This window comes from Lactuca saligna, chromosome 4, assembly GCF_052625555.1.
Source record: "Lactuca saligna cultivar CGN05327 chromosome 4, ASM5262555v1, whole genome shotgun sequence".
NCBI classification, from domain to species: Eukaryota; Viridiplantae; Streptophyta; class Magnoliopsida; order Asterales; family Asteraceae; genus Lactuca; species Lactuca saligna.
This window is the reverse complement of record NC_136420.1, coordinates 307743089-307815177: the sequence shown is the minus strand read 5'-3', so window position 1 is coordinate 307815177 and position 72089 is coordinate 307743089. Positions and strand designations below refer to the sequence as shown.

The 72089-nt window shown below is 36.6% G+C and overlaps 3 protein-coding genes and 1 pseudogene across 3 annotated transcripts; 1 reads left to right on the top strand and 3 right to left on the bottom strand.

Moving 5' to 3' along the window:
* Positions 1 to 27321: 27321 nt before the first annotated feature.
* On the bottom strand, positions 27322 to 27813 carry LOC145040844 (ethylene-responsive transcription factor ERF109-like). Its single transcript, XM_078988732.1, has one exon. It carries the CDS (start codon positions 27811 to 27813, stop codon positions 27322 to 27324), a length of 492 nt encoding a protein of 163 aa, XP_078844858.1.
* A 34273-nt stretch (positions 27814 to 62086) lies between these two features.
* On the bottom strand, positions 62087 to 62524 carry LOC145040843 (ethylene-responsive transcription factor ERF071-like). Its single transcript, XM_078988731.1, has one exon. The coding sequence runs from the start codon at positions 62522 to 62524 to the stop codon at positions 62087 to 62089; it is 438 nt and encodes a 145-aa protein (XP_078844857.1).
* A 7469-nt stretch (positions 62525 to 69993) lies between these two features.
* On the bottom strand, positions 69994 to 70449 carry LOC145040842 (ethylene-responsive transcription factor ERF109-like). The gene has a single exon (XM_078988730.1). It carries the CDS (start codon positions 70447 to 70449, stop codon positions 69994 to 69996), a length of 456 nt encoding a protein of 151 aa, XP_078844856.1.
* A 1323-nt stretch (positions 70450 to 71772) lies between these two features.
* The window catches only part of LOC145040840 (bifunctional protein FolD 1, mitochondrial pseudogene), a 16028-nt pseudogene continuing 15711 nt past the window's right edge, over positions 71773 to 72089 (top strand).

Genomic DNA, 72089 nt, shown 5'->3' with positions numbered 1-72089 from the left:
AATCATTAAGTGTTCCCCTTCTTTCTTACGAAAGAATGTTGGGCCAACCAAACCTTGCTAGAATTTAGACATTTTGAGAAAGCGAGTTAGAGTTTCATACCAGGCTCTCGGTGCTTACTTTAGACTATAGACTTGTGACAACCTGAAATTTATTCCGTCACTGTAACCCGTTTCCGTCAATAAAACCCGTCGTTATCAAATTGTTCCGTTAACGTTTTGAATTAGGTTAATTGAATTGAGACTTCTATTATGACTTTATGAGTGTTCAAATCCATTAGAAACACCCTCGGATTCTTTTAAAAAGATTTCTAGTTTACGACCACGTCGGGTACGACAACTTAATCGGGTACGACCATAAGCTCCGTTTAACGTCGGTATCGGGTAGATTTCCATCGGACCACAAACTCAACCCCTGTATAAGGGTGAGTGGACCTTCATTTGAAGCTTTTTCACTCTCTTAACACTCTCTCTCATTATTCTCTATCTCTCTCTACAACTCAAATTTGATCCAAAAACACCCCTTTCAAGCTTCAAACTAGTAAGTGATCTATCCTAACTTGTTCTTTAGCTTTTTTAACATGAAAATCCATGTTTAAATCATTTAAAAGTAGCAAAATCTTGTGTTTACAGCCCAGAATCAACCCCAAACCGCAAAAACCCATAAATGCAGTTTTGAAGCCCCAAAACCCTTCCAAATCACTTCTACTGCTTAGTTATGACTTAAGGACTTGCATATATGAGCTTAGAACACCAACATCTTGTCATTTGGGGAGTAAACTTGAGTTTACGGCCCAATAACATTCTTGGACCGTAAACACTCATTCATAAGCCCTAAACACCATTTAAGGTGTTAAATTGTCCCTTAAACACCTCCTATGGCTTGGGATAATGTCTAGAATCAACCACCATCGAAGTAGGGGCCTTAAACCACAAGGAAACCATAAACTTGGGAGATTATGGCCATAAACCCCCAAGGATTGGTCCCTTGGCCGTAAACTCCTCTAAGGAGGACAATTGGTGCCCTAATCTCTTTCCATGGCTTGTATATTGGACTTGAATCATTTCTACTTAACCTAGTGATATGTGCATAATTAGTTAATTATTAGCATATATTTTTAGTATTTTTAATTAATTATGTGAACAATGTGGACAAAAGGTACTTAAAATGTTGTGAATTTTGTTTTCAGTCCAGAAGATATGCTTGGAAGTAAAAGGAATGGAAAGGGAAGCAATTGAAGATCAAAGAGTGAAAAAGGTCATCTACTCGGCGAGTAGATCGACTCTACTCGGCGAGTACACGAGGGTGTTCCAGAAGATAACTATGACTGCTGATTCAAGACGGATAAGTATGGACCTACTCGGCGAGTTGGTTCTGCTACTCGCCGAGTACACCCTGTTTTGGGATATCTATAAAAGATGAATCCTTATCTAATGGGACTACACTCCTGGCGATTTTTGAAGGTTTAGCTGCGACTAAGAGCCCTGGAAGACGCTAAGGAACCCTAAGCTTCAATCTTTGGAAGAATTCAAGCAATTAGGTTAATTCTACCACTTATATTTAGGAATTGAATATGTTTGCTTTAGTAAACTTTGTTTCTATGTTTGTTTCTACTGCAATTATGAACTAAATTCGTTTTTGTTTCTGTTTGGGGAATACCAAGGAACTCCTATGGTTTAATTATTGATTTTTGCTTAATTGTCTATTGGTGATTTATTAAATTAAGTTTGTTAAAGAACCTTATGTATTAATCACTACTATTTTCTGTTAATTGGAAGGCAATTAGGTTGCATGAACATCTCTTAATTGTTAACCTCATATGTCTATGTGAATACTAAACCATATGCTTAGAAGTAATGATTATGAAACTAAGATTAATAAGAAAATAGGAAGATTAATGTGTGAGCTTGTTTGAGAAACCATCAACAAGAGGTTAATTGAATTAATAACTTAATTGACCATTACAAATCTTATTTAATCCAAATAATTAATCTAGGGAATTAATTAGGTTAAACACTTGATCAACGCTTAAATTAGTTAATTGTCTAAGGGTTAGGAGTAATGAACATGAACCTAACTATTATAATTGGTAACCAATAGCAATTAATCTACCATAAACTTAAATAACCATAGGAGTGAATTGGTTGAACCTAAATGAAAACATCTTTATCAAATTTGGTGAATAGTTGTTGCTTTAGTTAATTAGTTAATTTAGTGTGTCTAAGTTTCTAGTCTTGCAAAACTAGAGAAAAACCCTTTACTTTTATTATTTGTTTTAGTTAAAATTAGTTATTAGTTTAATTTTCTGTTCCCTGAGTTCGATACCTTACTTACTAATCTATACCACTAAAAGACAGGTTTATTGCCTTTGTGTGTTCAATTTATTAATTAAAAGTAGGGATAAAACAAGTGCATTTCACACACATCACCTGGAACCATCAAAACACAAAAGGAAGGGACAAGTAAGAGTTTACGGCCAGAAACTCTATGTTTAAAGCCGTAAACTCCCATAAATAGTCCATTTGAGGACTTAGCCACTTCCTATGCCCTAGAATTGAACCTAACTTAATTCCCCAAGTGTTGTAAGACCTTTAAACATCCAAGAACACACCACCCATGAGTTTACGGCCATAAACTCATGGGGATATGGTCATTGGGCCGAAAACTCTTCTAAGAGTTTACTCTTGAAGAGTAAACTCCCTATCTAAACCCTACACCCCCTTAGATGCAACCCGTATCATTCCTAACACTTGAGATAAAGTGTTTTCGCGTCTCGGAGTGTATTATCTTACTTAATTAGTAGTTCAATGTCTAATTAGATACAATTATATATCTCCTCATGTTACATATGATCTTCGCGCGTGTTCAAGCCCTAAACTGACACTTAGCATCCTACCGGGTACATTTCTCGACTGGTGAGTTCATACCCCTACACTTTTCCGAGTTTTCATGTTTTTAAGGGGGGAATACAAGCAAATCATAAAGGTTTTTGAAACTTAAAACTAATGTAATTATACAATTTCCTGACAAACTTTTGAATACTTAATCCCTTTTGTAATATGCGGAGTATAAGGGAGATTTTCGGAATATAATTACATAGTTTTCCAAACAACGTGGGAGCTTATCAAATCATTTAAATTATTATGGGAATAATTTGGGATCTTCATTACTTGTTTTACGGATTCATATTTCGTGCAAATTCAATAATATAAACTATGTATGATTTAGTTTATCCATGTTTAATCTAGAGTATCATGTTAAATAATTATCTCATATTTGATTATTTATACTCTACCTTATACCAAATGATTTCGAAACTTGAGAACTATCTATTATCCCGTGAATCAGTTAATACTATCTTGTGAGACTTGTCTTCGTTATATCCTTCGGGTACCAGTAAATCCTCTCCGGAAGTATAACCAGAGTCTCCTGGAGGGAGACCGTGAAATTTGTGAATAGATCTATTCAGGACTGACAATCCTATACCTAAACTGCTAGCTACAGTTAGGCGGGCACGCCTGGGGTGACAAATTTTGGAATCGAACGATGCCTAAAGAACGTCAAGGAGATCACGGGTCAAATCAGTATGGTTATACGACTCACAATACGTATTAGACTAACTATTCACGAATTCCTTTCTTTCTTTTATAGTTTTATGTATTAAAACTACCTGCTTTCGTGCTGGAGGGTATTCCATGGATCTTAATCTATAGTTTTATGTGTTAAAACTACCTAATTTCGTACTGGAGGGTATTCCAGGGATCTTAATCTATAGTTTTATGTATTAAAACTACCTACTTTCGTACTGGAGGGTATTCCAGGGATCTTACTATATTTTTATGTATTAAAACTACATACTTTCGTACTAGAGGGTAATTCCAGGATCATAACTTTTGGTTTTTCTTAACTTACTGGTTATTAGTTAGGGTTTTTCTTATCGTATGGAAATCGACCTACGTGTTAGAAAATATGGGATTTTCTGGGAAAACATGCATATGTATTTCATAACTCAGTAACAATGGTTTTCAATATTACAATAGTCTTTATCAAAGGAATAAAGTATTTATCACGAGATTAAATAACCGGTTTTCCTTACAAAACATGCTTATGAACTCACCAGCTTTATGCTGATATTTTTAAAACTGCTTATATTCTTAGGTTCTCGTTAGACAGGTATCCTGCAATCTTTTGGATAAGTCAGAGCGTATAGAAGCCTCGTCTTTATTTTTGTTATTTTGATGTATACATAAACATGTATTACTTCGTTTTCAAACAAATGTAAATATGTCTATGTAATGTAATGGTTGTGTTTTACTATGTTTGCTATGTACATTGGTTGTGATACTATGCATGACGTCCTCCGCCTTGGAATGTTTCCGCCATCGGTTTCGGGGTGTGACAGATTGGTATCAGAGCCCTTGTTTATAGTGAACTAAGTATACCGAACCTTACATGGTATATAACTATAAACACTAAGAGGCCGAAGTGCTCTGAACTAAAAGTATACTTTAAAAATATAATTATTTTTACTCCAAGTATATACAAGAATATCTAAACGCCAGAACCCGTAACCACGAGTAGAACAAAACATAAGTAATTGGGTGCTGTACACTACGGTTAAACTTGGGCAGTTATGTAGTCGTGTCTAGGGTCAATATAGTTTGATCAACTATATTCATTCGAGACATGGCCAACATGTTCTTAGGAGTGACTGTGGTGCGCAACAGGCTTAAAACTTACCTAATATCCAAGCAATAAGTCATCGTCGCAGCGAAACATAAAATACTATCGGAGTATTTTCTAGAGCCAACTTCGTTATAGAAATCCTCGTTCAAGTGTTGCTACTCATTTCCTTTAGCGATAAATTCCCTTTTTTTGACAACTTTCCTATATATTATCGCTTAGTAGAGCACTTTATCTGTCATAATGAGATATCTCTTGATTCAATTTAGAGGACTTACTATCCTCTCTTTCCTGACCATTTTAGATCAAATGCCTCCAAGGAAAAGACCTAGCTCAAAGAACAACAATCCTCCTCCACCACCTTCTCCATTTGATCTCGCCATGTTCCAAGCAACTGTTACTACTGTTGTGGCTGCTGCCATGTCACAAATGAACCCCGATGGTTCAGGCAGGCCAGGAGGTGGTACTCAGCCCTAAAATCAGGAAAGTAGTCAGGGACACCCGAAACAGTGTTCCTACAAAGATTTTATGAATGCGAAACCCACACCTTTCAATGGCACTGGAGGTGTTATTCCTCTAACTCGATGGTTTGAAAAGATCGATTCTATTTTCGAAATCTGTGCTTGTTCTGAAACTGACACGGTGAAGTTCACCGCCTGCACTTTCACCAATAAAGCCTTGACTTGGTGGAATGGCCGAGTCAAATCCTTAACCCTGCCTGCAGCCAATGCTATGGGTTGGCAGAGCATTAAGGAGCTTCTACTTGCAGATTATTGCCCATGGGGCGAAATACAGAAGCTGGAGCATGAACTCTGGAACCTAAAGATGAAGGGTTCTGATATCGCCGCTTACACTTCCAGATTTGATGACTTAGCGCTTCTCTGTCCAGGAATGGTTACCCCAAAAAGCAAAAAGATTGAAAGATTTATCTCGGGGGTAACCCAGCCAACCAAGGGAAATGTTTTGGCTGCGAAGCCAAACACATTCGACAGCACTAAATGCTTGGCGCAAATCAGATCATGGTGACGATCTCGAGGAAGTGACCACCGCTCTCGAACCGGCTAAAGGGAGAGGTGAAAATAAAAAGAAATTCTGGAACAAACGGAAGGGTCAGGGTTCGCAAGGATCCTCGAACAAACAGCAAACTGTGGCAGTTCACGCTGCTACATCTCCTGCCGCCGCTCCCACAACTCAAGCTCCTACAAGTGGATACATTGGTACTCTCCCCTGTTGCAACAAGTGCAGTTACCACCATTGTACTCCCGGGACTTGTCGTGAAAAGCTCTGCAACAACTGTGGCAAGAAGGGCCACATTGCTCGAAACTGCAGAAACCCATCCCAACCAACCAATCAAGCTTCTGGATCAGGTATCGGTCAGACCTGCTACGGTTGCGGTGAAGTTGGGCATTTCGAGTGAATTTTCCACAAGGCAGAAACAGCTGGCAACACCGGGAGAGTTCTAACTATGGGACGAGATGAAACAGTCGTCGATCCTACCATTGTCTCGGGTACGTTCCTTCACGATAACTCTTATGCTTTCATCTGTGACATCCCCAAATTCTCGTCCAGAAAAGACCGATTTGTTTATGCTTTGTTTCATACATCAGAGTAATCGTTGAAAGAAAACGGTTGCGGAATTTGTTCCCAAAACAAGATATGGTAAAAACTTATCAAAAAATTTCTCAAAGAGAATGTATTTTCATTAAATAATAAAACCTCGGGATGTCATGTTCTGATACAGACACATAAGCATAAACAGAACATACATTCATTTACTCTAGTGATTTACATCTCCTTTAATCTCTCAGTGCAAAGCAGCTTCGTATCGATACCTGTGATACAATTAAACTGGTTGGGTCAGGCTTGGGGGCCTGGTGAGCATATAGGGTTTTCAACCCACAATAATATAATTATTATATTTAATTATCAAACAATCAACCCAATTACCCATCTCCATTATCTTCTTTTAATCTTCCCTAAAGATATTATGCTAAGGGTCATCTCCTATATCATATTTACCGCTCATCTCCTTACATCTTATATCCTTATATGCTTGTTCCTAAGAACTTTTCCTAAGGATCATCGCCTACATTGCATAGACAATACTAATTCGGGGATCACTCCCTCAATATATGTCTAGTAAGGGTTAGGGTATCATCGCATGATTACGCAGCCACAACATCGCCTGGACTCGTAAATCATAATAAGGGTTAGACTTTCATTGCATGAATACGTAGCCACAACATCGTCTGGACTCGTAATTCATAGTAAGGGTTAGTCTATCATCGCATGAATACGTAGCCACAACATCGCCTTGACTCGTGATTCGTAGTAAGGGTTAGAGTATCATCGCATGATTACGTAGCCACAGCTTCGCCTGGACTCGTAATTCATCACCTACAGGTTATGAGCCTGTTGGTGTTTCCACGGGGTCATCTAGAATAGTCCGTGGTCGCCATCTATACTCTGGTAGATGACTACATCGCCGATCAAGGTTATGGTATCTCCTCTCATCTCACATCACCTATTTATCATCACCTATCTATCATCACCTTTCTATCATCACCTATTTCTCATCACCTAATTATCATCACACATCATCTAATTCATCTACCCATGTTCTACCCAACATATTTGTAGATATAAATTACATATACATATTAACTCATTTAACACCTATATAAAACATCCATTCCACACTCATTTCAAATAAACAACAATGTATAAACTTGTAGCACGTATTTCATAGCAAATACTTAATATATATATGTATATATATATATATATATATACATGTTAGAAGAAAGTGATCACATACTCACACGTATAAACAACAATATATATACACATAGCACGTATTTTATAAAATACTTCATATCTATGTGTAAGATAAAAGTGACTATACACTCACTTGATCAGAAGATGATCGAACAACACTACGACTTGTAGAAATAGTATTCTTCGGTAGATCTGGAAGATCTTCACAAAAACCGGACTCCTTGCGGGTAGAGCTTCGGCTTGGGAATCGCACTTATCGGGATCTTCGGGCTTCGGGACTTGCTTCGGGTCTCGGGGTTGATACCAGGGCTTCGGGGGTACTTCTTTGCACATAAATCAATGTAATATGGGAGAGAGATGAGAGAATGAGCAACCAAACTCGGCTGGCCCTTCAAATCTATTTATAGGGCAAAACTGGCCCTTGCCACGTCGTGGTCTTGATCGTCACTGCATGCGTCATTCCAAGTTGCATCTGGGGGTCTCCCGGAGGTTTCAGGAGACTTCCCACATCGTGGCACTGCTTGCCACGTCGTGGTCTCTGACAGTTTTGGGGTTTCGCGCCCCGAACTTCAGAAATTTATAACTTTCTCATACGAACTCCGTTTTCGACGTTCTTTATATCGACGCGAAGGTGAGATTATGATCTACAACTCTCGTTGAGACTCCATTGGCTAATTTTGAGGTTATTTTTAATATATTATAATTATATTACTTATATATTATTTTTAGTAGGCCGGGACAGGAAAACTCCGTTATAAACTCATAACTCCTTCATCTGAACTCCGTTTTTGTCTGTCTTTTTATCGTTGGACTACTATCGATGAGATTTTCAATTCTCATTTAGATTGTTTTGGATAAATATCGCTCTAACGTAAATTCACTATTTACGTCACGTTGTGTCGACAAGTCATAATTTCTTCGTTATAACTCGGATTTTGGTGTTCTTTATATGCACGGAAACCTTGTGACATATACTACAACTTGGTTAAGATTAATCCTTCTAAATAATCTTCCATCAAAAAGTCATTTTTGATGCTTATCATCTCCAAATTGACTAGCCCGGATCTACGGGCGTTACATCATCCTTTTCGATTCTGGTGCTGAAAGAAGTTTTGTTAGCCATTCATTCAAACATCTTCTTAAACCTAATCCTCAACCATTAACCGAAATATTTACTGTCGAGATGGATAACGGTGAGAAAGAGAACGCTAACGATATATTCATAGGCTGTACCCTTACCCTGAATGATCATTCCTTTCCCATCGACCTAATGCTAATTTCCATAAAAAGCTTTGATGTTATCATTGGCATGGATTGGTTGAGTCCCAATCATGTTGATATCCTTTGTTACGAAAAAGCCATCCGTCTCAATCTCCCCTCTGGCCAGACCCTCATGATCTACGACGATAAACTTAGTTCCAATATTCGCATCATTTCATGCATCAAAGCTCAAAAGCTTCTGTGAAAGGAGTGTTACGCATTCCTAGATCATGTAATCGACGAGAAACGGGAAGTTAAAGACCTCGAGAGTATCCTTGAAGTCGGCAACTTTCCTGAGGTCTTTCCCGAAGAACTCCTGAGAATTCCTCTCGAAAGTCAAGTCGAGTTTCGCATCGACCTAATTCCTGGAGCAAATCCTGTAGCCAAGTCTCCGTATCACTTAGCTCCAGTAGAAATGCAGGAGTTATCCAGCCAGCTCAATGAACTACTTAGTAAAGGGTTCATCAGACCGAGTTCCTCACCCTGGGGAGCCCCGGTATTATTTGTGAAGAAGAAAAATGGATCCTTTCGGATGTGTATAGACTACCGTGAGTTGAATAAGTTGACAACCAAGAATCATTACCTCTTCCTCGAATAGTTGACCTCTTCGATCAGCTTCAGGGAGCCAGTTACTTCTCAAATCGCCAAGCCCCTACCACAGAAATTCGTCAATTCTTGGGTCTCGTCACCTGTTATCGTAGATTCATTCAGAATTTTTCCAAAAGCGCCAAGCCCTTAACCACTCTGACACAAAAAGGTGTACCCTTTTGTTGGAGTGAAAAGCAGGACACCGCATTCCAAATGTTAAAGCAATCCTTGTGCAGCGCACCTATCCTGTCCCTGCCCGAAGGGACAGAGGATTTCATTGTCTATTGCGATGCGTCCAATCAGGGCTTAGGCTGTGTGCTTATGCATAGAGGAAAAGTTATCGCTTATGCCTCGAGACAGCTGAAGGCACACGAAGCTAACTACATGACTCACGACCTGCAGTTAGGAGCAGTGGTCTTCGCACTAAAGATTTGGAGACATTATCTCTAAGGAAGCAAGTGCACGATCTTCACTGACCATAATAGCCTACAACACATCTTCAATCAGAAGGAATTAAACATGAGGCAACGACGATGGGTAGAAATGCTCAGCGACTACGAGTGCGAAATCCGCTACCATCCCGGCGAGGCCAACGTGGTAGCAGATGCCCTTAGCCGAAAGGAAAACTCAAGCAACAAGGCGAAGACACTGACAATGACCATCCATTCCTACTTAACCGAACAAATCCGAGAAGCCCAGTTGGAAGCCCTAAAACTAGAAAACGTATCAAACGAATCCTTGAGGGGAATGGATAAGAAACTTGAGATAAGAGGTGACGGAGTCTACTGTTTCATGGATCGAATCTGGACCCTAAAGTTCGGGGGTTTCAGGGAAGTTGTTCTGAACGAAGCTCACAAGACCAGATACTCTGTGCAACCGGGTTCGGATAAGATGTACGTGGATCTCAAGAAACAATACTGGTGGCCAAACATGAAAGCCGAAATCACTACCTTCGTGGGCAAGTGTCTAACTTGTGCCAAGGTAAAGGTCGAGTATCAGAAGCCCTCGGGTCTGCTTTAGCAGCCCGAGATACCTGAGTGGAAATGGGAGATGATTACTATGGATTTCATCACCAAGTTACCTAAATCTCCGAGTGGGTACGATACCATTTGGGTAATTGTCAACCGATTGGAAAAATCCGCTCATTTCCTTCCGATTAAAGAATCGTTCAAGATGGAAAGACTCACGCGAATCTAAATCCAAGAGATAGTCCGATTGCACGGTGTGCCTGTGTCCATTATCTCCAATCGAGATAGCAGGTTTACCTCAAGGTTTTGGCAGTCCCTTTAGAAAGCTCTTGGAACTAAGCTGGATATGAGTACAGCTTATCATCCTCAGACAGATGGGCAGAGTGAGAGAACTATCCAGAATCTGGAAGACATGCTAAGAGGATGTGTCATCGATTTCGGAAAATCGTGGGACACCCATTTACCCTTGATCGAGTTCTCGTATAACAACAGCTACCACACCAGCATCAAGGTTGCCCCATTCGAAGCCCTCTACGGTTGCAAGTGCATATCCCCTCTGTGCTGGGCCGAGGTAGGGGACACGCAGCTAGCCAAGAGTTGAGTCCCCGACAGTGCTCTCACTGGTCCTGAAATCATCCGCGAACCCATCGAAAAGATCATCCAAATCCGAGAACGACTGAAAACTTCATGAGACAGACAAAAGAGTTACGCCGATAAACGATGAAAACCCTTGGAATTCCAGATTGGAGATCGTGTACTGTTGAAGGTCTCGCTCTGGAAAGGCATGATATGCTTTGGAAAGCGTAGAAAACTGAATCCAAGGTATATAGGACCTTTCGACATCCTCGCCAGGATCGGTCCCGTAGCCTACAAACTTCAACTACCTCAAGAACTTGGCAACATCCATTTTGTATTCCACCTCTCTAACCTTAAAAAGTGCCTATCCGATGAAAACCTTGTATCCCTCTTGATGAGATCGAGATGAACGAAATTCTGAACTTTGTGGAAGAATCAATCGAAATCATGGATCGAGAGACCAAACGTACGAAACAAAGCTGCATCCCGATAGTGAAGGTTCGCTGGAATGCGAAGCGGGGACCCGAATTCACTTGGGAGCGTGAAGACTCGATGAAGCAAAAATATCCGCATCTCTTTCAAATTCCATGATTTGTATCTTAATTCTAAATTTCGGGACGAAATTCCCTCTAACGGGGGGATAATGTGACAACCTGAAATTTATTACGTCACTGTAACCCGTTTCCATTAATAAAACCCGTCGTTATAAAATTGTTCCGTTAACGTTTTGAATTAGGTTAATTGAATTGAGACTTTTATTAAGACTTCATGGGTGTCCATATACATTAGAAACATCCTCGGATTCTTTTAAAAAGATTTCGAGTTTACGACCACGTCGGGTTACGACAACTTAATCAAGTACGACCATAAGCTCCGTTTAACGTCGGTATCGGGTAGATTTCCGCCGGACCACAAACTCAACACCTATATAAGGGTGAGTGGACCTTCATTTGAAGCTTTTTCACTCTCTTAACACTCTCTATCGCTACTCTCTCTCCCTACAACTCAAATTTGATCCAAAAACACCCCTTTCAAGCTTCAAACTAGTAAGTGATCTATCCTAACTTGTTGTTTAGCTTGTTTAACATGCAAATCTGTGTTTAAATCATCCAAAAGTAGCAAAACCTTGTGTTTATGGCCCAGGAACAACCCCAAACCACAAACACCCATAAATGCGGTTTTGAAGCCCCAAAACCCTTCCAAATCACTTCTAGTGCTTAGTTATGACTTAGGGACTTGCATATATGAGCTTAGAACACCAAAATCTTGTCATTTGGGGAGTAAACTTGAGTTTACGTCCCAAGAACATTCTTGGACCATAAACACTCATTCATAAGCCATAAACACCATTTAAGGTGTTAAATTGCCCCTTAAAAACCTCCTATGGCTTGGGATAATGTCTAGAATCAAGCACCATCGAAGTAGGGGCCTTAAACAACAAGGAAAGCATAACCTTAGGAGATTATAGCCGTAAACCCCCCAATGATTGGTCCCTTGGCCGTAAACTCCTCTAAAGCGGACAATTGGTGCCCTAATCTCCTTCCATGGCTTGTATATTGGACTAGAATCATTTGTACTTAACCTAGAACCATCAAAACACAAAAGGAAGAGACAAGTAAGATTTTACGGCTGTAAAATCTATGTTTACAGCTATAAACTCCCATGAGTGGTCCATTTGAGGACTTAGCCACTTCCTATGCCCTAGAATTAAACCTAGCTTAATTCCCCAAGTGTTGTAAGACCTTTATACATCCAAGAACACACCATCAATGAGTTTACGGTCATAAACTCATGGGGATATGTTCATTGGGCTGAAAACTCTTCTAAGAGTTTACTCTTGAAGAGTAAAATCCCTATCTAAACCCTACACCCCCTTAGATGCAACCCGTATCATTCCTAACACTTGAGATAAAGAGTTTTCGTGTCTCGGAGTGTATTATCTTACTTAATTATTAGTTCAATGTCTAACTAGATACAATTATGTATCTCCTCATGTTACATAGGATCTTCGCGTATGTTCAAGCCCTAAATTGATACTTAACATCCTACCCGACACATTTCTCGACTGGTGAGTTCATACCCCTACACTTTTCTGAGTTTTCATGTTTTCAGGGGGGACACATTTCTTGACCGGTGAGTTCATACCCCCTCGGTTGGACCATCATTGGTTGTGGTAGGAGTTGAATTCTCACCCTCGAAAGGCAATCTGGCTGATTTTGATACTAACGAATCGTCCCCCTTGAATGTTGATCTATCACTTGGAGGTTCAGTTGTGGGTTGATTTTCGGTTGGTGTGGGAGGATCGATTTCCATGTCTTTTACAGCATCATCGATAATGTTTTTCAGGTTGTCGATTTTGTTACCTACTACTTTCAGTTCTGAATGTATTGTTTTCTCAGGTTCATCAAAGAGCAACATGTACTCTTCAAACTGGTTTAAGATTGGAACCGAGACTTGGCCTGAGTCTGGAAAGATGTCTTCTCCAGTAATTTCGCTTGTTTTAATCTTCCTCATATAATTGTCATCAAAGGTCACATAGTAGGTTTCTTCAATCTTCCTGGAGCGTTTATTCAAAAATCTATATGCCTTTGATGTAAGTGAATAACCAAGAAATATCCCCTCGTCTGCGTTTACGTCGAACTTATTCGGTTCCCTTTGGAGTTAAAAATGAAGCATCTTGAACCGAAAACATGGAAAAACTTTACGTTGGGTTTACGGTTGTTTAGAATCTCGTACGGAGTAATGGAGAATCGCTTGTTGAGGAAGGATCAGTTCTAAGTGTAGCATGCAGTTGCAATTGCATCAGCCTAGAGGTATAGTGGAAGATAAGCGAAGCTCAGCATGGTTCGGGCTACTTCACATAGAGAATGATTTCTCCTTTCAACAATACTGTTCCGTTATGGTGTGTAGGGAGCAATGAAATTGTGAGTTACTCCCTTTTCAGCCATAAAGTCATCAAAATCTTTATTTTTGAACTCAAGCCTATTGTCGCTTCTTATGTTCCTTACCACCTTTCATAGTTGTACTTCCACTTGCGTAATGAATTCTTTCAACTTGGTAGTTGCCTCTGATTTCGATCTAAGAAAGTAAACCCAAGTGAAGCGTGAAAAATCATCAATTATTACAAGAATTAACTTATTACCACCGATGCTTTCAATAGCCGAAGGACCACATAAGTCGATATGTAGAAGTTCAAGTGGTTCGATGACCTTTGTATTGATACGAGTATGATGGATTTTTCTGCTTTGCTTGCCCATTTCGCACGCTGCACATAAGTGTTCATATCAAACTTGAGAAGAGGAAGACCTCGAACATGGTCACCAAGCACCAGCTTATTGATGTCTTTGAAGTTCAGGTCGAAAGCCTTCGGTGCCACAACCAACTCTCATAAAATTTGGCTTTGGTCAGTAGATATATGGCTGGTTTTCCTCAAATTGGGTTGAGATTTAGAGGATACATCTCTCCCTTGTGTTCAGACTTTAACAAAACCTTTTTAGTTTGCTTCTCAGTTATCTCAGAGCCTTCATCATTGAATGAAACTTTCAAACTGGTTCCCACAACTAGTTGAGAAACACTGATGAGTTTGTGCTACAGTCCTTCCACGAAAGCCACTATTCGTATTGAAAATTATCTATTAACTATCATAATACACCCTTTGATAGTACCATAAGAATTATTTCCATACTTGACATGTCCAACATCCTTAAAGGACCGAAACTCCCTTAATTCCCTCTTCCTTCATGTTATGTGATGAGAGAAACCATTGTCTATATACCATTCGTCGTCGAACTGCTCGTCACTAATCACCTGAAAATTTAAGCAGATTTAGGAACCCAAATTCTCTTGGGCCCTGGTGAGTCTTTTACAGAAAAGGGAATAGCAACGGAAAGATCAACCATATATGTTCGTTTAATTTAAGTGGTTTCGTCTTTTCTTTTAATGGTGTACACTTTTATTTTATTTTTATCTTGTTTTAGTTGTGGTGTATCAGATGGTTTCTTGTTAGTTCGGTTTTCAGGTGAACTTTTTCCTTTGATTCCTAGGGTTAGCTAACCTTTTCTTAGTATTGACTTTAGAATCCGAGACCAGCTTTCCCTTGCCTTTGAAATCCTTCTATGAGTTAGACTCTGATTGGGATTGAGGAGAATGGGATTTATGACCTAAACCTGGCATTCGGTTCTGAGCTCTGTTGTTGGGATCAAAACTGGGCTTTCGGTTTTGAGCTGTAGTATTGGGACCAAACTGGGCTTTCGGTTTTGAGCTATGGTATTGTAACCGAAACTAGGCTTTCGGTTCTAAGCATTGGTATTGGGACCAAAATTGAGCTTTTAGTTCTGAGCTTTGGTATTGGGACCGAAACTGGGCTTTCGGTTCTTAGTGTAGAAATAATTGGGACCGAAACTTCCCTTTCGGTTCATTTGACTGCTAGACCCTGTTTTGTCATATGCTTTCACATTGGTCTCTTTCTTAACAGGGACAAAGTTCAGATTTTGGGATTGCCAAAACTGTTTTCGCTCATTCATATTCATTCAAATTCTTCATGTATCTTTTGTTCCTTTGGCGTTTTTTGTTCGGCCAGCTGCTCTTGAGATTTCTGGATATTGAGTTTTTGTTTTGGTTCCTTCTTTTGAACTTCGGTTGTCTTGGAAGATACACTAGATGATTTATTTGATACTTTTGGTATATATTTTGTGCCACTTGAGCTTGGTTTGTCAAAGCTTGAGGGTTTATTGATGGGTTCTGCTACATATATTCCCCTGACTCTCCATGATGTTCATTCTGACAGGCCAACCGTTTCATCAGAATTGTCAATAGGAGCGGACCAAAAGTAGTCACCGCACCCTTCAGCGTTATCTTTGTCAACCAAGGAGTTCAACTCATCCGTTTATTTCTTGGAAAAACCTTCAACAACATACACTTGGTTCGACACTGTCTGAACCTTTGGATAAACAACAACCTTTTCTCTAAGTTTTTAGTTATAAGTGGTTTTGCATTATCAGTTTCGCTTTTAAGATATTCTAAATAATCAACTACATCATCTACTAAGATTTCACTTATCTCACTTCCCTCATCAAATTCAGAAGAGTTTTCTACATTCATTTTATGTTCTGAACTTAGTTTGGCGTTTGCAGAGTCAATTTTTGTATGGTCTCGGACTTAATTTTCAACCTATCATTTTCTTCTAAGAGATTTTTAAGCATGCATTTGTGTTCCTTAGAGTTAATAAAGATCTCAATCTTGTCCAGTCCATATTTGTAGGTGACAGAGATCTCATCTGAGGACATTATGAATTCATATTCAGCCATGACTTCATCCTCCTTAAATTCAAGGAAGGGCAAAATTATCTGATGAATCTTTTTCCCTATTTCACAATCTATGTGCAACTGAGTAGTATTCATATATAAACATTTTGCAATTAGATAAAAAACATTACGTTGCTTTAAAAACTTTAAATTGTCTTGTTATAAATAAATAACTTCGTCCCTAGCTCTAACTAACTCTTGTTCCTTCAGTTGTATCCACGTCCTCCTCTCCTCACTCTTGGAAGACTCCCTGCTGAGTTGGTCAGTTAGGTTAGAATTCGCTTGGCGAGTTTGCATGAGACTACCGCTTAAGTTAGAGAATTTAAATTTTAATACATTTAATTCTTTTTCATAATCTTTTACCAGTATTGTAAGTGATTCAAGGATGAATTGTACCTTTTTGATTAGCCGATCATAGTCATTGATCCTTTCACTGATGGGCTTTGTTGCAAAAAATTTGTCTTCATACAAATTTGGTTCCTCATGGTTACCTTCGGTCGACACTCCAGCAGTCACCATCAAGCATTTCCCAGCCGACAATACAACATCTTCTTTCGCCACATAAGCTCTTCCATGCGTGGGTTTTCTAACCTCTTCATCCTCAGAGTCTGTGGACCAGACTTCTACACCCCCGAACTCATATTCCTAAATATTTTCCTGCATAATTAAGGCGTTCATTGAACTAGTGGTTGCCTTCTTTTTCTTTATTTCCTCAAGCTTTTGTATGTAATAAGCTTCATCATCTTCACCATCCCTTTTCTCTGCCATCTTCCTCAGCATACAATCCTTGGCAAAGTGGTTTTTTCCATGACAATAGTTGCAATCGTACCCACAGTCTCCAATAAGTTTGCCTTCTTTCTTTTCATCCTCCTTTTGAGAAGTATTCTTTGTTTCTTCTTTCACCTTCTCTGATCTGTAACTTCTTTGCCAGTTATGGTTCTTATTGACAGGAAATTTCTTCTTAGAAAACTTCTTTGGGTTTGTGACTATCATAGCATATTCTTTACTGGTTAGATCGCATTCTGACATGTCTGAATCCTCCTCTTCATTTGCTACATTCTTGCTTTCAGAAACAAGAGCTAGTGATCCCACACCCGAAACTACCTTTGCTTCCTTCGTCACTACGCTTTCATGAGATTTGAATATACCCATCAGTTTCGCCAGTGAATAGTTTTTAAATTGTTCATGAGCCTTCACTGTTGAAACCACTACCATCCATTCGGGTCTTAGACAATTCATGAATCTAACCTTCTTCTCGATCACCTTTCTTCCGATACCATGCTTGATCATCTTACTAAGTAGGTGGTTGAAACGATCGAAAGTCTGAAGGAGTTTGTCTTCCGGTTTTTGTTCAAATGCACCGAACTCAGAGAGCAATAAGGTTTGCATCGATTGTTCCAAATCCTCATTCGTAGAATAGAGTTCTTTCAACATGTCCCAAATTTCTTTAGCACTGGTGCATGAACCAACTAAATGAAAAGTGACAAATTGCAGGACAAATATTATCATTCTCATGGATTTCACGTTGCATAGTATCTTGTCTTTTTCATCTTGAGGGATATTCTCGACGTCCACCAAGAGTTTATTATACTCCTTCTAAGTCTTCACAGTCCTAATCATTCCAAAGTGAACAAATGGACCCAATGTAATCGCTTCCCAGATATGGTATCCATTATCTTTAGTTCCCACAACATAGTCTTCAAAGTGATGCGCCCAAACTTCATAGTCTCGAGTGTAGAGAATGGGAGTCCTAGTGGTGGATCCAATATTGTTGGAGATGTTGATGGGATTGGTTTGAGAGTCGTCGTGAGACATGTTGATCCTTTATTTAAATCTAATAGAATCAGACTTGTAAACTTGAGATTAGGGTTTTATCTAACACTAGAAACACCGTCGACAGAAAGAAGACGACTACTATATGTTCGATAAAAGCGGAAACCCTAAAAACTTCTTTAAACAAAAGGAATACGTATGAGTTACACAGTCTACCGTTCTGATATCAATTGATAAGACTATGTTCTAATATGATCAATAGATTCTAAACAGAAAACAAGAACAACAATGTAAAGAACACAAGAATGTCTCAAACAATGTCGAATGATTAAACTTTAACACCTCAGAAGAGCTCGATTAAGAACTTCGACTGTAGAGGTGTCTAGGGTTACAATAAAAGAATTAACAACGACATGCTTTTATAAGACTATACATGCATGCACTATATATAGCTTAACCCTAATCAAAGATCACGGATGGACAGGCCCAATCCGGATATACAAAAAATATGAAGCCCAATGATGCAACCCCAACACTCAACAATATGTTCAAACTTAACATTTATCTTAACCTTTATATTGGTATATTTGTGTTTTTAGTTTTATTTGTTGTAGGTGTTATTATAAGAAGGGTGCAATGTAACTTCAAGTTACGTGAGGTGTAAAATGTAATGTCCGATATTCATTACTTGATATATAAGTCAGAAGATACAGACAAAACCTTTACTTACCATTCTTATCTTTGTTTATCTCTTTGATCCTGTTTAATAGATTAGGGTTTTGTATCTGTTCTTGATCATAGATTTAGTTTACTGATTCAATCTAAGAGTTTTGTATAACTTTTCCCTGTAGTGAGATTATATATTGTTGTTGATGAATCAAACTGGTTCTTAATATGAAAGAGTTATTTATCTTTTCATCTCTATGTTTTTCTGGTATTCATTTTCTTAAGATGGTATTAGATATCGATGCCTCCGATTAAGTTGATCTAATCATCATTTTTTGTCTCGAATGATGGCGATTCTAAAGGTTAGGGTTCATATCCCTTTTTTTAATTCTTTAGTTGTTTTCCATTAAGTCTTTGTCCATTGACACCTATTGTGTTAATCTAAGACTCTGAGTGTAAATACTTGGATATGACATCATCTGTGTAAATTTAGGGTTTTTAGATACCCTTTTTTGTTTAAGATCTCGGTTACTACAAGTTCTTGTTTGCTTTGCAGGTTGATCATCCTAGTTCGAAAATTAATCAACTATAGAAGTCTCATCTGATCCTGATAGATTCTATCTAATTCTGATAGAGAACGGAACCTAGAAGTTCTAAAATAACTCTAAAGAAGAGGAATGTATCATTTGTTCTAAACCTCGATCATAAAACTCTGATCTTAAGTAGTTTCTCTATAAAAGGACCTTTTGTGAGATCCTTCTCCTTCCCTTATACCTCTATTCTTAGTATAGTCGTGAGAGATCCTGGTATCTTGAGTACACTAGTTATTATATGCATCTCTTTGTGTTATCTTGCCTTATGTGCTATCCGATCTCTCTATTTTTTGTTTTTGGAATAAGTGGTTGACTGATCTAGGCTCCCTATCATTTGTGGTGACCATTTGATCATTTAGTCTTCACTAATTCCTATTTTTTAAACAATGGATGGTCCAACTGATAATAGTAGTAGTTCTAATAAAAATGAAGTAATTGATTTTGATGATCCACTTTATATACATCCATCTAATAATGTTGTTACTACATTAGTTACAATTAAACTAACTACTATTGAAAGTTATCGAATATGGAGTAGTGTTATTCTTAGGCATCTAAATGCTCGTAATAAAGTAGGGTTTGTAGATGGTACCATTGGAAAATAAACTAATGATCCAGTTATGTCATTAAAATGGGAATGAGCTAATGCAATATTTTGTTCATGGATTTTAGGGAGAATTTATGAGTCCATTTATGCAAATCATGTTTATTCTGAAATCGTTGAGGAAATCTGGAAAGAGTCCTCTGAAATATATAGTAAGTCTGATGGGTTTGTGTTGTTTAATGTCCATAAAAAATTAATTCTCTTACTCAGAATAGGTCCTCCATTTCTTATTATTTAACAAATTGGACTCTGTTTGGAAAGAATTCGATGGCCTCACTAGTCTCACTGGTAGCACTTGTGATGCAACTGCTAGTCTTAATGATCATGCTAAGCTAATGAAATTAATGCATTTTCTAAGTAGTTTAGATTAGTCTTTTAATAAAGTTAAAAGTCATATACTCTTAACGGAACCCATTTCTAATGATAAAACTGCATTTCCTCTCTTGTCTCATTAAGAATCACATTAAAAAAGGTGGTTCTTTGTCTAGTTATTCCTCTGTTAATAAAACTATTGCTTCCGTTTTTAATCCATGTTTTAATAATAACAATAAAAGAAATCAAAAAGGAAGAAATCAAAATATTTCATATAAACATTGTGGTATTAAAGGTCATTCTATTGACAAATGTTATAAAATTGTTGTCTATCCTAAAGACTTCAAACCACGAAATCATTTTAATTCCAACAATTAAAATAGGAATTTATCTGTTAACTCCTCATCGCTTACTTTTTCTGAGTGTTCTAAGTCTAGTCAGAGTTTTGTTGGGTCTGTAGTTAGAAACTTAACTGTTGAGCAATATAACAAGTTTTTATGTCTCATTAATGAGAGTTATGTGAAGGATGAGACACCTTCTAGTGCGAATATGGGAGGTACTACACTCTATACAACCTGTCACTCTACTTACTATTAACCGGAATAGTACATCAGACCTCATGTATCCAACTGCATAACAAAATGGTTTTGTGGAGAGGAAACATAAACATATACTTAATGTTGCTAGATCCTTGTTGTTTCAATCCGGGGTCCCTTTGAAATTCTATGGAGATGCAATTTTAACTTCTGTTTTTCTAATAAATAGAACTCCAACATCTGTTTTAAATGGTTCTTCTCCTTATGAAGTGTTATATATATATATATATATATATATATATAAGGTCCTATTTTTGATAATCTTAGAATATTTGGATGTTAGTGTTTTTCTACTAGGTTAATATTTTTGATAAGTTTTCAGAGCGAGCTAAGAAGTGTATACTTCTTGGATCCTCTGCTGAGAAAAAGGGTTATAAGATTTTGAGTCTTGATTCTGATACTATTTTTATATCCAAGGATGTCAAGTTCTATGAATCAGTCTTTCCTTTCAAGATAAATTATTCTTCTATTGATGGTGGTTCTTTTCAAAATTTTAAACATAATGATCCTTTTTCCTATTATTAGTATGTTTGTGATAAGTCCTATGATGACAATCAGACCTTAAATGACATGAGAACTGTTAGTCAGCCTAGTGATTTTCATGCATCCCATAATCTAGATGATACCAATCTTAGTGTAGATCATTTACAATCCAGCGAGGCACCTAGTGCAACTACTAATTTGGGAGGACCTGACTTAAGTCAAGTCAATAACCAGACTGGCAGGTCATCTAGTCCTTTGACTGACTCTACAGTTCCTGATTCATTTCGACAGAATGAAGAACATAGTCAACCTAATCCTGAAACATTAGATACCCCTCATTTAAGGTCCATTAGGTCTAGAAGTGAAATTTTTATGCCAAGTAGGTTTAATGACTGTATTATAGATGGTAGACATAAATTTAGGATTGAAAAAACTATTAATTACTTGTTGGTTGATAATACGAATCAATGTTATGTTTCAAATCGAAATAAGACTATTGAACGTCAAATATTTGATGAAGCCTCTCTTAAGCCTAACTGGTTCAAAGCAATGAATGAGGAAATGGAGGCCCTTTATAGAAATCATATTTTGGATATTACTGAGTTACCTAAGGGCAGAAAATCAACTGGTTGTCATTGGGTTTTTAAAATATAGTATAAATCAAATGGATAAATTGAAAGGTATAAGGCTAGATTGGTAGCCAAATGTTATAATCAAAAAGAGGGGGCTGACTATAAGGAGACTTTCTCCCTTGTAGCAAAAATTGTTACATTTAGGATTATTACTCTTGCTGTTAATAAGACTTGGCCTCCTTATCAATTAGATATCAACAATGCATTTCTTTATGTTGATCTCTCTAACGATGTTTTTATGACATTACCAAAAGGATATCATTCTAAGGGAGATATAAGGGTGTGTAAACTATTAAAGCCCTTATACAGACTTAAACAGGCTCTACGAAAGTGGAATGAAAAGCTTTGTTCATCCTGTTTAGTTTTGGTTTTCAAATAGTATAAGTGAATATTCTTTGTTTTTTAGAAGTCAAAAAAAATTCTATTGTCATATTGCTTGTTATTGTTGATGATATAATACTTACTGGAAATAGTGAATTTAAAATTGATAAAGTTAAAACCTTTTTAAAATCTCAGTTTCTTGTTAAAGATTTAGTTAAATTGAAATACTTTCTTGGAATATAAGTAATTAACATTAATAATGGTGTTTGTTTAAATCAAAAGAAGTATTGATTAGAGTTGTTATATGAATTTGGCATGCTTTCCTGTAACCTGGTAAAACTTTGGAGGCTAATTTTGTAATTATTCATGAAGGAGTTGATAAAAATGATCATTTTTCAAGCAACATAACTGAATTTTAAAAATTGATTGGTAAGCTTATATATTTGACTGTTACTTGGCCATACATTTCATATGCTGTCCAAATTCTTAGTCAATACATGCATAAACCAAAAAAATCACATTTGGACATTGCTTTTCGATTGCTTAGGTATTTGAAGGGTAATCTTGGAAAGGAGTTTTAATTTTGAAAAATGATTGTTTGAGTTTAGTTGGGTTTGTGGATGCAGATTGGGCTATGTGCCTTGCAACTTGTAGGTCTGTTACATGGTATTTGGTATATTTTGTAAATACTCTTATGTCTTGGAAAAGTAAAAAACAAAGTACTATGTCCAGATCCTCAACAGAATCTGAATACAGGGCTTTAGGTACTATAACTTGTGAAATTCTGTGGATATTAAAAAATTTGAAAGATTTCAAATTTGATAAATCGACTCCTGTTAGTGTATTCTATGATAACGAATCAACAATTAAGTTGTTCTTAAATCTAGTATTTCATGAAAAAAAAAACACTTTCAAGTGGACATACACTTTATAAGAGAAATTGTTATAAGTGGTATTCTGGAAATTTTTAAAATTGATTATGTTTTTCAAAATGCTGATGTATTAACAAAGTCGTTAATTTGTTCTCAACATAATTTTCCGTCTAACAAACTTGGTTTGTTAGTTCCTTTTTCAAAAAAAAATGAGGATAAATTATCAAGTTTGAGAGGGGGTGTTGGAAAATGAAGTTATTTTGATAATATGTTCAGAATTAACATTTATCTTAACATTTTTATTGGTATATTTTTGTTTTTAGTTTTATTTGTTTTAGGTGTTATTATAAGATGGGTGCAGTGTAACTTCTTGTTACGTAAGGTGTAATGTGTAACTTCCGAAATTTATGACTTGATATATTAGTCAAAAGCTGGAGAGAGAACCTTTACTTACCGATCATATATTTGTTCATCTCTTTGCTCTTGTTAAGCTTAATAGATTAGGGTTTTATATTTGTTCTTGGAAATAGTTTTAGTTCAGTGATTCAATCTCAAAGTTCTGTATAATCTTTCCCTGTAGTGAGGTTACATATTGTTGTTGATGTATCATACTTGTTCTTAATATAAAAAAGTTGCTTACGTTGTAATCTCTGTGTTTTCGTGGTATTCATTTTCTTAAGAGATGATCATTTAATACCTTTCCTGGTGGTACAATTTTTTTATTTATTTATTTATTTATTTATTTATTTTTTTTTTAACTTTTTCATTTACAAGTCCATGCATGAATATGGTCGCATCAGGTTGAATAAGCAAAGTCAATTCCACTTGTTTTTTCATTTGAAAGATTGTTTTCTTTATAGAAAATTACGTTATATTTGTTTTAGTGGCGTAACAATGATTTTATTTTAGGGTAGGCAAAATAATTTACAAAATATGAACAATTAGCAAAATATTGAAAATGGTAACAAAATGTAATAATATATGATTTTAAAGTAAACTGTTAGTTTAAGTTGGAAGTAACTTATTAATTAAGATAATAAAAAAATATTAATATACAAACCTACTGAAGGAATTCATTGTGGAGATTGAAATGCAATTTGATCTATTCAAAAAATTATTGTCATAATTCTTTAATCTACATGTCTCAACATGTAAATTATTTCCTTCATTATGAATTTAAGTTTAGAATGGAGCGGGCCATATTACAATTCACAGCCTTAACGTTTTTATTCAAAAGAAATATGAAATTTATGTATAATATATTTTACCTCAAATTTGTATGGGGGTGGGCCAAAGCTCACTCTTGCACCTATGTAGCTACACATGTGAATTAAGTTTCAATTCACTCAAATGGGAAATTTTTAAGAGAAAATGACTTTTGAGGGTAAGTAATTGTTGTGTTTGTTTTCATTTGGTCTCTTTCCTTTTTTTTTGTACTCAATATACCATCGAACTTGTTGTTTGTGCTCACCATAACCCTTTTGACCGGCTTTTGACCTGTGATAGCCGGTCAAAGGGTTATGATGAACACAAACAACAAGTTCGATGGTATATTGAGTACAAAAAAAGGAAATACACCAAATGAGGAAAGATATGTTTTTAGATCTCGCATTGAAAAACATCCTTCATTTTATTGTAATACATAAACATATTGAAATGTACAATCATCCAGTAAATAAGATTGACTTTTTGTTAAATACATAAAGTCCTTTCTTCCCCAATATTCCCCCAACTCATTTATTTTTCCTAGGGGTTCCATTCCATTTTTCATATAGATAGAAGTATTTTACTAAATGGTTTGGCAATTCCTCATGGGGGGATGAATCGAGAGAATTTTGAATTAGAACTTTAGATTTTTGTTCATCCCTTGCCACAATAGTATCTCGGGGTTTGCAGCGATAACTTGGTATATCTACTATACGACCATTGACTAAAATATGTCTATGGTTAACTAATTGGCGAGCTCCCGGAATAGTCGGAGCCATACCCAAGCGAAAAAGAATGTTATCAAGGCGCATTTCAAGTAATTGTAGTAAAACCTGACCTGTTGACCCTTTTGCCTTTCCGGCGATACAGTTGGTTACCCTCCTAAGTTATTTTCCACGAAAATTTAAATGAAATTAAAACTGCAAAATTATTAAAGACTGCAACGTTCTTTGGCCATAACATATATAAAGAATGTTTCGGAGGGGTAACTTCGTTAAAACACGGTCTATGCTATGCTTACTGTGGTTAGCTATCAACACCTCTTCGCAAAAGGATATGATTCTGTGTATGAGAGGTATATTTATCAGCATAAACGTTTACTTGAAGGTATATTATGGTGATGTGTCTGCAAAAGATGCATGATATTGTACATATTGATGTTGTATCTTATCCCATGAATTCAATCTTAAAGCTAAGTAAACTCAAAAATCACAGCACTTATGATTCCACTCGTTTGTAGACTTGTCTAGAATTCATGATACGATAAATCATTTGATTGGAAATGTAAATGTGGTCATGAAATGCACTTGATTAGTTAAGATTTTCCTAATAAATATTCATGTGCATTACAAAGTTGTACATGTATGAATAATGTTTTTTCGTGGGTTATGTTTTGAAGAGAAACAAGAATAAATATCATAAAGTCATTAATATCAACAGGAGATGACACGCGATTTGCTATAAATGAGTAAATGAAAAATATATCAGGATGGTAACCAACTGTTGCATTTGTTCTCATTTGGTCCTTTTTTTGTACTCAATATATCATCGAACTTGTTGTTTGTGTTCACCATAACCTTTTGACCGGCTATCTCATGTCAAAGCCGATCAAAAGGGTTATGGTGAATACAAATAACAAGTTAGATGGTATATTTAGTACAAAAAGGGGAAATGGACCGAATGAAAAAAAACGTAACAGTTAATTACCCTGGAAAAACATTTTCCCAGTTTTTAATTGGTTTTGTATTTGTGGCTACAAATTTTAATTGTTGGGATTCAAATTGATGTGGCACCTAATAAACCTCCAAATAGAATCTTACCAAATTATAAAAATTAATGATAGTTGAATTATGATCACATAAATATGAATATAACTTGATGGTATTGGTACTACAATGGTAATTCACGTATCTTATAGACCCACAACCAAAAGATATATTTGTTTCATATTATTTGACGGTTAGGTAGACCAAATGTTTCATGTTAATGTATCCATGAGTTTGGTCCAGAAAATATAATGAAGGTTTACCTGCAAGTTGATTAGTTGAATAGCTTATTGGTAATAATAACTTGCGGCTATCATGCTTTGCTTTTTGGGATATAAACTCATTACTATTTCATAGTGTAAAATTAGAAGATGGTAATATGGTATGGAGTCATGGTTGTAAGCTCAAAGTTCATTTGCCTATCATGGCCTTATATTGTTTAGTTTTTTGGTGTTTTTTTTGCTTCATAATATATTTTTTATTTAATTTGTCCTAAAAATTTTTCTTAATTATTTATCTGGAATAATTCCTTTCCATATTAATTTCATATATTTTTTTTTCAAGAAACCTTCAAAAGCATTATTAAGTAGACAATTTGCAAATGTTTTAATTTGTCTCATGTCTTTTCCTTTTACGTAATACTTTATATTAAATTTACTATTTTTCTCAACTTTTTGCATACTAAGTAATGTTAATCTTTTTTTTATAATAAATAACTTTAAGAACACTTATCACTTTTCTATGCTCTTAACAATCTAATTTCCATGCTCGTATTTTCTCATATCACAACCTATTTCTACAAAATTGGTTGGTCGCTACTCATCATAAAAACTTCATATACAAAAAGACTATATAGGCAAAAATAACAAAAAAATGGGACAAGTTCCTATCACGACCTATTTCTATAAATAGGTGACTACTTATTTAATATAACATTTAAACAAAGAGAAAAACTTGTGTCATTATTCTGTAAGTTTTGTTTAGTTATTACGATTTCAATTTTTAACAGTTTTTTTTTTTTTTTTTTTTTTTGTCAACCGACTTGTTTCCACGAGTTTAAACCTAATAATAAAAATAAATTGATTTAAATAATTTCTAAGTTATGTAAAATAAGTTGGAACTAACTTATCAAAACTTATTTAACATTTTTAGTTTTAATATATATGTTTAAACACTAAAAACTACTTGTTAAAAATGCCAAATTATAATAAGCATTTGCTGGCCGTTAAAAAAAATACCCCAAAACTAAGTTATTCAAAATAGCAATAACCCAACTACTTTTTTTCAGATGAGTTGTTGGATTTCGGTTTCTCTATCACTTTCTAATACCAATCATATTTAACCTAAATCGCGTTGTGTTTTATAAGCTCTGAGGAATTGATATCGCTGCAAATTGATTCAGTATACTCCTCCACCGGAAAATTTGTCTTCGCCTTGTTTCCTCTATACTGAATACTGGCGACGTCGTAAGCTCTGGCGGCGTCTACTGCAGTCTCGAAAGTCCCCAACCACTTCCGCTCTTTCGTCCCCGGAACCATTATCTCCGCCGCCCATTTCCTCGATGGCCGGAGACGAACTCCTCTGTAAACCTTCTTCGTTCTCTTTCCCATCTCTTCTCCACCACCACCGGTGAACATTTGACAACCCAAACATTGATCCGGGACTCGCATTTCACATTCGCTACAGACTTCCTGCACCACCGGCGACGGCTGAGTTCGAGAATTTCCCATCAAACCATTGCTTTTAGCGGCGTCTTTGCCGCCGGAAATGACATACCGGAGTGCTGAAACAATGGTGGAGTTCTCGTTGTCGATTGTGATGAAGGGATTATCCATTTTTTTATGGAGAACGGATAAAGTGGTTCCTTGGTGGCGATATTTATAACTGGGATTTGTAGTGGTCGGCGTTGGAAGGTGGAAGCTCCCGCGGCAGATTCACCCACGCACACGCCGGGAGTGACAGCTGGTATCCTTGACAACATAGTACAATTCCTGTCTGTGTCTTGTTGGTTTTATTATTTTACATCAAAACCCTTTATTGTTTAGTGTTTTTCACTACCAGTCCTTGCAGCAGTGCATCATAAAATAATCGATGCTGTAATTTTGTTTATCACTTTCTTTTCGCAATAAGTTCTTCATCATCCAATGGGTTTATAGGTGATTTTTCTCCAACATTGTAGGTTGTTATCAACATCAAAAGGCATCTTCATACGTCAATGAAACGTGATATTATATAAACAAACGTTTAATATTCACGTAAACACGATTACATGAACACATATTCAAAAAACATAAATTACATGTATTTAAATTTTATAAAAAAGAGTTAGATACTTACATTTTATCTATAAAATAATACAATTTGTCTATAACATAATTTGAAATCGACTAAAAAGGGTGTCCAAATTTCATTATTACATCTCATCACAGAACAAGGAATGGAAGAAAAGTTCATTGTGTTCACTCTGATGACTTTCGTAAACGAAAAAGAACTTTTATATTAAAGCTTATACTACGCACGTCTAGCTATCATGCACCTAACAAACTAACAACAATAAATAAGTTAGTTGTTAACCAAACTACTAAACTATGGTTACCAAAGGGTTTGTAGCCCAGCGGTATTTAGTGGTGCCCTCACTCTTTGAGGTTCAGGGTTCAAGTTCCATCATGGACATACGTAGAATATGTATTGTTAGCTTATGAGTAGATTAGATTTTTCAGTTTGAAAATAAAAAAACTAAAATATGGTTGAGTATAATAGCATAAATGTAACAATAATATTCCCACTCAAGATGGACTTTGGAAAATGTTTTCCAAAGCCATCTTGGTCATTATAGGTAACATCTTATGTCGATGTAATGGCTTTGTAAAAATGTCAGCCAATTGGTGAGTTGTTACTTGTGAGTACATGCATTAGCTTGATTGTATTATCCAAAATCTTGTTGTGAATGAAATGAGAATCAAATTCGATGTGTTTCTTACGCTCATGAAAGGTTGGATTGGATGTGAGCTTGATTACCAATTCATTATCACAAAACACCAAAGTAGGTTTATGAATATAAATGTCAAAATTGCTTAACAAATGATGAATCCAAACAATCTCAATCGTAGCAACAATGGCCTGTGATGAGTTAAGAAACTCTTAGATCGATTAGATCTTCAACATGTTAATCGGTAAAACAAACAAACAAACAAACAAACAAACAAAATAACGCAAGATGGAATCAAATATTGCTTAATGATTCAAAGTAGTCACGCCTCAGCAGAGCTCGATCAAGAACTTCAACTGTAGAGGCGAGCTAGGGTTTTAGTAGAATTAATGAGAATGATTATCAAAAGCGTTGTTTACTAAGGATTCATGCATGCACCTTAAATACTAAACCCTAATAAAATAATCATGGTTGGACAGGCCCAAACCGAATATACAAAATAAACCAAACATTAAGCCCAATGACGCAACTCTAATACTCAACCATCTCCCCATTTGCGTCAATTGAGGCGAGAGCTTAGTTCGGTTGAGCAACATAAGATTTCTTGATAGTCTTGAACACATTCGGTATAACGGCCAACAGAGTTTGACGAAAAGTGATATACCACCGAAGCATGTTTGTGAAATTCTTCTTGTCTGACTCTCTGTTCTGCTTACATCAGTGAATAATATCAACAATGTGCTCTAAGAAGTCAATGGAGAACAAATGCTTATCAACAAGAGCGAACAAAAACCTTTGACCTTCGACTCTCGTGAACATGACAGTAAGATTAGTAGAGTCGATTTGACCCAGCTTCATTTTGTTAACATCTCCAGGTCGGTCTCTTCCTCATAACATGAGCCACCTCTTGATCCATTTTTTCAACTTCAAGGATATAAGAGGCCAACATCCTCTTGATATAAGAGGCCAACATCCTCTTAAGATGACTGAGGATCGGCTCATACTCCTTCGAATTTGTGAGCAAAATATTAAACAGTAAAATTCAATCATGAGGATTTAGGTTAGGAAGATCTGCCAAAGAAATTGTATGGACCGAGTTGTCCGAACCTCTGCTTATCTGAAACTGAATATTGAAAATTTTTCCAGCAGGTGTGGGTTTCATCACGTTGACAATGGTTATCTTCTGATCACTCCACGTCAGGTGTTGAGGTTGACCGAAATTGAGATAGTAGTCAATAAGATCACGATCAACCTGAGGATGAGGAGAGGGAACTTCAACTGTTGAATCAAAATAGTGAAATACAAATGCCTTTCTGGTTATAGGCATATCGAATTGAGAGTCCCTCGAGTTGTAACAATCAAAAGAGACAACAGGTTCCAGCCAGTACATGCTAGGAAACTCAATTGCTTCTTTGATTAGTCCATCCTTAGTCCAAGGAGGAAAAAAGGCCTTCTTGCAAACAAGAGCATCATACTCTTCCTTCTTCTTACTTTCTCTCTCTTTTGTCTCTCTACAGATACCAAGATTATCATCTAACTCTTTGTCCCTTTGTTGTCGCTTCAGGACTTCAGCTATCGTTTCATTATCTTTGTCACTTTCACCAGTAATGCCCTTCTTCTTATCTTGAACACCAGAACCCGAAGCTTCATTACCCTTCGATTCTGTTTTGTCAAAAACTTTGGGTGGAACGGGAGAAGTATTCACAACTTTCACAACATCATCTCCCCCTTGTTGCGGAGCGACGATCGGCTCTGTAACACCCTTCATCTGTCTTAGGATTTTAATTGCCGGAAGAAGTTTGGATGCCAAATGATTCCTGATTGTGAGAGTAAGAATTGGATCATGAGTATGAATAATATTACTCAAAAGATTAAGAACATCAGAGGCACAACTCATTAGAACTGCACTCTTAGTTTTGAAGGAAACAATTTCCTCACCCGCTTGAGAAAGTTGAACTTTCTGAAATTCAATCTAAGTAGTTTTGTGAGCCAGATCATCCATTATTTTGTTTTCCATTGCCAAGTTAGCATGAAGCTTCTCTAAGCAAGAATTAACTGAGCTAATGAGAGAATGGTTCTCGGTTTGAATGTTAGACCAAACTGAATCAAATTTTGCTGTCTCTACTTGAAGAGATTGTGAGAGGGAATCAACCGTGGCATTCACCTTGCTGCATTCGAATCAGCATGACCCTTAAGGGAATCAAGAAAGATCTTAGAATCTTGAGTAAGCTCTTCCACATTAGTTGTTGCTTTCTTGCAGAGAGACATGGAGTCATCAACCGCTTTTGTGGATTTATCAATGGAATCTATATACTGCTCAAGAGTTGTGTCCAAAAAAGCCTTCAAAGTCAAGAGAGACTTGAAGTGCTTGTGTGGTTTCCTGAGAGAATACGATCAAGTGTTTATAAATAAACATCGAAAGGCTTATTTTTCAACTATTAGCTTTAAAAGGTGGCTTATCTCCAACCGAACTGCGAAACTTAATATAAGTCCGAAAGTTGGATGAAGTACTTGTGAGACCGATGTGATCTGTTGAACAAGTAGGTTGGATATTGGTTGCAGTGACATGATATTTAATAGAAATTAAAAACAAAAAAAAACTAAACATGATCTTTTGGGAAGAAATGCCTTGGTGTTAGACAATTTCATAAAGACCAATAAAAATAGACTTCTTAAGGTAACAAGTAATAGCTTGAATAGCAATTATTCACCGTCAATTCATTATTGGTACTGGATTTTTGGGAATCACTTAGCACGTGGTATACGTATCTATGATCATAAACTCAGATTTTGTGTAACCATAAACCTCAGTGGTAATAGTTGAGAGTCTCAAGGATTACATTTGTGGAATGAAACGTGATGGAGAAAGAAGAAGAGATGGTTAAAGAACCAAAAGTACCTCTGCTATAAAAGGATGACAAAGCAGCAAACTCTTAACTCATATGAGAAGACTAATGTAGCTCATGACTTAAGTAAATTTAGCGGTTTGATTGGGAAGAAACGATTGGTATGAATCGAATCATTAAGGCTTCACTCAAAGTCTTGGAGGCTTTGGTCTACATACAACAACATGCTTCTAGGGACACCTAACTAGTTCATGGATAAGAGAATTTGTACCTTCCCTTGCTTCACTGCATGTCGTTTCTATGATCTTGAGACTAAAGAAAAGAAACCATACAAGAATAAAAGAAATTTTTGTATTTTTGAACTTTCAGAAAAAGAATAAAGATAGAAAATAAAAGATATTTTTGTATTTTTGAAATTTCTGAAAAAGAATAAAAACAGAAAAGAAAAGATATTTTTGTATTTTTGAAATTTCTGAAAAATAATAAAAACAGAAAATAAAAGATTGTAGATAAAGATAAAGACCAATGAAAGATGAGTATAGATACAAAACAAAATATACAAGATTTACAACCGAAACCTAACCTTGAAAAGATGAAGCGAAACAAACCGAGCAATCGAGTCGTTTCAGTTCCCTAAATTTACGGAACTGAAATAGAGCGAGCGTTCGGTTCATTTCGGTTCCCAAAAATTATGGCACCGAAATAGACCGAGCAATCACTGTACTTCGTTTGTCCAATTTTTAGAGAGATGTAAGGGGTTTCGGTACCGACTCTACTTCCATCATTCCCAAACCTTGTAATATTCTATTAAAACATGCTTCTAGTAAGGCCTTAGTGAAGATGTCAACCAGTTGATTAAAGGACTGAACGAATTGAACTTCCACATTACCATCTTCAACATGGTCCTTGATGAAATGGTATCTCAGTGCAATATGATTGGTCTTAGAGTGTTGCACTGGATTGTGACATATTCTTTTCGCACTATTTGAGTCACAGTAAAGAGGAATTTTCTTCATATTCAATCTGTAATCTCTAAGCTGGCTCTGAATCCAAATGACTTGTGAAGTATAGGAGGCTGCTGCGATGTACTCAGCTTCGGCTGTCGAAAGAGACACACAAGTTTGCTTCTTTGACTGCCAATTTACAAGTTTGCCATCAAGAAATTGGCATCCACCAGTTGTGCTCTTTCAATCCAGACCACATCCACCAAGGTCTGCATCAGAAAAGGCTTGAACGAAGAATCCAGATTTTGTTAGTTACTAGAGACCGGGAGATGTGGTTCATTTCATATACAGGAAAATATTCTTCACAACAATCATATGAGGTTATCTTGGGTTAGCTTGAAACCTGGAACAATAACACATAGAGAACATAATATTTGACGACAGAGGGTCATATCAACAACCAGTTTATCCAGAGAAGGGGTAAGCTTTGTGCCAAACGCCATGGGAACTTTCACCTTAGAGTCTTCCATCATGCCAAACTTTGCCAACAGGGTCTTGGTGTAAGCCTCCTGGTTAATAAATATGCCTTCTGGTCCCTGTCTAATATTCATTCCAAGGAAAAAGTTAATTGAACCCATTGCACACATTTCAAATTTAGTCTCCATCAACATCCTGAATTCAACCATTAGGCTAGGATTCGTGGAGCCAAAGATGATGTCATCGACATAAATTTGAACTATCATTAAATGTTCGCCTTCTATCTTGCGAAAGAAGGTTGGGTTAACTGAACCTTGCTTAAATTTCAAAATTTTGAGAAAGTGAGTTAGAGTTTCATACCAGGCTCTCGGCGCTTGCTTTAGACCATATACTGCTTTACCCAGAACATAGCAATGATCAGGATATATCCCGTTCACAAACCTAGGTGGCTGCTCAACATAAACTATTTCATCTAGTTCTCCATTCAAGAAGGTGCATTTTACATCCATTCGAAAAACTTTGAAGTTTTTATGAGCAGCGTATGCCAGAAAGATTCTTACAAATTCCATCCTTGCTACAGGAGCGAAGGTCTCCTCATAATCTATCCTTTCTTCCTGACAGTAACCATTCACCACAAGTCTTGCTTTATTGTGGATTACATTCCCTTCCTTGTCCATCTTGTTCCTAAAATCCATTTTAGTCCAACCACCGAAGCATCCTTTGGTGTTGGAATTAATCTCCACACTTTGTTTCGCTCGAATTCCTTGAGTTCGTCCTGCATGGCCTGTACCCAATCAGAATGATCGAGTGCAGTGTTAATCGTCTTCGGTTCAACCTGGAGACGAACAAATTAAACATGCAAAATTCCACTTTAGAGAGTAGTGCAGTTTGTTTCGCTTTCAGTTGAGAACGTGTGAGAACCATTTCTGATGGTTCACCAATAATTTGTTTTTGAGGATGGTCTTTAGTGAATTTGATGAGTGGTGGGTAATCAGGATCATAAGAGGCATCTAGTTCAGCATTCACCTCTTCTTCAAGTTCTGATTGAATGTCATCATCGTTTAGATTCACATTCTCCCCCTCGAATGATGATTCTTCTCTAACTTCAGGCTCATAATTCTCCTTTTGGACTGGACTTTCAGATGGACTCTCACCCTGGAATGGTGAATCTTGGTTATTTGGAGAAGACAAATCCTCCCCCTGAACATAAGAACTAATTTTTGGAGTTTCGTATGAGTCAGGTTCTTTGGTTGCTGTTGGTTGATCATTTGTCATTGTCTTTTGCTGATTATTTTATTCAGGTTGTCCACCCTGTTGTCTGCAGCTTGGGATTCGTAGTGAATAGTCTTGTCTGCGGCATCTATTGCTTGAAGAGATTTGAAATTGGTGTCGTAACGTGACCAGTTCTTGGAAATATTTCCTCTATAGAACCTTCGGTTCTTGATAGTTTCTTGACGTAGTTAGCATCAAAGGTGACATAGTAAGTCTCTTCAATTTTCTTTGAACGCTTGTTAAGAACTCTATATGCTTTGGAGATTAAAGAATAACCCAGGAAAATCCCTTTATATGCTTTAACATCAAAATTGTTTCAGTTCTCCATTGAATTGAAGATAAAGCATCTTGAACCGAACACATGGATGAACTTTACATTGGAAAACGCTTATTGAGGTAAGATCTGTTCTGCGTGAAACATGCAGCAGCAATAGCATCTGCCCAGAAATATAGAGGTAGAGAAGCGAACTGCTTCACATAAGGAACGATTTCTCCTTTCGAAAATCCCATTCTATTGCGGAGTATATAGAGCAGAGAAGTTGTGAGCAGTTCCCTTTTCTGCTAGAAAATCTTCAAGAGCTTTATTCTTGAACTCCAACCTGTTATCGCTTCTGACATTTCTAACCACCTTTCGCAGTTGAACTTCTACCTGTTTGATAAATAGTCTAAGATTAGGAGTGGCCTCTGATTTCTACATCAAAAAGAACACCCAAGTAAACCGAGAGAAGTCATCAACTATAACAAGTAAATACTTGCTACCACCAATGCTTTCGATTGAAGAAGGACCACATAGATCAACATAAAGTAATTCTAGTGGTTCAATAACTTTAGTATTGACTCGTGAAGGATGACTCTTTCAACTTTGTTTTCCCATTTCACAAGCTTCACACAAGTGTTCTTTGTCAAACTTCAGAACAAGAAGACCGCGAACATGATCCCCAAGTATAAGCTTGTTGATGTCTTTGAAATTGAGATGGGAGAGCCTTTAGTGCCAAAGCCAGCTTTCATTTGAATGAGCTTTTGCTAGCAAGAAAACTATTGGTTTTCATCGTATGGGATCGAGATTCAGAGGGTACATCTCTCCTTTTCGCGTCGACTTCAGTAGAATATTGTTCATCTTTTTTCAATGATTTCTGAGCCCTCTTCATCGAACAAAACCTTTAACCCAGTGCTGACTACTAGTTGTGAAACACTGATGAGGTTATTTTGAAGACCCTCAACGTACGCCACTTTTCGAATTGAGAAATCACCATTGGTAATCATACCATAGCCTTTGATTGTGCCAAAAGAATTATTTCCGTACTTGACACATCCACCATCTTGAAGGGACCAAAATTCCCTCAGTTCTTCCTTTCTTCCTGTCATGTGACACGAGCATCCACTATCTATATACCATTCATCATCGAATTGCACGTCACGCATAACCTACAAAAATTAAGCAGATTTAGAAACCCAAAGTTTCTTGGGTCCTTGTAAGCCTTTTACATAACAGTGAATAGTAAGAGAAACATCGACCAAAAGGGTTCTTTTTATTAGTGTTGTTTCATCTTTTCTTTTTATGGTAAAAACTTTGATTTATTGTTTTTGAGAATTTCAGGTAGAGTTTTTTAATTCGAAGCTAGTAGCCTTTCGGTTCTCCACTTTGGATTCAAATGTCGTCTTCTTTTTGTCTTCTGGAAAGAGTTTTCCTTTACCTTTTTGATCATTCTGTGAGTGAGAGTGAGAAGGATGATACTTGGGAGTAGTATCAGACTTTTTATCATTTCCCTTACTTGGTCGAGACCGGAAACTACCTTCCCTTCGGTTCCTCTCAACAGTTGTTTTAGGACCGAAACCCACCTTTTGGTTTCTCACAACTTGAGGACTGGAACTTCTTTTTCGGTTGTCAGCTGCTTGATGAATCAACCTTCTCTTCTGGTTTCCATGCTTCTGTGGACTGAAGCCCTGTTTTCGGTTGTCAGGATTTCGAAGATCGACATTCTTCTTTCGGTTGTCATTATAATGTTGATCATGAGAAGCTGAGTTTGCTTTTGTTTCTTCCTTTAACTTAAAATACTTCTCATAGCGAACGTAATTAGGATTTTGAGATCGCCAAAACTGTTTCCTTTATGTCAGATTCTCCTTGTATCAAAAATTCCGTTGATGCTTTCTTTCTGACACTTGTTTTGGATTTTTGTGGATGTTAGCCTTTTTCCTTTGTTCCTGAGCAGGGGTTTCGCTCTTTAGGGAATCTGTTTCGCTTGATGTCATGACCAGTTCGCCTGAAGGTTCTATGACACCACTTGTTCTAGGCACATCAAATCGCTCAGGTTAATTAAGTGGTTCTGCCACATTGCTGCCCTTCACTCTCCATGATGTTTTCTGAGATAAACCTTCTATTTCATCGGCATTATCAATCGGTGCCGACCAGAAAAACTCATCACAGCCATCTGCATTATCTTCTTCTACTAATGTTGTTAGTTCGGCTGTCTGATGTGGAGTAACTCCTTTAACTGTATAAACTTGATTTGGAGTTGTTTGGACCTTTTGATATACGACAAATTTTGCCTTGAGGACTTTAGTCTTGTCTTTTGATGAGCGAGCGAATGCAACAAAGTTTTTAGAAATAGGATACATATTGGTTTTGGGTTCGCTCTTGACAAATTCAAAATAGTCCACCTCATCTTCTACAAATATTTCACTCATATCATCATCCTAATTGAATTCAGAAGTGTTTTCAATATCAATTTTGTTTTCTGAACTCAACTTGGCATTCAAAGAGTCAAATTTCTGCACAGTTTCGGCTTTGATTTTTAATTTGTCATTTTCATCCAACAAATTTTTAAGCATGTCCTTATGGTCTTTTGACTTTATGAAAGACTTTATCTTGTCCAGACCAATTTTGTAAGAAGGAGAGATATTATCAGAAGAAATAACATTTTCACAGTTGTATGCATCGGCATCGATTTCATCCCCCTTGAACTCAAGGAAGGGTAAAATCATACGATGTATCTTCTTTCCTATATCACAATTAAGATGCAGTTGAGTAATGTTGGAATATAGTCTTTTAGCAATTAAACAAAAAACATTCCATTGTTTCAAAAGCTTCAAATTATATCTTTGCAAATAAATTTTTTCATCCCTAAACCTAATCAACTCATTCTCCTTTTTCTCTATCCACATACACCTTTCCTCACTCTTCGATGATATCCTGCTGATTTGATCAGTTAGGTTAGAGTTTGTGACGCGAGTTTGAGATAAACTGCCAATTTTACTAGAAAATTTAGATTTTAATCCATTTAGTTCCTTTTCATAGTTTGTGATGGGGATATTTAAAGAAACATGAATATATTGTACCTTCTTGATCAACTCATCACATTCGTTAATCTGCACACTGATAGCTTTCGCTGCAAAACACCTGTCTTCACTCTCTTTCGCTTCATTTAGTTCCCCATCAGTAGTATATCCTCTCATTTGTGATACCTCAGAGGTCACCATCAGAGACTTTCCAGCAACATTCTCTTCTTTCACCAACAAAGCCCTACCATGAGTGGGCTTTCTCACTTCTTCATCTTCAGAATCGGTTGACCAAACTTCAGCACCACCAAATTCGCCATCAATAGTATTTCCCTGCACAATTAGAGCATTCATAGTGTTAGTAGTTCCAACTTTCTTCTTCCTGATTTCCTCTAAACGTCGTACGAGTTTCTTTCTTTGGTTCTTCGGTCATAGAGACACCTTTTGGTTCATCCTTCACCTTCTCGGCGCAGTAGCTTCCCTGCCAGTTTCGGTTCTTATTGGCTGGGAATCTTCTTTTGATGAACTTCTTGGGACTGGACACCATTAAAGCAAAATCTTCACTTGTTAGATCATACTCAGTAAGATCCAAATCTTCTTCTTCTTCAGCAACATTCTTTCCTTTGGAGATGAGAGCGAACGACCCCATGCTAGGAACCTCATTTGTTTCTTTAGTCACTGCACTCTCATGTGACTTTAATATTCCTACAAGCTTTACAAGAGAATAAGCCTTGAATTATTTGTGTGTCTTCATAGTAGACACCATTTCCATCCATTCGGTTCTAAGGCTATTCATAAATGTTACCTTTTGTTCAATTACTTTCTTTTCTATCCCATGCTTTATCATCTTACTAAGGAGATGGTTAAACCGATCAAAAGCTTGAATAAGCTTCTCTTCAGGCTTCTGCTTGAAGTCACCAAATTCCGAGAGCAATAATGCTTGGATGGAATGTTGAAGATCTTCATCTATAGAATATAGTTCCTTCAATCTTTCCCATATCTCCTTCGTTGTTGTGCATGAACTTACTAAACAAAACGTGTCCGATTGTAAAGCAAACCTAATCATCCTTAAAGCTTTGATGTTGCACTGAAATTTCTCTTTCTCATTTTGAGGAATGTCTATCACATCATTAACGAGTTGATTATACTCCTTATGAGTTTTAACAATTCTTGAAGTGCTTGATTTAGAGAATGGACCAACTGTTATCACCTCCCAGATAAAGTATCCATTATATTCTGAACCAATCACAGTCTTCAAAGTGATGCGTCCATACCTCCTAATCTTGAGTGTATAGTATGGGAATTATCGTCGTCGATCCAATGCTATTTGAGATATTGATTGGGTTTGACTGGGAATCATCCATGGACATGACGATGTTTGAATAAAAACCTATCTAAGATCAGACTTGTAAATAACGTTAGGGTAAGATTGATTTAAAGAACTACGTTAATAGAGAATGATGGCTCTAATAAAATCAATCAAAGCGGGAAAACTCTAAGATCTTCTTAAACATAAGAGATGTGTATGAATTACACAGTCTCCTGCTCTGATACCAATTGATGAGCTAAGAAACTCTTAGATCGATTAGATCTTCAACAGGTTAATCAGTAAAACAAACAAACAAACAAACAACATAACGCAAAATGGAATCAAATATTGCTTAATGATTCAAAGTAGTCACGCCTCAGAAGAGCTCGATCAAGAACTTCCACTGTAGAGGCGACCTAGTGTTTTAGTACAATTAATGAGAATGATTATCAAAAGTGTTTTTACTAAGGATGCATGCATGAACCTTAAATACTAAACCCTAATAAAATAATCACAATTGGACAGGCCCAAACCGCATAAACAAAATAAACCAAACATTAAGCCCAATGACGTAACTCTAATACTCAACAGCCTGGCACTCAGCTTCTGTGGAACATCTTGAAACAATGGATCATTTCTTTGATTTCCTAGAAATTATTGATCTTTCTTGAAAAACACAAAAACCAGAAACGAATCTTCTAGTATCAGAACATCTTGCCTGGTTTGAATCAGAAAAAGTTGTGCTCTTCAATGAAGGTTTGGAGGAAAAAAACAATCATTGACTAGGATTGAGCTTGAGAAACATTAGAAGATGATTAACAACTTGAAGATGAGGTAATCGTAAAGTTACAACAAATTGACTTAAGTTATTTACAACATATGAAATATTTGGTCTTGTGATGGTTAAGTACATAAATTGTCTAATTTATCGTTTGTATTGAGAAGGATCTGATAAAGGCCCTCTATTGAATATTTGATGCTTTACAAGCAGGATCCATTGGATAATTGACTGGTTTTGCAGCTAACATGCCCGTTTTTCTAGAAGATTATCAGAGAAACAGGAATGGAAGAAAAGTTCATTGTATTCATTCGATTGACTTTCTTACAAGAAAAAGAACTTTCATATTACATTTTATAATAAACACATCTAGCTATCATGCACCTAACAAACTAATTACAATAATTAAGTTAACTATTAACTGATTAACCAAACTACTACTATGGTTAAGTATAATAACAGACATATCACAGTTATCGAGATGTCTTATTTTATTCATTCCTACATCAATTTTCTTCTTTATCTTTAAAGTTTTATCAACAATGTAATCGTTCATTAAGTAGTGGCCGTTCATTATGGTTTTTTTGATGGGAAAACGCAGCCACAATGGTAAATAACAATCCGGAACAATACTTTGTTTGACTAAACTATTCCCGTCTTGAATGAACCTTTTAGGATGCAAACAAATAGGATATTTTCACTTGCAACAAATTAGCCTCAATGCAAGTTGTATGATCAATATAATCAACCCAAAACAACAAGTAATCAACCAATAAACACATTTTAGCATGGAAACCTCTCAAGAAAGGAGAGTAAAACCATAGGACTACTAGAGCCGCTTTAAATCCACGATCACCAATATTAGAGCAATACAAAGTCTTTTGTAGATGTAATAGAGGTATACAACAATCATCATATACTTGGAACTAAATTATATCAAGCATATGGAATCAAATAAGCAAAGGCAAAGAAGAATATCACCAAAAACGTTTCTGATTTCTGGGAGAAAATAGAAGCGACGATTCCCGAGTCTCTTAAGCTGATCTCGGCAATTCAACCATTAGATCTGAAGGACTCTATGTTAGGAATTTGTTGTCCAAAATTCAAAGAAAATAGACCGTTGGATCTCTAGGAAATTACCAAAAACTGCAGATGTATATTCAAAAACGGGAATTGAGAAAAAAACCTCTTTTGCTTCTTATTCTCTCTAACTCTCTAGGTGGCTGAAATAAATTGTGTGTTAATGAAATTAAGGCATGTAACAGACACACACACATACGCACACACACGCGCGCACACACACACACACACATATATATATATATATATATATATATATATATATATATATATATATATATATATATATATATATATATATATATATATATATATATGGGCTAAAGAAATGGGCTTTCCGCATGGGCTAAAAAACCCAAGAGAAAACCCAACAAATCTCTCCCGTTTTTGTCCTGTGAGAAAGAGCTCACCATCCCAATGATCGAGCAACATATCTTTAACTTCTCCCATGATAAAGCTTTAGTAAAGATATCAGAACCATTATCATTAGTATGAACTTTCTCAAGTTTAAACAAGCCGTCTTCAAGAGCATCTCTAATCCAATGATACCTCACATCGATATGCTTTGTTCTTTTGTGAAACATAGAATTATTAGAAAGGTGAATGGGACTTTGATTATCATAAAAAAAACACGCAGCGTGATTGCATAAATCCAAGCTCTTGCATAAATCTTTTCAGCCACAATAATTCTTTTCATGCTTATGTTGCTTCCATATACTCAGCCTTAGTTGTGGACAAGGCAAGACACTTTTGCAGCCTTGACTGCCATGACACAACCCCCCCGCCCCCCTGCAAAAGTCATCAAATATCCAGAAGTGGATTTCATGTCGTCTTTATTTCCTGCCATATCAGAAACTATATAGCCAACAAGCATAGGTGCTCCATTTCCAAATGTTATGCCTAATTTAGAAGTACCACATAGGTTTCTAAAAATCCGCTTAACTACTTCCCAATGCTTCATTCCCAGATTTTATAGTAACTGACTAACAACACCAACTACATGGGTAATATATGGCCTTGTATATACATGATATACATCAAAATTCCAATGACTGATGTATATGGAACTCTATCCATCTCTGAAATCTCCTTCTTAGTGGAAGTGTAATCTCTATCAATAAGCTTAAAGTTGGTCGTTAGAAGCGAACTAACCACTTTAGCTTTATCCATGTTGAATATGTAAAGCGCCTTCTCAATGTATTGCTCTTGTGACATATGCAACTTCTTTAAAGCTCTATCTCTAGTAATCTAAATGCCAATAATCTGTTTTGCTAGCCCTAGATATTTCATAGCAAAAGAATTTCTCAATTGTTTCTTTAGCTAAACAATTCTCTTTGCATTCTTTACAACAGTTAACATATCATCAACATAAAGCAATCGAATGATGAAATCATCATCACCAAACCTCTGGAAGAAAACACAGTGATTTGAAGTAGTTTTGTGGAAGCCTTGTTCACCCATGACTGACTCAAATTTCTTGTACCACTGTCTTGGTGCTTACTTCAACCCATAAAGACTTTTTTGAAGCCTACACATATAGTCTTCTTTGCCTTTAACCTAAATACCTTTAGGTTGCAAGTCACCATGATGGAAAGTTGTCTTGACATTTATTTGCTCAACCTCAAGATCAAGGCTAGCAGCCAAACCAAGAATCACCCAAATGGAACCCATCTTCACGACCGAAGAGAAAATCTCATCAAAATCAATACCCTTTCTTTGACTGAACCCTTTGACCACCGATCTAGCCTTGTACCTAGGCCGTGAGGTATGTTCTTTAGTCATCACTTTGTAGACCCACTTTTTCTTCAAATCTCTCATGCCTTTAGGCAACTTCACCAACTTAAAGGTATTATATTCATGCAAGGAATTCATCTCATCTTGCATAGCTTCAACCCACACTCTTTTATGCGTATCTTCCATAGCTTCTTCATAATAATCAGGTTCTCCCCATTAGTGACTAAAACATACTTATCAGCAGAATAACGAGTGGAAGGATGGCGATCTTGATGGGTTTTGAGCACTCTAACAACCTTAAGGTTCACATGCAACCCTAAATTCTTTGGATCTATTTTTTCTCTAATTATGTATGCAATTTGATCTTCCAAAGCATTATCCTAACTAGCATACAAAACATGGGTACTTGTATAGCAAAAACTAGTTATATGACATACCTTTTCTTGTAGTTTGATACCTTGAACCTTCAAGAGCCTAGCACCCCAAATGTGATGCCTCAAATGCTTCACAAAACATGTAACGCCCGGGTTTCAGGGCTAAGTATTTTTGTCAATGTAATAGTCTAGGTCAACTATTGTAACTCTTTTTGAAGTAATAAATATGAAATATTTGAGTATTATGTGAATTATGTGTGTTTATGTGTTTATTATTTAATTATAAATGTATAATTAATAAAGAATAAAAATGAGTGTCAAAATCAAAGTGTGAGATAATCCCGATATCTCTACACAAAGTTGTAGAATATGTCTCAAGGTTTCCGTAGATATAAAGAATGCTGAAATCCGAGCTATAACGAAGAAGTTATGACCCACCGAAGTTTTACGGCAAAACCGACACGGCACCGGGAGACGTAAATAGTGAATTTACGATAGAAGACTTTTTAGCCTTAGCAATCTAAACAAAAGTCGTAGAATATGTTAAACTAAGAACATCGATAAAAAGAACGCCCAAATCTGACTTTGTATGAAGAAGTTATGATTTTTCTAAGATTCGGCTTAGCAGTGCACGGCCCGAAACTCGAATTTTAGTTCGAGCGATTTTTGGCTTACGCGACCTAAATGAGAGTTGAAGATCTCATTCATAGGAACTCAACGGTAAAAAGACAGACGAAAACGGAGTCCGTATGAAGGAGTTATGAACTCTTCGCGGTCATTTAACAGTCTAAACGCCTCCTACTATTAAATTTGAGATCGGTCGAGAATTAGCCGACAGAGTCTAAACGAAAGTTGTAGATCTTGATTTTACCTACGCGTGGATATAAAGAACGTCGAAAACGGAGCTCGTATGCGAAAGTTATGATTTTTCTAAGTTTGAGGGCTGATACGCGATAGGGGCGACGTGGCACCACCGGAATTGGACACGTGGCACCACCAGAAGGCCACCAAATGGACCAACTCGGCGAGTAGGTCCCCCCTACTCGGCGAGTACATCAGAATCCTCCCCTATAAATAGAGGTGTCGGGTTCCCTCATTTCCTCACCCCTCACCCCTCTTCTTTCTCTCTCTAAACTCTCTCTCTCTAAGCTCCCTAACCCCCCTAAAAGCCTAGGTAAACCCCCTAGCACTGAAGGAAGCCCCGAGGCTCCCGGAGTCCCGAGAAAAGAGCCTTTCGGCTCGGGAACGCTGCTCCAGCGAAGCCCGGTTTTCGAGAAAAACCCACTGTAAGTGAGCTGTACCTATCCTATCTTTAGTTTAGCTTATGTTTTAATATAAGAATGTTATTAGGTCCTTAAAATAATTATTTGGGCTATTATTATGAGTTATATTAAGTGTTATTAACACTTATATAATAATAATAATAGTCAGACAATTAATTTGTCACGGTTATCATTAGACTAAACCCTAGTGGTATCGATACTAGGTTTTATCGAAGGAATATCATTTTGAGAGTAGCGAAGCGCTGTCCGAGTGCTGAGTCACCACCTAATCAGGTGAGTGCATAGTTACTTTCAACTTACACATAGATATGAAGTATTTTATATAAATTACGTGCTATGTGTGCATATTATCTGAATACTTGCTATCTATGCCAGATGAACGTTGTTATACATGTTTTCAATGATTTAAACTGTATATGTATTTTATATCTACGAAAATGTTGGGGTAAGACATGGGTAGATGTAATAGGTGATGTGTGATAAAATGATGAGAGGCCTCGATGTTGTTGTTGTTGATTCAGTCATCTAGCGGAGTATAGATGACGACCACGGACTCTTCTAGACAGTCCAGTGGAACACTAGCAGGCTCGCAACCTGTAGGTGTTGTGAACGATGTGTTCACCGGTGTACTCCATCCCCCACATGGTTGTCTATTAGGACATTTATTGTTGAGGAATCCCCCTAGCAGTAGTGTCCGTCCCGATGATGATCCTTAGGCTAGGTTCCTTATGATAGGTGTTTAGGGACGTAAAGTGAGGATAACGGGAACGGGTAATTGGGTTATTGTTGATCGATGAAATTAATAAACTTATTTATTGTGGGTTGAAAACCCTATTTGCTCACCAGGCTCCCAAGCCTGACCCACTCAGTTTTATGTATTACAGGTAGTGGCGCATGAGCATAGGTGTGATGTTTGGACGAGGGATTACGGATATAGGCCTGTAGATATGAAATAATGTAGTAAGGCTTATATTGTACTGTTTATACTTTTGATCTGTACGAACATGACATCCCGAGTCTTTTAATGAAATACATTTCTATGGAAATGCTTTTGATAAATCTTTATCATATTATTGTTTTGGGACAAATTCCGCAACCCTTTTATTAAAAGATAACTCTGATTTTGAAATAAAGTATAAACAAAACCGGTCTTTTCTGGCCGTGATTTTGGGGATGTCACAGTTGGTATCAGAGCATTAGTTTAAGCGAACTAGGAATTTGTAGGATTTCTAGACTGAAACTTAGAATGCTAAGCGATGATTGTGAGGTGTGAGCACTAGCTTATTTTAGGAATTGTGCCTAAAATGCTTTTATGTGCTAAATGCTTTATGCATGATATGCTGTTATTTTGTTCGGATCTATGGTCTGTTGCCGACCGGATCTGGAAACCTTATGTGTTTAGGATTCTGAACGTACGACTACGATATTAGAACTAGCATGTAAACGTTTCGGAGTGATAAGGACGATTTAAAACGTCTCTCCTAAATAAAGATCTAAATTCACCTTATTCGGTGTATAGATCAAGATGGCAAGGACCCGTAGCGGAACCGTGAACGCAAATGAGAACAGACACCAACCCCCAGTGTTAGAACAAATACCAGTTGTGGAAGCCGCTGCCGGACCAATAACGATGGCCGGAGTGCAAGCGATGATCCAGGCAATGTTGGATCGTCAAATGGAGGAAACCAGGCGTTTGCTCCAGCAAAATCGAGAGGAAGCGACTATTCAGATCGAACAGCCCGAGTTGAACGAAGGGCAGACTGAAGAAGGAAATTACAGTGGGACTATTGGTCAAGCCAACCCACCGATAGTTAGGCAAAACCACCAGGATGGAGGAAATGATGGACGTGGATGCAAATACAAGGATTTCATGGCATCCAAGCCACCGAGTCTATCTGGAAGCCCGACGCCGGTGGAAGTCATGAACTGGATCTCTGAGATGGAGACAATGTTTGAGAGTTGCGAGTGTAGAAATAGGCAGAAGACTGCTCTCGCAGTTCCTCTATTGAAATCTGGAGTACTAAGCTGGTGGAAGCTATTAGCTGATTCAATGCCCAAAGGTGAAGCAAGCAAAATGTCGTGGGAGGATTTTCTGGTACAGTTGAAGATGCAATACTGCTCTGAGCAGGATCTTCTGGAGATCAACAACGAATTCCAGAATCTGAAGAAGGGAAGAATGAGCATTACTGAATACGCTGCAAGCTTTACTGAGAAAATGAAGCTTGTTCCTCACCTCGTCCCAACTGAACTCTCCAAGGTTAACAAATTTGCCCTCGGATTACCAGCGGACTTCGGTCCAATGGTCAAGCAAACTACCACTCTGAAAGCCGCCATATGGGCTGATAAGAATGTGGAGACCCAGATACGAGAGAAGGGTCTAGAGAGAGCGGAAGTGGGAGAGAAAAGGAAATTTGACGGATCCTCGAGGTCTGGTAAGAAAGGTAGATTCTCGAAGTCTGGTTTGAGAGGAGGAGGATCAGAAGCAAAGTGGTGTGACAAGTGCAAGAAGAAGCACTCTGGGAAGTGTGATGGAGCGGTCACTTGTTACAAATGCGGAAAGCCTGGGCACTATGCAAATGAATGCACCCTTAACCAGAAGGCCTGTTATGGGTGTAATGAAGAAGGGCACATTTTGAAGGACTGCCCGAAGAAGAAGGAGGCAGGAAGACCCAACATACCACCGAAGCCGAAGGCAAGAGCCTTCCAGATGACGCTCGAGGCTGCAAAGGAGGCAGCAGACGTCGCTTTAGGTACCTTTCTTGTAAATGGTTTGCCTGCAAATATACTGTTTGATTCCGGAGCCAACTACTCCTTTGTGTCGCATAAATTTAGTGCGAAATTAGCATTACCTGTAGAAAAACTAGATAATGCCCTGATTGTAGAAGTTGCCAGTGGCAAATTCGTACCTGTTAGTAATCGTATTAGGAACATCGTCATTGACCTAAACGGAAACGAATTCCATGAGGAACTATTACCCATAGAGTTAAACGGTTTCGACATCGTTTTGGGTATGGATTGGCTTAGCGCCAACGATGCCGAGATATTATGCCGAAAGAAGATAGTTAGGATAAACCCACCCGGAAAGGAATCATTTATGGTGTACGGGGACAAACGCAGAGTGAGTTCTGGAATCATCTCCTTGATAAAAGCCAGGAAATGTTTGTCCAAGGGATGTGCATCGTACTTGGCATTCGTAATCGATGCTAAGAAAGAAAAGAAAGAGGTGCAGAATATACCGGTTGTGTGCGATTATCCGGAAGTCTTTCCCGAAGATCTTCCCGAATTACCACCTGATAGGCAAGTAGAGTTTCGTATAGACTTATTACCAGGAACAACACCGATAGCAAAGGCACCTTACCGATTAGCACCGACGGAGATGAAGGAGCTCATGACGCAACTTCAGGAGCTGTTGGACAACGGTTTCATTTGACCTAGTTCATCACCCTGGGGAGCTCCAGTGTTATTCGTGAAGAAGAAGGACGGAAGCATGAGGATGTGCATAGACTACTGAGAATTGAATAAGGCAACGGTGAAGAACAAGTATCCATTGCCGAGGATTGATGACCTATTCGATCAGCTGCAAGGTTCAAGCTACTTCTCAAAGATCGATCTTAGGTCAGGATATCATCATCTGAAGGTGAGAGAGCAGGATATTGAGAAGACTGCATTCAGAACAAGATATGGACACTACGAGTTCTTGGTTATGTCATTCGGACTAACCAATGCTCCCGCAGCATTCATGGATTTGATGAACAGGGTTTGTAAACCATTCCTCGATAAATCCGTGATAGTGTTCATCGACGACATTCTCATCTACTCGAAAAGCCAGGAGGAGCACGGCAAGCATCTACGAGAAGTGTTGGAGGTGTTAAAGAAGGAGAAGCTTTTTGCAAAGTTCTCCAAATGAGACTTTTGGATACGGGAAGTCCAATTCTTGGGTCATGTTGTTAACCAAGAAGGAATAATGGTTGACCCCGCCAAGATCGAGGCTGTAATGAAGTGGAAACGTCCGAAGAGTCCCATGGAGATTCGAAGCTTTCTAGGATTAGCCGGATATTACCGACGATTTATCCAAGGCTTTTCTTCGATAGCTGCTCCATTAACATCTTTGACCCATAAAGGAGCTACGTATACATGGAGTGAGAAACACGATGAGGCATTCGAGAAGTTAAAGAAGAAGTTATGTGAAGCACCGATACTTCTCTACCCGATGGAGTCGAAGATTTCGCAGTTTATAGTGATGCATCTGGAGTTGGGTTGGGTTGTATTCTGACCCAAAGAGAAAAGGTGATAGCATACGCATCTCGACAATTGAAAGAGCACGAAAAGAACTACCCCACTCATGATCTGGAGTTGGCAGCGGTAGTATTTGCCTTAAAGATATGGAGGCATTACCTCTACGGCACGAAGTGCAAGCTCTTCACTGATCATAAGAGTCTCCAGTATCTCTTTAATCAGAAGGAGTTGAACATGAGGCAACGACGTTGGCTAGAACTTCTCAAGGACTACGACTGTGAGATACTTTACCACCCGGGTAAAGCAAATATTGTTGCTGATGCTCTCGGTCGAAAAGTCAATCTTGAAAGAAAAAGGCCAAGAGCGTTAAGAATTGAAGTCGTCTCGAAGATTGTGGAAAGTATCAGGAAAGCTCAAGAAGAAGCCTTAGAAAAGAATGACCGAAAGGAAGAACGTTTGGGAAAAACGTTAGTGTTCGGTACGAACAGTCGAGGACTGAAGGTATTCCAAGATCGAATTTGGGTACCTAAGACGGGAGGAATAAGAGATCTTCTAATGGAAGAAGCACACAAGACCATGTACTCGATTCATCCCGGTAGCACTAAAATGTATAGGGACCTAAAACCCTACTACTGGTGGCCGACGATGAAGCTCGATGTTGCGAAGTATGTGGCTGAGTGCGTAACATGTGTGAGGGTTAAGGCACAACATCAGAAACCGTATGGGAGTTTAGAACCTTTACCTGTACCCATGGGTAAATTGGAAGACATCACCATGGATTTTGTGACTAAACTGCCCAGAACGAAGAACGGACACGACATGATTTGGGTAGTCGTGGATCGTTTCACCAAGAGTGCACACTTCATAGCAGCCAACGAGAAGTGGTCTATGGATAAGCTCGCAAATGCTTACATGAAGGAAATTGTAAGACTTCACGGTGTCCCTCTTACGATTGTGTCAGATCGTGATAGTCGTTTCACGTCGAGGTTTTGGAGGAGTCTACAAGAGGAGTTGGGTACAAAGTTGTGTTTGAGTACTGCTTACCATCCGCAAACTGATGGTCGGAGCGAAAGAACGATTCAGACGTTGGAAGATATGCTGAGAGCATGTACCCTCGAATTCCAAGGGAATTGGGACGAACACTTACCTCTAGTAGAATTTTCCTACAACAATAGTTTTCACTCGAGCATCAAGATGGCACCTTATCAAGCCTTGTATGGACAGAAGTGTCGTACGCCGTCTTGTTGGCTTGAAGCCAAAGAGAAGCAGTTTATGGGCCCCGATATGGTCCATGAGACTGCTGAGAAATTGAAGGTGATTAGGGAAAGAATGTTAGCAGCTCAGGATCGTCAGAAGAGCTATGCTGACAAGAAAAGACGACCGATAACCTTCGAAGTTGGGGATTCCGTTTTGCTTAAAGTCTCACCGTGGAAGGGACTTATACGATTTGGGAAACGAGGAAAGTTGAGTCCAAGGTTTATTGGACCGTTCAAAGTTCTTCAGAAGATTGGGAACCAAGCTTACAAGCTGGAATTGCCCGAAGAACTCAATGGTATTCATAACACCTTCCATGTGTGTTATTTGAGGAAATTCATGGGAGATGTTCCCGACATAATTCCAATTTCAGAGTTAAGGATGGATGAGAATAAACGGCTGATTGAAGAGCCTGAGGCAATTGTTGACCGTAAGACTAAGAAGTTACGACGCAAGATGGTAGACTTGGTGCTAGTCCGATGGAAACATTCGAATGGGCCGAATCTCACTTGGGAAACAGAGGATGACATGATGCGTCGCTATCCACATCTGTTTGCTGATGCATGATTCCGGGACGGAATCATCCTAAGGGGGAGAGAATTGTAACGCCCGGGTTTCAGGGCTAAGCATTTTTGTCAATGTAATAGTCTAGGTCAACTATTGTAACTCTTTTTGAAGTAATAAATATGAAATATTTGAGTATTATGTGAATTATGTGTGTTTATGTGTTTATTATTTAATTATAAATGTATAATTAATAAAGAATAAAAATGAGCGTCAAAATTAAAGTGTGAGATAATCCCGATATCTCTACACAAAGTTGTAGAATATGTCTCAAGGTTTCCGTAGATATAAAGAATGCCGAAATCCAAGCTATAACAAAGAAGTTATGACCCGCCGAAGTTTTACGGCAAAACCGGCACGGCACCAGGAGACGTAAATAGTGAATTTACGATAGAAGACTTTTTAGCCTTAGAAATCTAAACAAAACTCGTAGAATATGTTAAACTAAGAACATCAATAAAAAGAACGCCCAAATCTGACTTCGTATGAAGAAGTTATGATTTTTCTAAGATTCGGCTTAGCATTGCACGGCCCGAAACTCGAATTTTAGTTCGAGCGGTTTTTGGCTTACGCGACCTAAATGAGAGTTGAAGATCTCATTCATAGGAACTCAACGGTAAAATGACAGACGAAAACGAAGTCCGTATGAAGGAGTTATGAACTCTTCGCGGTCATTTAACAGTCTAAACGCCTCCTACTGTTAAATTTGAGATCGGTCGAGAATTAGCCGACGGAGTCTAAACGAAAGTTGTAGATCTTGATTTTACCTACGCGTGGATATAAAGAACGTCAAAAATGGAGCTCGTATGCGAAAGTTATGATTTTTCTAAGTTTGAGGGCTGATACGCGATAGGGGCGACGTAGCACCACCAGAATTGGACACGTGGCACCACCAGAAGGCCACCAAATGGACCAACTCGGCGAGTAGGTCCCCCCTACTCGGCGAGTACATCAGAATCCTCCCCTATAAATAGAGGTGTCGGGTTCCCTCAATTCCTCACCCCTCACCCCTCTTCTTTCTCTCTCTAAACTCTCTCTCTCTCTCTAAGCTCCCTAACCCCCCTAAAAGCCTAGGTAAACCCCCTAGCACCCGAAGGAAGCCCCGAGGCTCCCAGAGTCCCGAGAAAAGAGCCTTTCGGCTCAGGAACGCTTCTCCAGTGAAGCCCGGTTTTCGAGAAAAACCCACTGTAAGTGAGCTGTACCTATCCTATCTTTAGTTTAGCTTATGTTTTAATATAGGAATGTTATTAGGTCCTTAAAATAATTATTTGGGCTATTATTATGAGTTATATTAAGTGTTATTAACACTTATATAATAATAATAATAGTCAAACAATTAATTTGTCACGGTTATCATTAGACTAAACCCTAGTGGTATCGATACTAGGTTTTATCGAAGGAATATCATTTTGAGAGTAGCGAAGCGCTGTCCGAGTGCTGAGTCACCACCTAATCAGGTGAGTGCATAGTTACTTTCAACTTACACATAGATATGAAGTATTTTATATAAATTACGTGCTATGTGTGCATATTATCTGAATACTTGCTATCTATGCCAGATGAACGTTGTTATACATGTTTTCAATGATTTAAACTGTATATGTATTTTATATCTACGAAAATGTTGGGGTAAAACATGGGTAGATGTAATAGGTTATGTGTGATAAAATGATGAGAGGCCTCGATGTTGTTGTTGTTGATTCAGTCATCTAGCGGAGTATAGATGACGACCACGGACTCTTCTAGACAGTCCAGTGGAACACTAGCAGGCTCGTAACCTGTAGGTGTTGTGAACGATGTGTTCACCGGTGTACTCCATCCCCCACATGGTTGCCTATTAGGACATTTATTGTTGAGGAATCCCCTTAGCAGTAGTGTCCGTCCCGATGATGATCCTTAGGCTAGGTCCCTTATGATAGCTGTTTAGGGACGTAAAGTGAGGATAACGGGAACGGGTAATCGGGTTATTGTTGATCGATGAAATTAATAAACTTATTTATTGTGGGTTGAAAACCCTATGTGCTCACCAGGCTCCCAAGCCTGACCCACTCAGTTTTATGTATTACAGGTAGTGGCGCATGAGCATAGGTGTGATGTTTGGACGAGGGATTACGGATATAGGCCTGTAGATATGAAATAATGTAGTAAGGCTTATATTGTACCTACAGGTTACGAGCCTGCTAGTGGAACACTAGCAGGCTCGTAACCTGTAGGTGTTGTGAACGATGTGTTCACCGGTGTACTCCATCCCCCACATGGTTGCCTATTAGGACATTTATTGTTGAGGAATCCCCTTAGCAGTAGTGTCCGTCCTGATGATGATCCTTAGGCTAGGTCCCTTATGATAGGTGTTTAAGGACGTAAAGTGAGGATAACGGGAACGGGTAATCGGGTTATTGTTGATCGATGAAATTAATAAACTTATTTATTATGGGTTGAAAACCCTATGTGCTCACCAGGCTCCTAAGCCTGACCCACTCAGTTTTATGTATTACAGGTAGTGGCGCATGAGCATAGGTGTGATGTTTGGACGAGGGATTACGGATATAGGCCTGTAGATATGAAATAATGTAGTAAGGCTTATATTGTATTGTTTATACTTTTGATCTGTACGAACATGACATCCCGAGTCTTTTAATGAAATACATTTCTATGGAAATGATTTTGATAAATCTTTATCATATTATTGTTTTGGGACAAATTCCGCAATCTTTTTATTAAAAGATAACTCTGATTTTGAAATAAAGTATAAACAAAACCGGTCTTTTCTGGCCGTGATTTTGGGGATGTCACAAAACACCACCAACAATGGAGGACTTCAGAGAGAGAATATCTTGCGTACAAATATCTTCTATGCTCTTCCAAAGATCACTAGTGTCCGATTTCATGAGCTAAGGGACTCCTTTTAGAGTGTGGCAAGGAATAGGGTTACACCCATGTAAACCCTAATGTGCATGACCTTTCATCTTACTTAGGATCCATGGGTTAAACCTCCATGGACTACCATATTGGTTTAGCCCATCGTAAATAACGATAGACCCACACTATAAGAATCATTAATTTACCAAATCAATCCCTTACATTTAGTTAGTCTCTTTTGATCACTAAATTAATTCCAAATGAATTCTTGATAAATATAAATTAAATAATATGATTTCATATTAACATATTAGAACTTATAATATATTAATAAATCATATATAACCTCTTCTCAAAGGTCCATCCTTACAAATTGTTCTGGTGAAATGCAACCCAAACGAACCATGCTACTTTCGGATCAAGTACATACCAAATATAGTTATGGATTTAGACACCTTATCCAACAGTCTCCCACTTGGATAAATATAATAACTATAGTTGCAAGTACGACTTCAGGAACCAACTAGCAATCGTAGCTTTTAAAAGCCTTTGTCGAACTATGACATGCCATTTAGATAAAGGATCAAATAATCCTCTGTTCTTAAGATATCAACTAGACAAATACATGGAACAGTCATTCTTATTGTCCAACATTTTTTTTTCCCAATTTCTGATTTGTTTCACATTGAACTTAATTGAACACAACAATTGATTTCTGACCGGGCCCGACACATAAGTCAAAACAAAAATCATCGAGGGGCCCAAGATATCGCTTTTAATCCTCCAAGGACTAAAAGGAACAGATAAACTTCGACTCATATGCTTGTACTAACTACCCGTTAAACTATACACAATAGCACATTTTATAGAATCAAGTTACGGGTGCGGTTTCGCACTATCAATGTACAATCAACTCATAGTCAACAACTCATATCTCTTGGTTTGAAGACTTATATGATATTATCGCCTCACGATCACTCGAGATAAATTCCATGAAATGATACAAGTGAGCATGGGTTTAATCCAATACTCAGACCTTATGAGCACTCATGAATGTTGTAGTAATCTTTTACTTTGTCGAAGCAATTCAAACATCTACAAGCTAGATTCATGACAGTCTTGCCTCAGTACCTACTTCCAAAGTATGATCGACTGTGGATAGTTTGAATAATATAATTATTCTGGAAGTCAAAACAAGAAAAATGAAACAACAGTAAATGATTGACACAAGATAGTAACATTACTTACAAATAAAAAGCACCTTTTATTTAATCATCAAATGTCAATTACATTTCAACTATTACAAGTTTCCAAACTATGTAATCATTAAAACTAATACCGTCCTTCAACTTGATGCGCCTCACATGCTGTAATTGCTTAACGCCACTCACTCCCTTCGTGAGGGGATCTGTTGGTTTCTCCTCTAATGATACCCTGTTTGCTACGAGGAATCCTTCTTCTATCTGATGTCTTATGAAATGATATTTTCTGTCGATGTGTCTAGATCTTCCATGATCCCTTGGTTCCTTGGCTAAGGAAACTGCACTCTTTCTGTCACAGAAAATATCCATCGGGCTCCTTTATAGTTGGTACAACTCCAAGGTCTCCGATGATAAGTGGAGTCTAGAATAGACTTATTACCAGGAACAACACTGATAGCAAAAGCCCCATGTCGATTAGCACCAACGGAGATGAAGGAGCTTATGATGCAACTTCAGGAGTTGTTGGACAACGATTTCATTAGACCTAGTTCATCACCCTGGGGAGCTCCAGTGTTATTCGTGAAGAAGAAAGATGGGAGCATGAGAATGTGCATAGATTACAGAGAGTTGAACAAGGAAACAATAAAGAACTAGTATCTGTTGCCAAGGATTGATGACCTGTTTGATCAGTTTCAAGGTTCGAGCTATTTCTCGAAGATCGATCTTAGGTCAGTATATCATTAGCTAAAGGTGAGAGAGTAGGATATTGACAATACTGCATTTAGAACAAGATATGGACACCACGAGTTTTTCTTTATGTCATTTGGACTAACTAATGCTCCAGCAACATTCCTGGATTTGATGAACAAGGTTTGTAAACCATTCCTCGATAAATTTGTGATAGTGTTCATAGATGATATTTTGATTTATTCAAAAAGCATGCAGGAGCATGAAAAGCATCTGCAAGAAGTGTTAGAAGTTTTGAAAAAGGAGAAGATGTATGCAAAGTTCTCCGAATGTGATTTTTGGATTCAAGAAGTCTAATTTTTAGGTTATGTGGTTAACCAGGAAGGGATAATGGTTGACCCAGTTAAGATTGAGGCTATAACAAAGTTGGAACAACCAAAGAGTCCTACAGAGATCCGAAACTTTCTAGGATTAGCCGGTTATTACTGAAGATTTTTTAAAGGCTTTTCCTCGATAGTTTCTCCATTGACAACTTTGACCCACAAAGGAGCTACTTATACTTGGATTGAGAAGCATCAGGAAGTATTTGTGAAACTAAAGAAGAAGTTGTGTGAAGCATCGATTCCTTCTTTACCTGATGGAGTTGAAGACTTCGCAGTTTATAGCGATTCATCTGGAGTTGGATTAGGTTGTGTTCTGACCTAAAGTGTTAAGGTGATAGCATATGCATCGAGGCATTTAAAAGAACATGAAAAGAACTACCCCACTTATGATATGGAGTTAGCAGCGGTAGTATTCGCCCTAAAGATATGGAGGCATTATCTTTATGGCACAAAGTACAAAATTTTCACTGATCATAAGAGTCTTTAGTATCTCTTTAATCAGAAAGAACTGAATATGAGACAATGAAGCTGGCTAGATATGCTTTAGGATTACGATTGTGAAATCCTTTACCACCCTAGTAAAGTAAATGTTGTTGCTAATGCTCTTCGTTGAAAGGTAAACCTTGAAAAGAAAAGGTCAAGAGCATTGAGAATTGAAGTTGTGTCGACAGTTGTGGAAAGTATAAAGAAAGATCAGGAGGAAGCTTCAGAGAAAAACGACCAAAGAGAAGAACGTTTGGGCAAAACGTTAATGTTTGATACAAAGGGTAAAGCATTAAAGGTAATCCAAGATAGCATTTAGGTATCTAAGACAGGACGAATAAGAAATCTTCTGATGGAGGAAGCTCACAAGACCATGTACTCGATTCATCATGGCAGCACGAAAACATATAGGGATCTGAAACTCTACTACTGGTGGCTGATGATGAAGCTCAATGTTGCAAAGTATGTGGCCAAATGTGTGACATGTGTGAGGGTTAAGGCACACCATCAGAAACCCTATGGGAGTTTAGAACCTTTATCTATACCCATGGGTAAATGGGAAGACATCACCATGGATTTTGTGACTAAACTGCCCAGAACAAAGAGCGGTCACGTCATCATTTAGGTGGTTGTCGATCGATTTACAAAAAGTGCACGTTTCATAGCATCCAATAAGAAGTGGTCTATGCAAAACCTTACAAAGGTTTACGTGAAAGAGATAGTGAAAGTTCACTGTGTTCCTTTAATGATTGTATTAGATCGTGATAATTATTTCACGTTGCGGTTTTGGAGAAGTCTACAAGAGGAATTAGGTATGGAATTGTGTCTAAGTGGAGCCTACCATCTACAAACTGATGGTCAGAGCGAACGAACGATTCAAACATTGGAGGATATGCTACGAGCATGTACCCTGGAATTCCAAGGTAACTGGGATGAATATTTACCTCTAATACAATTTTCCTACAATAATAGTTTTCACTCGAGCATCAAGATGGCACCTTATCAAGCTTTTTATGGACAAAAGTGTCGAACACCGTCATATTGGCTTGAAGCTATGGAAAAGAAGTTTATGGGACCCGAGATAGTTCATCAGACTGGTGAAAAGCTAAAAGTGATTAGGGAAAGAATGATTGCAGCTCATCAAAAGAGATATGCTGACAAGAAAAGACAACCGATAACATTTGAAGGTGGAGATTCGGTTTTACTTAAGGTCTCTCCATGGAAAGGACTTATAAGATTTGGTAAAAAGGGAAAGTTAAGTCCAAGGTTTATTAGACCATTTAAAGTTCTTTAGAGGATTGGGAACCAAGCTTACAAACTAGAGTTACCAGAAGAACTCGATGGTATTCATAACACTTTCCATGTGTGTTATTTTGAGTAAGTTCACGGGATATGTTCCCGATATAATTCTAATTTCTGAATTAAGGTTGGATGAAAGCAAGAGGTTAATCGAAGAACTAGAAGCAATCGTTGACCGTAAGACTAAAGAGTTGCGATACAAGATGGTCAATTTAGTGCTTGTGCGATGGAAATATACAAATAGGCCAAATCTCACCTATGAAACGAAGAGTGACATGTTGAGTCGCTATCCGCAATTGTTTGTTGATGTATGATTCCGGGGACAGAATCATCCTAAAGGGGCAGAATTGTAACGCCCGTGTTTCTAGGCTAGACACTAATGATGATGTAATAGTCTAGGCCAACATTTGTAACTTGTTTTGAAATAATAAAGATGTATTATATTATTATTATGTGTTTTATGTTTAATTATTATAATTTATTGAGTTAAGTATAAAAATAAGCGTCGTAAATAAATTTTGGATAAAGACAACATATATGAAGAAAGTTGTAGTGGTTGAAATAAGGTTTACGGAGATATAAAGAATACCGAAATCCGAATTATAACGAAGAAATTATGACTTGTCGAAGTTTCGCGACAGAACAGACATGACGCTGTGTGATGTAAAAACTGAATTTACGATAAAGTTCTTTTTAGCATTAACGATCTAAATTAAAGTCGTAGTATTCGTTAAACCAAGAATTTTCATAAAAAGAATGCCCAAATCTGACTTTGTATGAAGAAGTTATGATTTTTCTAAATTTCAGCTTAGCAGTAGACAACTAAAAACTCGAATTTTAGATCGAGAGATTTTTAGCCGACACAACCTAAATAAGAATCGAATGTCTCATCAATTAGTAATACAACAGTAAAAAAACAGATGAAAACGGACGTTGGATGAAGAAGTTATGAATTTTTAACGGACTTTCATGTCTCGGTCTGTTAAAAATAATAATATGAAAAATAAGGTCAAAATTAGCTGACGGAGTCTAAACGAAAGTTGTATAGTATAATCTCATCTATGCATGCATAAAGAGAACATCGTAAACGGAGCTTGTATGCGAAAGCTATGAATTTTTTAAGTTCGGGGCACAAAAACCGAGAATTTTCACATACACAAGGTCAGGGTTTGGCTACGTCGCCTCGAATGTGAGCCTGCTCCGTGTCCGCCTACTGATTCGGCCGAAGCGAGGTCCAGCCCGAAGTTTCCGTGTGTCTCGGAGTCGCCACCTACCTTGCCTCGCATCTGACGCGTGCCCCTCCACCTCACCACCTGTCTGACGCGTTTCTTCTTCCCTTCCCCGTTCGGCCGAAGCTTCGCCCTATATAAAGGGAGGTGCGAACCCTCCTGGTTTTGTTTGGAAATTTCACACTTTTTACACCTTACACCTTCCTTCAAGTTATTTTTCATCCCCCGAAGACTCGGGATCATACCTATCACCCAAAGAACGTCCCGAAGTGCCCGAAGACCCCGGGAAATTTATCTTTTTGGTTCGAAGCTCAACTCTCGCAAGGTTCGGCTCTCATTAAAGCTCCCAGTTTCATCGGAAACGACCGTTTTAAGAAACGAAGTGCTGCATGATTATCGTTAAATCAAGTCAGTGTGTAGTTACTTTCATCTTATGCATAGATATGAAGTATTTTCTACAAAATACGTGCTATGTGTATATTTATTGTTTATTTATTTGAAATGGATGTATAATGAATGTTTTATATAGGTTTTAAAATGATTTAATTTGTATATGTATTTTTGTCTACAAATATGTTGGGTATAACATGGGTAGATGAAATAGTTGGTGTGTATGATAAAATGATGAGAGACCTTGATGTCGTTGTTGTTGTTGTTGTTGTTGTTGTTGTAATCATCTAGTAGAGTATAGATGATGACCACAGACCTTTCTAGATAGTCTAGTGGAATGCTAGCAGGCTCACAACATGTAGGTGTTGGTGAACTATATGTTCGCTGGTGTACTCCATCCCCTTCATGGTTGTCTTGCATATATATATGGCTGAGGAATCCCCTTTGCAGTAATGTCCATCCCGATGATGATCCCTAGGCTAGTTCCCTTATGATAGGTGTTTAGGGACGTAAAATGAGGATAACAGGAACGGGTAATCAGGGTTTTTGTTGGGTGATGAAATTAAAAAATTTATTTTTGGTCGATGAAATTAATAAATTTATTATTATTTGTGGGTTGAAAAGTCTATATGCTCATCAGGCTCCCAAGCCTGACCCACTCAACTTTCTGTATTACATGTACTAGACCCTGAGCATATTTGGAGGATTATGAGGGATTTTTTTTATTAAAGGCCAGTAGTTGTAAATAACTGTTGTAAAACTTATAATATGTTATTTATGCTTTTGATTTGTATTAGAACATGACATCCCGAAGTTTTGTTATATAATGAAAATACATTTCTTTAAGAAATGCTTTGATCAATTTTTTATATCATATTTTATTTTATGGACAAATTCCACAACATCTTTTGGAAGACTTCTCTGATTTTATTTTAAAAGCATAAACTAAATTGGTTTTTTATGGCCAACAAAAATGGAGATGTCACATTACCAATCGTTATTTTACGATGGTTATAATAATAAAAAAACACAAACAAAGAAAATTAAACCTTTATGTGTTCTCTAATTAAAGATCCTCAAAGCACCATCTTTTTCCCAAAAAATAAAACTGCAAAAATATAAATATTTCAACTATTATATACAATCATGAACTTTAATTTTGGCCAAGGAATACAAATTAGATATTACATATTACTAGTTGTACTTCTTGCAAACAACTATATATTGTTTTTTTTGTTTTTTTTAATTTTTAGACAACAAATACTAAACCCTAAGAACTAGATTAATTGTATAAATAAACAGTTAATGAATGCGTGTTATGGAACTTACTATAGTTTATGTGGCATGACATTTAATGAGGAGCTTCATGATTAATTAGCTACTTATGAAGTCGTGAGGGTATGCCATTCTTACAGGCCAAAAGAGTGTTGGTGTAGTCTCTAATTAACCTTCTGTTAGGAACAAGAAGAAAACAAAAGAAGAGAGTAACAGGAAAAATCTGCACACAGGCATGATATTAAAACTAAGCAACTGGAAGAAAACTTAACTTCTTTATTCTTAAGCTGATAAAAAAAAGAGACAAACTAATACACCTATTTAAAGGAAACCAAAAATGTGACCTCTAATTTTCCTAGACCCTTTGACCAATCAAAACTTCCTAAGTAGACTTATATACAAAATTCCCTTATACTCTGTACTTTCCATATTCTAGATTTACACATACATTCTCCCCTGTAATTCTAATTCAGAGATTCTTATCTCTTCAACTCCAAGCAATCTTATCATACTTTTAAATTTCACTCCTCCTATTGACTTTTTCTAGATATCATTTCTTTGTTCATTCGTGCCATCATGTCTTACAACTACATCTCCTCTTTCAATACACTCACGAATAGAATAAAATGAAAACGAGTGTCAATGTGCTTACTCCTTCCATGGAATACGAGATTTGTCATCAAATCCAAAGCTGATTTGTTGTCCACCTGCAACACAATTGGACTTACTATTTTCTTTGTTATCATCCCCAATAATCAACGGATCCATATTCCTTGACACGTGGCACTTGTTTCTACCATGAACTCTACTTCGCACGAAGATAATGCAACACACTTCTGTTTTTGTGAGTTCCTAGTGACAAGGTTCTCATTTAGGTAGAATGCTATTCAATTCTAGTAGTACTTGGTATGTCATTTAGATCTTTTGCTAAATAACTCTCGGTGTACCCTATTACAACATTTTCCATTTCATTCTTCTTGTACTTCAAGCCGTAATCAATAGTTACTTTGATATACCTTAGTATATGTTTTACAACTTGTTGATGTTGCTTAATTGGCCTCTCCATGAAACGGCTTACACTTTCTACCAAATAAGCTATATTCAGTCAAGTGTTTGTCTGGTACCTAAGGCCTCCTACAATGCTTCGGAATGAGGTAGGATCTAAAACTTCACCTTCTTCATTTCTAGTCAACTGTAGATTTGGTTCTGTGGGATACTTACATGGATTGCAATCGAACATTCCAGCTTTCTTGAGTTCTTTTGTTACATAGGCTGATTATTTCAGTGTAAGGCATTCATTGTGTTTGTCAAAATGAACAAGTTACAATCCATAATTGAAATAAGAACAAACAGACCTACAAAGTTTTCACTAGAAATCTCATTTTAATTTTGAGAAACTGATATACTGATAAACATACTACAGTTCGTTTTACTCATGAGTTTAAATAGTGAGTGTAATGTTCCGTTTCCAACTCCAAAAATAGAGTAATATTATTCACCAAATGGCTGGAGTGTATCATGTTCTGCATCATTTTTATACAAACTTTTTTTATGCAAAAAAATGCGTTACAGTTGAAGATAGGTGAATACCGTGAATTTGTTTGTCACAAAAGAAGTTCAGAGAAATAATTTAGAGGTGTCATAGGGACGATGTCCCCCTATAAAGAGCAATATAGGAAAAATAATCATTCTCTTCCTTTTCAAAATTTATTTTTAAAGCTATAAGCTATATATTTTCATGTACATAAGTATATTGTTGTATATTAAAGTGATATGATTAGCAATTAAGCAAAACACACTACGTATATAATTATATATAGCGATCAAATTGAATTACATGCAAAATACAAATTTAACTCTACTGTTTATTTTTAACATAGCTAACGTATATTACACACCATTTAATTTGTGTCCCATTTAAAACATGGATTTTAGGTGTCATTTACTAGTCGGACTCCTCCACCGGAAAATTGGTCTTGGCTGACTTTCCTCTATACTGAACGTTGGCGACGTCGTAAGCTCTGGCAGCCTCTTCGGCAGTATCAAAAGTCCCCAGCCACTTTCGCTCATGTGTCCCCGGAACCATTATCTCCGCCGCCCATTTCCTAGATGGCCGGTGGCGAACTCCTCTGTAAATCTTCTTCATTCTCTTTCCAGTCTCTTCTCCACTGCAGCCGATGAACATTTGACACCCCAAACAGTGTTCCGGGATTGGCAATCTACATTCGCCGCAGAGTTCATGCTCCACCGGCGACGGCTGACTTCGAGAATTTCGCATCCCTCCACTGCTTGTAGCGGCGGCGTTGCCGCCGCAAATGACATACCGGAGTGCTGAAACAATGGCGGAATTCTCGTCTTCGAAATTGATGGTCGGATTCTCCATTTTTTATGAAGAACGGGTAAAGTGGTTTCCTTGGCGCCATTAAATAATTGCGATTTGCTCGCTGCGGATGAACGTCGAAGCGGACGTTGTGATTTCAGTCAAACGCCGAGGATGACAGCGGAGAGCGAGGTAGGGTTGATAACAACATAAAGTAGAACTCTGTCGTTTGCCTACTGCTATTTGATAAATTATAACCCCAATGTTTTTCCCTACAGTCCCTACAGTCTTAATTATTAGATATATCATGAAAGTAGTTGAACTTTTCTTAAACATGAAGTATTTTTATTTACATTTCCTTTAAATTTGAAAATTATTTATATGTACTCTTATTTATTTAGAATAGGCTAAAGGGAGTAATTTCGAGACACCCACAATACTTTAAAGGTGACATGAATGCCAAATTTCATGCCTATTGTTCGACATGTCGAGATTTAGTCGAGATTTTATGACACCGCATCCTAATGTTGATTTTTTTCTCCTAAATAGTTAGTATTTTTATCTAATATAAATATCAATCAACCCTACCATTTTATACCAATACGTCTATTATTTCTCTCAATGTCACTTAAAATGTCTTCATTATCTTCCTTTTCGGTAACTTGAATGATGAGGCAATCAATGACATCCGTGTTGCAAAAGCGTTGGAGGGAACGATCGATATTTTAACCAAAGAGTATGTTGAAAGCGCGTGTTAGAAAAAACAAAAATATATACAGAAAGATCGTGAAGCTGCCCATTAACTATACAGAGTTGAGCAAGTTGAACTCAATAGGGAATCCATAAATTATTTGGATGATGAATTTTTAGACATAAACTACACTCACCTGTATTAGTTTCTTTTTATTTATGTGTGTTTTAAGTTTTTAAGTTTCTAATTTCTTTTCATGCATTTCATATTTCAATTAACGAAATTTTTATTTTTATATAAATAAATTATTTTAAATAAAAGATGAATGACACGCGGTATGCAAAGAACGCTGATGTAACAAATAAAATATAGTGACGAAAATGATTCTAATTTTTTTCTAACAAGTCACCAAAAGTTAGAAGTTACAAGATTAAAAGTTATAAGATGCAAGTTTGGCTCAATTTTGTGGAAAATGCAAAATGATTAATTTGTAAATGATTTTTACCAAGTCAACCATAATGATTTGCTTTTTATTCTACCTTTTTTCAGTTTTTTTCTTCTAAAAAATTCATTATTTACCGCATAAAGAGATTAGTTCATGTAGTTTTTTTTTTTTTTTACCATTTAAAATTCTATAGCATCCTTGGTTGTTATCTATAGTAAAATTGTTTTTAATACATCTATTAGAGTGTATGAAGTCAAAGGGGATGAGAAGAAAGATTGGGCAGGTACCGTCGTTACCTCCATGAACAATATTAGTTAATTGGATCGTGGTACCGCAAAAGATGTTGGTAGTGGGTTAGCCAATATGTTACTCTCATACTCTTCTTTTTTTCTTTCAACTTGAACGATATGTATTAAATCTTAGTGATGACTTTTCATTTGTTATAGACCGAGATGGATTAAAATATATATATATATATAAAAAGTATGTTTAACATTGAACATGCCCAACCAATCAATCATCCACTTCCAAATTGCCGTAGCATAACCACAAGATAAAGATAAATGATAAATCGTCTCCTCAGCAGAATGACGGAACGGACAAGCAACAGAAGAAACATTAATTCCACGAAAATCCAAATTAGGAAGAGTCATGATCCTGTTTTTGACCAATCTTCATACAAAACAATTAATTGTTAGATGTATCTAGTTCACCCAATTAAAAATCAAAGTTGCGTTATCCACAAACTCATCAATAAGTAGCCTTAAAGCCTTAACAATAAAGAAATTAGAATTATCGACATTCCATTGCCATTTGTCAGAGCCCCTATTATAATGAAAGTTGTCAACCTATCCATTAAAGCATCTAGTTGTTTAGACTCTTACACTTCTCATTTCCCGAGTCCAATCCCATAATCAACGGGGCATTAGCATCAACATTAACCATATTTAGAACCAAACAATCTTTATTTCTCTCCATGGCATATAAATTGGAACAAAGATCCTTCAAAGCAAGGCCACAACACCAAATATCTTTCCAAAAGTACGTCTTGTATCTGAATCCCACAACCTTTTTAAACAAATTATTTAATGAAATGCCTTTGTACTCAAGACCCATCTTGACTTGAGAAATATTGAACCAAACTCCCTTTATAAGCTTCTAAGCTTCTAGCCACAGGTTTTCCATCAACAAGCTTAAGATTATTAATGGATTTAATACCCCTAAACAAAAAAGAATCAACATCACATAATATCAAGCTTGTTGATGAGAAATTTTGGCTAGCATAATCGAGGAGATATAACTAATGAACCCTGTTGGCATTTATATTTTGCCAATATATTTTTTATATTCGAGGTCGTATATTATATTTTTAACAAATCTTACAAATATAACCGTGGAGATTTTTTAGATTTTTGATATTCGAGGTTGTATATTATATTTTTGATATTCGAGGTTGTATATTATATTAAATTCCAAGCCTATTGTTCGGCATGTCGAGATTTTGTGACACGACATCCTAATGTTGTTTTTCTTCTACTATTCTCACCAATTAACGGTTAGCTTTTTTTTATCCAATATAAATATCAATCAACCCTAGCATTTTATACCACATCAATACGTCTATTATTTGTCTCCATCTCACTTAAAATGTCTTTATTATCTTCCGTTTGGGTAACTTGAATGATGAGGCAATCAGGGATATCCGTTTTGCAAAAGCATTGGTGGGAACGATCGATATATTAACCAAAGAGTATGTTGAAAGTGTGTGTCAAAAAAAACCAAAAAAATATACAGAAAGATCGTGAAGCTGCCCATTAACCATACAGAGTTGAGCAATTTGATCTTAACGTGGAATCCATAGATTATTTGGATGATGAATTTTTAGACATAAACTACACGTCACCTATATTAATTTGTTTTTTTATGTATGTTTTAAGTTTTTAAGTTTCTAATTTCTTATCATGCATTTCATATTTCAAGTAATGAAATTTTTATTTTATATAAATAATTTTTTTTAAAACAGAAGATGAATGGCATACGGTATGTAAAGAACGTTGGTGTAACAAATAAAATAAATAAAATATAGCGACGAAAAGGATGTTAATTTTTTCTAACAAGTCACCAAAAGTTAAAAGTTACAAGATTAAAAGTTATAAGATGCAAGTTTGGCTCAATTTTGTGGAAAATGAAAAATGCTTAATTTGTAAATGATTATTACCAAGTCAATGATAATGATTTGCTTTTTATTCTACCTTTTTCTCATTGTTTTTCTTCCAATAAGTTCATTATTTACTAGATAAAGAGGTTAGTTCATGTAGTTTTTTTATTTTTACCATTTACAATTCTGTAACATCATTGGTTGTTATCCAGAGTAAAATCGTTTTTAATCCACCTATTAGAGTGTATGAAGTCATGCAGGATGAGAAGAAAGATTGGGCAGGTACTATTGTTACCTCCATGAACAATATTAATTAATTGGATCGTGGTATCGTAAAAGATATTGGTAGTGGGTTAGCCAATTTGTTACTCCCATACTCTTCTTTTTCTTTCAACTTGTACCATATGTATTAAAACTTAGTGATGAGTTTTCATATATTATAGACCGAGATTGATTAAAATAAAAAATGTAGGTTTAAAATTGAACATGCCCAGCCAATCAATCATCCACTTCCAAATAGCCATATCATAACAACAAGAAAAAGATAAATGATAAATCGTCTCCTCAGCAGAATGGCGGAACGGACATGCAACGGAAGAAACTTTAATCCCACGAAAATCCAAATTATGAAGAGTCGGGATCCTGTTTTTGACCAATCTTCATACGAAACAATTAATTGTGAGATGTATCTAGTTCACCCACTTAAAAATCAGAGCATCATTATCCATAGACTTATCAATAAGTAGCCTTAAAGCCTTAACAATAAAGAAATTAGAATTGTTGTCATTCCATTGCCCTTTATCAGAGCCCTTATTAAAATGATAGTTGTCAACCTATCCATTAAAGTATCTAGTTGATTAGACTCTCCCACTTCTCATTTCTCAAGTCCAATGCCATAACCAATGGAGCATTAGCATCAACATTCACCATATTGAGAACCAAACAATCTTTATTTCTTTACATGGCATATAAATTGGAACAAAGATCCTTCAAAGGAAGGCCACAACACCAAATATATTTCAAAAAGTATGTCTTGTGTCTACATCCCACCACGTTTTTAAACAAATTATTCAATGAAATGCCTTTGTAGTGAAGACCCATCTTGACTTGAGAAATATTGAACCAAACTCCCTTTATAAGCTTCTAGCCAGAGGCTTCCCATCAACAAGCTTGAGATTATTGATGGATTTAATACCATCAAACCAAAAAGAATCAACATCACATAATTTCAAGCTTGTTCATGAGAAACATTTGGCTAGCATAATCAAAGAGACATAACTAATGAACCATGTTGCTATTTATATTTTGCCAATATATTTTTTATATTTTTGATATTCGAGGTTAAACAAATCTTACAAATATACTCGTGGAGTTTTCATATATATCTTTATTAATATTCTTGATATTAATTTTCTATCAAAATATTGTTCTAAATGAGAAATATTTGCTATCTTTAATTAAATACAAAAAGTTAACAATATGTAAATGTTTTTTTGTATATAAATATATCACACATTTCGACTTATTAATCTAACTATTTTTCTCTATACAATGTGATTCATATTGCTAAAAGTTATTTCCTAGTTAATATGTTCAGGTTAAATTTGTTGATTTTTTGTTTAATATGTATTTTGATTTGTCACAATTTCAAGAGAAATAAAACGTATTTGTTAACAACATTGATCAAATGGCATTATATTCATTTAATAGTATCCTTACTTACATGTACTAATAACGACCAGTGTTACATGAATAGTTTAAGATATTATATATACTAATTTTTGCTTATTTAACAACTATATGAACGACCATCAACCGTCGAATGTTGATGATAAGGAACTATTATTAATAAGTGGTTGCATTTTTTATAGATAATATCATTCATAAGAATTTTAGAGATTGTATATAACATGGAATTCAGATTATACAACTTTATTTTTCTAGATTCGATAACAATGTGAAGTTCACGTTATCTATTATGCTCAAAGGAATACAATCACTCATTTATTTTGATTTTTAAATTTGGTAATGTGTTCTTAAATAATGAAAAATTAAATTGGTTAAAATATAACAAAAACATGACACAAATTATAGGCATATTGGAAGAAATAAGAAATTTGATGTCAAAACAATAAAATGGGCTAGTAAACATTTTTGTAGCACTCAAAAAAATAAAGGGAACAGTTTCAGCATTTCATAATTTAAGAGTGAATTTTTTATGAAGAAAGAAACGTGATGGGTTATAAACTGAAAATTAAATAACAAAATATGTGGATCCGATTCACACACGGATTGCATTCGTTTGCTATGAAAAATATCTGAAATATATGAAATGAAATGCCTATAAAAAGCGACAAATGAAAATCACAATGAAACAAATCAAACAATACTCATTACATCAACGTTGGGGACATTTCGGCTACGCTTTGACGACTCTCCTCCCACATCCCAGTTGATGATAATCATTATCGTTCTCATATCTTCCCACGACAACAACTTTCTTATTCATTTCTCAACCCTACACCCTTGGTTTAGTTCATCATACACATCATGATTCTAGCTTTGACACCGAAACTGTTGAACAAGTTCATGTTAATCAAACGATATATGGACCATGAAAGCTGCAAATTAAACAAACGTTTGTAGGAAATCCATAGTAATCGATCCTGTGAGAACTACCTAAGGAGATATGATGACTATGATTAAAAATAACGGTTTTAAAATCCAAAAATTAAAATATTTTCGTGTTGGAAGTGGGCTATGGGATGGGGACACTTTGATCACTAACTACAAATAAGAAAAACAATAAAACATAAAGCATCAAAATGAATAAGTTACCATGCACTATCTATATCCATTATCACATCACATGTTTTTATTTTACAATCCATAATTTAAGTGTAGAAGTTTTGCATTAAAGACTCTTTGAAAAGTTAGAAAGTTTGAACGAATCAATATTCAAACAGTTAACAAATAAGAACAAATCAAACTATTTAATATTTATATACCGATCTTCAACGTGAAATAAGAACAAACAAACCTACAAAGTTTTTGAGTAGAAATCTCACTTTAATTTTAACAAACTGATTTACTGATAAACATACTACACTTCGTCTATTCATGAGTTTAAGTAGTGAGTGTAATGTTCCATTTCCAACTCCAAAAATAGAGTAATATTATTCTCCAAATGGCTGGAGATTTATCATGTTCTGCATCATTTTTATACAAAATTTTGATGCAAAAAAATGTGTTACAGTTGGAGAAGATCTTAGAAAAGAATTTGAAGAAAGTTCATTTGATTGTCACAAAAAAAGTCAAGAGAAATAATTTAGAGATATGGTAGGCATGTTGTCCCCTAAATTAAATCAAAGTGTTCAACCCAGGGTTTCAAACCCACAACTTCCTTATTTAACTTGTGCATAAAAAAGACTACCAACCCAATTGACCCATTTGAACTACTGACCCATTGACCCGTATTCATGACCCGGTAAACAAACGATTAACCCGTATTCACAACACATGTAACATGTAACATAGCACCCAGTTGGACACAATCATTACCATATCGACTTTCCCGGATCAACGTCCACTTCTTAACTTCTTTAGTCACATCCAAAGCCACCCGATTTTTAACTCCAATCTCTTTCATTTGTTTCTTTCACCTTTTTTCAAAGAGACATCAACACGAACCAAGAAAACAAAGCCATCTGCTTCACCGTTTCATTTCAATCTGCCAAATACCAAATGAACTGAATCCAAAGCCACCTGCTTTGATGGATCCTTCATGTCTGGTTTTAACACACCTATGTTGGTCTCCCTTTATCACAAGTCTATGTTGCTCTCCCTTTTCAACCTTTACCAAGTGTTTGTTTTAAACTTAAAGAATCGCATCTTATGAACAAGAAAGAAAAGGAAAAATAGAAGGAATAACACGCCAAGAGAAACTATGTTGTTTAATACTTCAAAACTCTTATTAGTGAACACGATTACATCTAATCTATTTATAATCTAATCTATTTATAAGGAAAACAAAAACACAAAAACTTATCTTCTCTTTGGATGAAATCTTCATCCAAAAATATGGGGAAAAAAAAAGTAATTAAAGAATAATTGTTGTATGAGAAAGTATAAAATAACTTGTCTTCTCTTCTTCTTCTTCTTCAAAATCTACAATAACATAACCAATGTATATTACCCACCATTTGTGTCCCATTTACAATTTGGATCTTAGGTATCATTTATACGTCGGGGTTTTCTCGGTAATCCTCCACCGGAAAATTTGTCTTTGCCCTGTTTCCTCTATACTGAATGTTGGCGACGTCGTAAGCTCTGGCAGCCTCTTCTGCAGTTTCAAAAGTCCCCAACCACTTCCGCTCTTTCGTCCCCGGAACCATTATCTCCGCCGCCCATTTCCTCGACGGCCGGAGACGAACTCCTCTGTAAACCTTCTTCTTCGTTCTCTTTTCCGTCTCTTCTCCACCACCGCCGGTGAACATTTGACACCCCAAACAGAGTTCCGGGATTCGCATTCTACATTCGCCGCAAATTTCATTCTCCACCGGCGACGGATGATTCTGAGAGCTTCCGGTTTCACTACTGCTTGGAATGACGACGTTTCCGCCGCAGATAACATACCGGAGTACTGAAACAATGGCGGAATTCTCGTAGTCGGAATTGATGGTGGGATTGTTCATTTTCTCTGAAGAACGGATAAAGTAGTTTCCTTGGCGCCATTATATTATTGCGATTGCGGCGGATGAAGGTCGAAGCTCACGTGGTAATTTCAGTCAATGAGTCAAACGTCCGAGGATGACAGCGAATTTTCAAACTCTGTCGTTTGCTAACTGTTATATTATAAATTATAACCCCTTCTTCTTTGAAAATTTTCACTAACAGTCCCTACAGTGTTAATGTTTAGATATATCAAGAAAGTGGTTGAACTTTTCTTAAACATGAAGTATGTTGATCAACGTTTCCTTTAAATTTGAATGTATCTCAAATTTATAAAAATATCGGTGTCATAAAAATTTGTATGTATCTCATATTTATAAAAAGATTAATGTTATAGATGAGTAGAAAGTTATCTTATTACTTTTTAAAAAGCATGATTATTTTAATGGTTTTTTATTAAATGAACAAATAACTTGTATGTATTTCAAATTTCATAAAAGTTTGTATGTATCTCAAATTTATAAAAACATAAATGTCATAAAAGTTTGTATGTATCTCAAATTTATAAAAAGAATAATGTCACGAATGAGTAGCAAATTATTTTATTACTTTCTAATAACATAATTAATTTAAGAAAAATTTGTCAGAATATAAACAACTGAAATTTATTATACATAAAATACTGTTATTTTAATATTTTTATTAAAAAAACAAATAATTTGTATGTATTTTAAAGTTCATAAAATATTTTATGTATCTCAAATTTATAAAAAGATTATTGTTATGAAAGCTTGTATGTGTCTCAAATTTATAAAAGGATTAATATCATAAATGAATACTGATTTTTTTTTCTTTCAAAAAACATGATTATTTCAAGACAAAATTATCAGCATTTAAGCGACTGAAATTTTGTAATCATTAAATACTATTATTTTAATGATGTTTACTAAAAACAAATAATTTGTTTTTTTTTTATAACTTTCTGATAAATTCAAAATATTTTATAGAAAATAATTTGTTTCTAGAAGCATTAACCTTTATAAAATTAGATACTCAAATGGATTAGAAAAAATGTGTCCAAATTCGACAACGCGGAATGTTGAGTCCAAATACTAGAGTACCATCAAACCATAAAAGTAGATAAACATGTTTACTTGGTTTCCCATTTCAACTTGTTTACTTAAGACGAAATCTCACTCTTATCAGTTTAGAGATGTGAAAAAAACCCGTACCCGATGGGTACCAGAAACCCTAACCCGAGTTAACCGGGTAAATCCTCGAGTTGACCGGGAACGGGGACGGGAATGAGTATTACCCAAATATAAAAAGTGGGGATGAGGATAAGGATGGTTCTACCTTTTGGGTACAGAGCTTGCGAACAAGTTGGAACTGCCTCAATAGTAACAGAGCTTCCTGAAGAGTGTACAGAAAGCGAAGTTCTCGATGTTGTTTCAATGTTAAATCACAATGAATCAGTCCATGGCATTCTTGTCCAGCTTCCATTACCCAATGTAATTACTCTTTTACCCTTTCTTTTACAATCAATTTCAATCGATTCACCCAATGTAATTGTTGATTCAGCATTTGTGTGAGGAGAAGATTTTAAATGCAGTAAAAGTTGAAAAAGATGTGGATGGTTTTCATCCTGTGAACATGGGAAACC

Excerpts from the sequence above, each read along its gene's own strand:
- LOC145040844 (XM_078988732.1), bottom strand. The coding sequence starts at position 27,813 with ATGGATAATCCCTTCATCACAATCGACAACGAGAACTCCACCATTGTT.
- LOC145040843 (XM_078988731.1), bottom strand. The coding sequence starts at position 62,524 with ATGGAGAATCCGACCATCAATTTCGAAGACGAGAATTCCGCCATTGTT.
- LOC145040842 (XM_078988730.1), bottom strand. The coding sequence starts at position 70,449 with ATGAACAATCCCACCATCAATTCCGACTACGAGAATTCCGCCATTGTT.